General features: G+C 37.6%; 4 protein-coding genes across 4 annotated transcripts; 2 read left to right on the top strand and 2 right to left on the bottom strand.

Moving 5' to 3' along the window:
* Positions 1-13,741: 13,741 nt before the first annotated feature.
* Positions 13,742-16,826, bottom strand: LOC117788451 (bromodomain-containing protein DDB_G0280777). The gene is made up of 5 exons (XM_034627228.1): positions 16,279-16,826; positions 16,063-16,207; positions 15,239-15,996; positions 15,026-15,179; positions 13,742-14,958 (listed from the first exon to the last, which is right to left on the bottom strand). The coding sequence occupies exons 1-5, from the start codon at positions 16,679-16,681 to the stop codon at positions 14,169-14,171; spliced, it is 2,250 nt and encodes a 749-aa protein (XP_034483119.1). The 5' UTR covers positions 16,682-16,826; the 3' UTR covers positions 13,742-14,168.
* An 825-nt stretch (positions 16,827-17,651) lies between these two features.
* On the top strand, positions 17,652-19,356 carry LOC117786761 (guanine nucleotide-binding protein subunit beta-2). The gene is made up of 6 exons (XM_034625127.1): positions 17,652-17,820; positions 17,884-18,329; positions 18,388-18,589; positions 18,656-18,785; positions 18,954-19,040; positions 19,112-19,356. The coding sequence occupies exons 1-6, from the start codon at positions 17,752-17,754 to the stop codon at positions 19,216-19,218; spliced, it is 1,041 nt and encodes a 346-aa protein (XP_034481018.1). The 5' UTR covers positions 17,652-17,751; the 3' UTR covers positions 19,219-19,356.
* A 441-nt stretch (positions 19,357-19,797) lies between these two features.
* On the bottom strand, positions 19,798-20,619 carry LOC117787787. Its single transcript, XM_034626401.1, has 2 exons — positions 20,523-20,619; positions 19,798-20,463 (listed from the first exon to the last, which is right to left on the bottom strand). Exons 1-2 carry the CDS (start codon positions 20,568-20,570, stop codon positions 19,888-19,890), a joined length of 624 nt encoding a protein of 207 aa, XP_034482292.1. The 5' UTR covers positions 20,571-20,619; the 3' UTR covers positions 19,798-19,887.
* Positions 20,620-41,541: 20,922 nt separating this feature from the next.
* Positions 41,542-43,885, top strand: LOC117787052 (dnaJ homolog subfamily B member 6-A-like). Its single transcript, XM_034625497.1, has 2 exons — positions 41,542-42,052; positions 43,858-43,885. Exons 1-2 carry the CDS (start codon positions 41,589-41,591, stop codon positions 43,883-43,885), a joined length of 492 nt encoding a protein of 163 aa, XP_034481388.1. The 5' UTR covers positions 41,542-41,588.
* Positions 43,886-72,089: the final 28,204 nt, after the last annotated feature.

Genomic DNA, 72,089 nt, shown 5'->3' with positions numbered 1-72,089 from the left:
AACAATCCAATCCAGGCAACATTAGCGACATGTCAGTTGTACTCATTGTCCTTGTCTCCTTTCCTCAGTGTCGCCTGTGTCGTCATATTGTTGCAATGATGTTGCCCGTTATTGTTATAATGTCATTAGTAGTGAGGGGGAGGAAACATCATGTTGTTCCTCGTGTTGTATGTATGTACGTGTATATATCCTGACCAAGTTGCATTTGCGTCAGCTTTGTCTGATTGCAGCTCAGGAACTGCCCCCTTATCAAGCCCATCAGCCTCATCAGCTAAATTTCAAGTGTCAATTTTCAACACCAACCCTCCCAGATGAACCAAACAATTTTCGCCACTTTGAAAAAAAGCATAAAAATCCCTTAAATTTAACGCGCTTTGACCTTTTTTTCCCTGGTATTTACAAGTATCTTTTCACATTTTTTTTCTGTTATTTTTTTCTTGGTGTCCAACATTTTTTATCTCTGCTGCTTTACACATTTAATTTGATTTCTTTTTGAAGTTTGATGCTTGCTCCGACTCGGAAGAGAGCGTAGTGAAAGGGGGGCAGCTAAATTTAGGAGGGGTTTAAACTGGGGAATAGAACATCTATATATTCCCCTTTAAGACTTGACATCGAGCATTCTCTTTAAGGCTTAGTTATTGCTCCGTAATGATCCCTTTAAGCTACGCCTCTGCTTGCTACTCATTTTGTGTCCCACAGGTGTCGCCACTTTGCCGCTTAGCTGCTCATTTAGACTGCCAGCTAATTGTGCAAGTGGCCTCAAATGTTCAACATTATTTAATTAAATTTGACTGCTAAGACGTTTTTTATGCTGATTAAGTGGCCAGTTTCTGGATAAGAATCTTTTGAAGTCCCTTCTTATTTTCCTTTTTTTTTGCGGGAAATCAAATCTTTTTGTTAATTTGCGAAGAGAGAAGCTGTCGAATTATTTGCCGGAAATTAAAAATTGTTCAGCCAGACGAACTGTGGAATCGCCTCTTTCTCTCTCTCCTTTTCTATTTCACTCTAAAGCTGGCTATCTCGCTTCAACAGACGTCTGGCCACTTGCAAATTAAGTAAGTCAACAAAGCACTTTGCGGATTTGCATCATCGTCAGCTTCGTGGATTTATCTGCATAAAATGTGCGGGAGAAATGCTACTGATATACCCGGACAAAATATATATATTGGTATATAAAATGTTTCTATTTTTTTTTTTCGATTCTATTTGCATTGCGGCTAACGTAGACAGACAGGGAGAAAGAGATGGCGATGTGGTTGGTGAGATGAGATAGATGGATAGTTAGGAAGGGGCGAGGCACATTTCGTATGCGTAAAGCTAACGAACTCGAAATAATGCGTTTGAAATTTAAAAAACATGCAATTTATGTTAAAAATTTAAGCAAACAGTTTGTCGCGCAGCCAAAAGATTTTTAATTAATCATTTGCCATTTTTGTCCGGCTGTTTGACTTGTCTATGAAAACGACATTAAACGAGCCAACTCCGCCTCCTGCGACAATACATATATACATTCATACACACATACATACAAACCAGAGAACTCCGCTTACCATGTTAAACAAGCAACTTTATTTTCTTGACTGCGGCCAGCCGACCAATTAAGAGAAACAGGCGTTCGTTCAGTTCGTATAAATCGCATTAAGCTGGTTGAGCTGACAGACCCCGGTCTACCCCCACCCCCTCCTCGAACACCGCTTTCAGCTCTACATCGAACCCGGGGCCAGCTGTTCGATTTGTTTGATTCGCTTCTTAATTGCTTGTCGTCCATTGTCCCGTGTCCAATGTCCAATGTCCAGTAGCTCACTTGACCAATGCATTAAAAATGGCTTAAAAAATGGTTGGCAAAACCAAAAATGGTGTTTATTAAATGGATTGATGGCTGTACACAAAGTACAACAGCTACAGCAGCAACAACAAACAATAAAAATAAAGATGGAAAAAATACTCGTATTGGCTGCAAGCCGTTGACGCTTTTGGGTCGATGCGAAGTCTGATTTATGTTGTTTGCAATTTATTAAAAAATTTGCAAGTGAAAAAGGCAAATGGAAAATTGTAATGCGATTGATAAACAAAAATCGAAAAACACTGCACCACTTGTAAACGAGTATCATAAAAAAAGATTATTAAATGTACCAAAACGAATGAAACTTTTATATTGTTTATCCAAGAATACTAAAAATTTTCGAACTAAGCTGTTAAATAAAATAATATTAAATTAGAAAAAAGAATAAATATGGACATATAAATTAAATAGTGGTCATAAACACTCTTAAGAAAAATTATAGAAACCACATTCAAATTTTAAAAGTGGCTAAAAATAATAAAAAGAATAGTATATATTTCCAAAAGGAAAGAAAATGAAACATTGGCATCAAGTCTACAAAAAATAGCGATGGAATAGCAATTTTTTTTTCAAATATCCAATTTAATTTGATATACAAATTAAAAACAAATGTTAGTACAAGTAATTTACAAAATTTAAAGATAATACAAAAAATATATTAAAATAATTAAGTGACAGTCAATATTTTCGAAACTAAATTTTAGATATACAAATTTTAATAAAGCTTGTCTCAATTGAAAATCTTAGGGAATAGGGAATAATATACTATAATACCAGTTATTTGTCTGTTTATTTTCCTATCAAATGATATTGTTATTTGAACCATTGAAACTGATCTGTGGCATGCGACAATGCACTTTAATTATCCATATGGTTTATGTTCACATCACTTTCATAGATCCCAAAGAGCCTGAGTAAATGAGTATTGTGAGGGGGAACTTATCCCATTCTATTCTCTGCAAACTCAATGCCCCCTTCTCATGCTTCTTTCAGCAATACTTGGTTTGATGTGGTTTTTTTTTGGAAACCGTACTTGGAGCCAAGGTCCAATGCACTTTCACGTGCGATTGTCACACCAGTTGCCGGCAGAATGAGTACGAGAACGAGTGCGAGTTCGAGTATATTCAGGGATTGGATTGAGGCTGACTCTTTGTCTGGCTCTTTGTTGCCGCTGTTGTGTAAAGTAAGAATGTAAACTTCCTTACATTGGGCCAGTCTACAAGCCGCCAAAGCGGCCCCAAAAACAGTCGAGTCCAAGTCTGTTGCCAACTCCGACTGCGTCTCTGACCGGAGTCCTAGCCATAGCGACGACATCGACGAAGATGAGGGCGAAGACGAGGAAACGGACGAGGACGAGGACGAAGACGGCAACTCACGACTGACACGGGTTATTTGCATATAAAATTGGTAATATGCAAATATTTTGATTGTCTTTGACTTTGTGCGCGCTTATAAAGAATCTCTGAGCTCTGGTCGCTTCAACAATTGAGCGCACAGTTGGAATTCTTGGATTTCGTTTTAGCCTGGCCAACATCAGCAGCTAAAACTGGAGCAGCAGCAGAGCAGACACTGAGGCTGCCTTTTTCCAGCTACTGTGTGTCTTTGTCATTGTGGAAAAAGTTGTTTGCAGTCATGAGAAATGATTATCGAACGAACACCTGTGTTTGTGTGTTGTACTCGTAACTTATAAAATATACTCAGCGATTCATACTTTACAGATATTTCTTGAGAAATTTGCGAGAGTCGGACTGTCGACCATCTCGAGTACTTTCCATACAAATGCTATGCTAATTTTTAACCAAGTTATGGCCTCGAAAAAGTGTTGCCCATGGGGAATTAATTAGCCTAGGGCCGAAATGGGCAAGCTCACGTTTAGCGATATTCCCCACCATACTCGTACATATAAGAGCCCAAAATTTAAGGTAGACACTGCGACGACAGCGGACCAAGTTGCCAAGTTGTTGACAAAAAATTGAATACAATGCGACTATTGGGTTGTTCAGCGGATGGTCAAGGAACCTGTCGAATATCAATTCCAACAGTGGTACAACTGAGTGTGTGGACAGTAGGTCGAAAAGTTTGAGCAAGTATATAAAACCAAGACTGACAACATCAAAAATTGTGGATATTATTGTTTCGGCTATCGCAGCAGTTTCAAGAACTCTCAATTGTTTCCAATTTTCGAAATAATGAAATTTATTAATATGCGAGCTAACAATTTTATTGGTTTAAACCAAAAGATTAAGTAATGTACTCTTTATTCTAATAATTATGTGAATTTTTTTCCGTTTTAGGTCAACTTTTTCTTTATGGAAAATTGAATTTGTTTGTTCTTATTAATTCTTATTATTAGCGTAATAAAAAAGTATATAATGTATTTAAAACTAATTTATTAATTATAATTAATACTTATAGTATATTTTAAATAATTATTTAAAGTATAGCGAAAACTAATAGTTTTGTTAAAATTTAATTTAAATTTATTCCAGTTTAAATACGACCTAGTATGAAGAGATTATTAATTAATTATAATTATTAAAATTAAATCTAATGATGATATGATACTAAATGTTTTACACAATTTGGCTTTGATTTGCCTATAATGGATTGGGTCACACTTTTGTAGCTTATGAGGTTAACTATATAGTTTACTTTATTGATCCCTGTGATTTAGCCGATCTCATTGGATTGTCAATATTTGCCCACCGTTCGACGGTCAACGCTTGTTCCCCTTTTCAATCAAGTAACTGAAACGAGGACTTGGCTTGATCTTTCAGTTGTTGTCGTTGTTGCTGTTGTTGTTGTTTTGTGCGGCAGCTTCCCTGCACTTTGGCGGAATGTTAAATGCTAAAAATGAACAAATAATGACGAATGCCAACAAAAGCTATAGCCGAGGTTGTTGCTGTTGTCGTTGTTGTTGTTGTTGTTGTTTCTCCTGGTCAGTTGTTCGATTCGAGATTCACTTTGTCGTTTGTCGGAAAGCCGCGCGCGCGATTTTCGTTGGAAATTCGATGCGAGAAAAAACGCGCAAGATTTATGCGCGCGCCATTGCGCATCATAAGCTGTCAAAATGCTTTTTTGGCGATTTATTAGCGCAAATTGAGTTTTAAAAGAAGCTACCTCTTGCGGACTCTGAGCCAAAACTGGTCAATACTCAATGGGCAGCTGCCGATTTGTTGGTTCCTCTCCCACCTCCCCAAATGCGCTATGGTGAGATTTATCGTTGAACCTGGTCAACAACAAGTGTTAAGCTTCTGGTTTGTAGTTGCATGAGTAAGAGTACAACTACGAGTACTCACTGTTGTTGTTGTTGTTGTTGTTGCAGTTGTAGTTGAGCATGCAAAACACACAATCTGTCTGCGTCCATCTTCAGCTGCATCCAACAGCGTTTTTGAATCTCTGACGATTGTCAACGGCCGTTTTGCCATCTGCAATCCTCCAGCCTCCATCCTCTCCATCCTCTGGCCAAATGTAAAATCTTCGACTGTGCACCTTCACTTGGAACTGCTGGTGACTGGGAGAATGGGCCTGTAAACATGTCAACAAATAAATCGTCATGTAAAAATGGCATTTTAAATTGTTTTTGACATTTGTACAGAGGCTGTCAATGAAAATGATATAGCATTATATAGCCTTTGGTATTCACATGTTGACATCAAGTTAGTTATGTGTTGTCCAATTGTGGCTTATTACATGATGGTCATCAAATAATTTAGCTTTCGACTTCGAGTTAGCATGGCAAATACAATAAATATTAATATTTCCGAATCGGAATGTGTTGGAGATATAGTTTTGATTCAATACACAGCAACGACTTCAAACTTGCATAACTTTGTCAAAACTGGATAGATTTTCAAACGGAATGTCATTTTGATCTTGGTTTGGCCTCTTAATTAATATTTGCAATAAAGTTATGTTAATTTAAAAAAATATATTTTTTTTTAGATTTTTGATTTTGATTATATTACCAAAGGGTCCCCCCTTTGGAATTTCGAAAATTCAAAATTTTAAATCTCAAGTTTTCACTTTTAATCAACTCCTTATATCGTAATGAGTATAAAACAACACTTTAAACTTGATTCTGAGACCTTTCATTTTTTTGTAAAAAATCATGGAAAATTGAACAAAAATTTTGACTTGTAAAGTTGCTGAATCCAAGGTTCTACCAACTTCAAACATTCATAGCTTTGGCAAAACTAAACCGATTTTCAAGCGAAAAGCCATTTTGTTCATGGTTTGGCTCCTTAATTAATTCTGTATTAAAATTTAATTAATTTCGTTAAAAACGAATTTCTGTCTTGTTTTTGGATTAATGGAATTGATCGCTGTTAACGCTAGCTCGATTTTTCCTTAATTTCTATTAAAAAAAGCTAAATAATCTGCAGCATCAGCACGGAAAACAGTTTTCTGCAGTCCTTTCCCGCGTCGATAGTCAAAAAATTAAGCATACGCCACATGACCCGGTTTGGTTTGGTTGCCATAACTACTGCCTATACCCTTGACTGAGGTAAAGTGAACTGGCCCACTCATTTATCAAGCTTAAAGGACTTGAATGTAAATGTTTGCCTATGACGCAGTCTCATTATGTGCGAAGTTGCCTTCTTTTTTTGCACACACACGCGAAAGGGAAACCGCAGGACACACACCCTTGCCAAAAAAAAAAGGCAAGTGAAATGAAGGAGAAGAAAAATAAAGTCACATAAAATTAATAAGCAAGCAGGAAAACTGGAAGTTTCATGTGTGCGTTGCTAACATGCTAAGTTATTGCAATATGAATTATGATATTAATTTAAACGTTTGGCCCTGGGCTCCGCTTATTAATGTGACATGTAATGTGCCTGTTATTACCTTAAGATTATGATTACTTACCTTCGTCTCTGGTTTGTTGTCGCCACATATGTAGCAGGAATTGGTAAGGGGGGAAGAAGGACGCTACCTGCTGTGTGGCTTGTGCCTGGGCAATGTGTGGCATTTTCATTTAAATGGGTGCCCCACAAAGTAATTGAAATGTAGCCATGAAGTGGGCCATCTCCACAATTCTCCTTGCTCTCTCCTCTCTCCTCTCGCCTCTCTCTGCACTCTTCACTCTCAGCAGCCAGTTCGCAACTTGTTTGTCTTGGCAACACCTTAAAGAGTTAACCACTGTTGGGACTACTCTGTGGTCTGCACAGCAAGCGGTCTGCAACTTGTTTTTGTTCCTCTTGTTGATGTGGTTGTTGTTGTGGTTGTTGTTTCTTGTGTTGTCAACATAGTCATCATCATCATCATTATCATTATGATCATCATTGTCGCATCAGTTTTCAGCAGTTTGGTTTTTTGCCGCCTCGTGAGTTGATTTTCAAAAGTCGCGCCTAAGTGGCCTCATTTTGACATCTTGCTTAAACTTTGAAGATGGACTGGGACTGGAACTTGGACTGGGACAGGGACTGGGACTGGGACTGGGACTGAGACTCGGACATGGACTGGCCAGCAGCTGAGGCTCCTCCGAAAGTGAGTGATACATGTGGACATTGTCTGCAATAAATACTTAATGCCTACCAAAAATATACACATTAAAAGTCAAAGTCTCGGCCCGGTTGAGGTAGCAGTCACATTGACGTCTTCATCGGGTTGTCTGTCTGTCCGACTGTCTGACGGATTTCATTGCCATTTTTGGTATTTCAATTAAATTTTTTTATGACAACATCAAAACTCTATCATAATTCTAAATGTCGTGACATGAGCTTTGGCTCTTTGTCTTCTCGCTCAGCGCAATGCGAGTCGATTTTATTTTATTTATTATTTCGAAGAATTCTTCAACAGTTTTTGGTGAGAGGGCAGCTAGTTAAATTAAGATAATAGAACTAATTACAAAAGATTTTGACGAATATTCAACTAATATTAAGCTTCTTAGCCCATATTAATATTTCATTTCATTTTCATCTGATTGGGTTTTTTTTTTATCCATGCACCAACTGTAAGATCAACTAAAATTGGTTAAATACGTTTCCCAAATTTTTCTTTTTCTTTTAAAATTTAAAATGAAAAACTACCAAATAACTAAATGGTTCCTATTAAAAAAATGAAATGTTTTTCTTTTATAAGCGACCTATTTTATTTTAGATAAAAAAATGTACTAATAATTTTTAATTCATCAAATGTTTGAATATACAGATGCTTCATTATATAAAATTTTTTAAGTTTAGTTCACTTGAAAACTGCTTGACTCTGAACAATGAATTGAGCAGCCCTCGTTGTATGCTATCTTTTGTTTTTATTATTACCTTGATGCTTTTTGTCAGTAATTGTAATGGCTGAAAGCCTGGCCAACCACTTAAACTCGTAGGTTGTTTGCCTCTGACTCCTCGTACTCCTTGGCATTGTCGTGTCTTGCTCGTTTAATGATGTGTGAGCCTGGAATTTTGCGCGCGGTGCCTGTGAAGTGGTGCCAGAGTCCAGGTCCCGACTCCCGGACTCTCGAGTCCCGAGTCCCGAGTCCCGTTCCCGACTGGCATACCAATTTATAATTTCTTTTAATAAAGTTGACATTCAGCTCTGGCCCAAACAGAAGCCTTCTGGTTCTGCTCTTCTGACTGTTTTTTGTACGTCTGGCCGAGTGGATCATGATCGCAGCTTGATTCGCCACCGTTTTAATAAAGGTGTTGAACTTGTCGCGCCTGGCATTTTGGCACTTTTCCCTCAATGCGTCCTTCGGTTACCACCAGACCAGGTCCCAGCTGGGGGTCGTCTAACATATGTACGCGATGTGGCAGCCACCCTAGGAAACGCCCCAAATGCCTTCCGCTTGCGCCATTTGTTTCATCCGACTCAGCTCGACTCACATATTCACACACGTGTCTACAAATTCCGCAAATATCCGTTATCCGTTTCCTTTATACGAGATTTATACGTTGTGCCTATCAGCATGTGCAAATCTTTAAATTTTAAAAATAAAAAGATTCAAAAGAATTTCACATACACTCCCTTCCAACAGTTGCAGTTTCAGGCTCATCCATTCAAGCGCATCGCTTTGACCATATTAGCACCCAATTCCAAATCCCCAAACCGCCACAGTTCTGTGCGTTTATCTATAGTCCCAAAAAAAAAGTACAAATTGCTTTAAACTAAGGCACTAAGCACTTTTAGCGCCGCACAACTTTGTCAAGCGCACATAACAAAGTGTTATGTGCCTTGTAACTAACACTACGAACGAGATGGAGTACAAGTTCCAGCATGTTTGTGTGTGTGTGTGTGTGTGTGGTCGTAAAAATACCCTTTCAACGCACCGCAACCCCTAACCACATACAAAATATGCACAGTGGAACAGAGCGTCTAGAAATAAGGACGAATATCAAATTTACATAATAATAATAGTGTAAGAGTTAGATATACCATGTATTCGGAACTGAGGAATACGTGTTTACTTAGCAATTAAATAATGTTAATATAATTTAATCATTTTTAATACATTTTTCGTTTTTTTTTTCTATTACAACTACAAAGCAACCGAAAACCAACCAAAATCGTCTTTTAATTTTCTGGAACACACCTGTATATATCTTTATAATAATTTTTTATCGTATAAAACAAGAGGTGATTTTCCTTTTATTTGCCTCTCATAACGCTCATTTTTGGGTTAGATCTTTTTTTTTTAGTGTCAAGAAGAAAGTATAGACAAAATGGATCCAGAACCGAGTTGAGCTGTCGATAACTCATGAAAATCAATTTAAGCGTGCTTGATTATAAAAAAAATCTATGTTAATCAAGCTTTAGATTTTTGAATGTATTTTTACATCACAAATTTGGTTTATCCTAAAGTAAATTCTAGGATGTTTTAATGCTGAATACAAGAATTTTTATTTGAACTATATTTAGCTTAGAGTACAAATAATCTAGACGTTTCAATATGCTTAGAACCACAGTGCGGTACCACTGTCAGCATCACTGCCGTGTTTTCTCGCTTTGAGCGGAGGAATACAGTTGTGGGGTAGTGTAAAAAAGTACATTTTTCAAATGTTAGATTTTTCGTAGCATGCTTAGCGGGGCGAGTGAAAGTCGTTGTCGAGTGTGGAGTGGGGAGAAATGGAACTTGGGTCTTGGACTTGGGTGTGGATATCATTGTAGCTCTCTCTGCGCTGTGTTGATTTTTATAGTTTTGTCTAGGACAAACAGTTGCAGATACTAAACCCTCAGTTGTTGCGGTCGTTTTGTTTTCTGGACCATTTGCGTTTTGCTTATGTCTTGCATGTGTGTGTGTGAGTGTGTGAGTATGTGTTGTGTTAGCGTTTGCATCAAGTTGTAAATTTGGCGATTAGCACCCCTTTGTGAGTTGGTTTTGTCGGGCAATCTAACAGCCAAATGTTTGGTTAGATGCGCGCCTGCTGATAAGCTTGCTTGAAATTAGCATAGGCCGACGATTGGGTCTGGAACATAAACAGGCACAGAAACAGGAGCTGACTGTGGATCTGGACCTGGCCAGAAAGCAGGCAATGGACAGCAAGCGGACACTCAAAGCAAAGCAACAAACGGCGATGATCTTGTCGCTGCTGCTGCAACTTCTGCAACTTCTGCTGTTGCTGCTGTTGCTGCTTTATGAATAAAACATTTTGGCTGGGTGAACGTGGCCAACAGTAGCAGCCGCCTTGGCATCGCAATTGAATCGAACTGCGAACTACGGCTGCAACTGCCACTGCCACTGTTACAAGCAGTTGCTACAAATGTTTTACAAGCTTTTCAGCGCTTCGTTGTGGCTCTTATTGTTGTTGTTGTTTGCAGTTGTGGGCCATTGTTGTTGGTGTTGGAGCGGCAGTTCCCGGAAACAATTCAGTTTAAAAAAAAAAAAACAAAACAAAAACAGTTCAGCTCTCTGTTTGTTGTGCTCGCAGTCGGCAACATTATGAACATGGCCAATAAATCGTGCATCGTTCGAATGCTCGAAATGTTGCATGTTTGATTTCTGCGCCACTTGCATTTACTTTATGATATTATAACCCGGACAACGTTTGACATTTTGCGCTCTTTATTTATGATAACAGCCCTCCAGTTTCCACACAGTCAACAGACAACAGACAACGGACAACTCGCAGTTTGTCAGCATTTTGTCGCCAACTTTCGTTGTGAGTTTTTATTTTTCTTCCTTTGCTCGACCCAAAGCTGCAGGCGTACACTTAAAGTTATCAATTTTTGCAAGTGAAAAGTCGTCGCACGACAGGAAATGAGTTTTAAATATTCGTATACCCTGTCAAGTCATAAATATGGAGTATGTTGTACTATTAAGACTGTTGAAATACTAAGGTATTAAATGGGAAATAAATATAATGATAGTAAAATTTTATTAAAAGGAATATTATATAAATAATAGTTGAAAATGTTTATAGTTAAAAATAACTAATAAATTAAAAAAATTTATAATATTTAAGTAATAGTAATAAGAAATAAAAATAAATAAATAATAATAATAAAGTACAGATTACAGATTTTAAAATCTGTGATGTGGAAAAGGTTTTTTTTTCCGAATCTGTCAACTTTCACATTCTTTCTTCAAAGTTGCAACATTTTGGGCCTGCGGGCCTCGTGTGGTAGACTCTGTGGGCGTGGATGCATTGAGGCATGTCTTTAATCGTCGTAAATTTGATATACTTAATGTCGGCAACATGCAGCAATCCCAGAGCTGCAAATTGGTTTATCTGTGGAAGCGGCAAGAGCTTAAGTGTGACAGTGTAACACTTGCCCGCAAGCAATAAAAATATTTTTATAAGTATATTACATTTTTATGATATTTTTTCTAGTTGCGTGTTTGCCGGGCGAACCCGTTAAATGAGCCGCGAAAATAGTTTCCGTATCTTCGTCTGTGGAAATTGCATGTTTATGTTGTTGTACCAAAAAAATGTGGGCTTTTTTTTTTTAGCTCTTAACATTTTTAGATAAAATTTGAAAGTGTTTTCTTTGAGTATTTTTATTATGTTACAAGTAAATAAGAGGGTTGTTAGTTAGATCAACGGTTTGGGCATTATCAATACTAAACTGATTAAAGGTACTTCGAATAGCTTAAGGAAAATCTCAGAGATCCTCCACCGTCCTCTTATCTGATGCAATTTTTTTTAGGGTTTAATTAAAACCTGTGTCAAACCGAACATTTTCTTAAATTTTTTAGACTTGTAGCCTTGTTTATTAATATCCCACAAATTTCTAGAAATTAACCAACAATTCATGTTGTAAAAGGCTTACGAGGGCTGACTAAATTCTTGTCCTAACATAAGCTAAGCCACGGTTAAGCTATGCTAACAAGTCTAAAGATACTGAGAATATAAATTTAAGAGAATACTTAAGTGTAGCAGAGTAAGAATATTAAATTTTAATATATTTGAGTACAAAAAAAAATGTAAGTAAGATAAAAAAAATTAATTACATCGCTGGTACCTGTTACCTCACACACATTTTCAATTTAATTAAAACCTTGGCATTCAACCAAATAGAACGGTTTGCAAATTAATTGCAATCACTACAACAACATTGACAAATAATACAAACAAGGGAGCGACTGCATATTTGATAAACCATAGACCGATTCATTGGACGTATTGGGAGTATGTATGCGAATTCAATCAAGCGTATTTTGCCCAGTTCAGAGAATTCCATACATTGAATTTTAGTCCGTTTGATTAGCCGTCTCCGGTTGCGAACTTCCGCCAGAAAATGAGAATGTTTATTAAAAGTGTTAGCTTTTACATAAATTTCAGATACAGCAGCAGGAGCAGCTGTTGGCTGAGTGGCCACACCCAATGCGACGCCATATGGCGGTGGACCCGCCCCCTTTGCGTCTTATATACAGCGTGAGCATACTAGTGTCGTCTCGCTCTCGCTGCCTGCCCATTGGATGCGTCAGCTCAGCCGGTTTATGCCCGTCTCATAAACAGTTGGCCAATGCCAAGGAACATTCACCTCCAGTGCCAGCTGCGGCGTTATATATGTCATTTGTGTGTGTGTGTGTGTTTGTAGGAGCAGCAACTGTTGTTATATATGTATGTAACATAAGGTTTAGTATATATACGTATAACGGGGGACTACTGGGGGCTGCGGGTTGGGTGGTCTGCGCAAGTGTACCACTTGACAGGCAGCTCCAGTTCGCTGCGATGCTCAGCAGTTGTCTAAATGTTGGTGCCCAGATGCTGTAAAGTGGGTGGCAGAGAGTTGAAGGAGGGAGGGGAAGCATTCAAAGGCTGCCAAAAGAAGCTACATCAACTGCTGACTGCCAACTGCATTGATTTTTATACCCTGTTAACACAAGTCCAAAATAGGCTCGTTTCGTTAAACCACACTTCAATCGTTCGAATAATCGTTTATAAAAAATACAACAAATGTACCAAAAGAAATGTTTATGAAAAATTGGAATAGACGTTTAATTTCAGTCTGATATAATAGCTAAGTGCTTGAAAATCGATTTTTTTGTAGTTCTCATAAAAATAAATATTAAATTGTCTATTTGATTTTTAGAGTAGTTAAATTGTAAAATATAGAGGGTTTGGAACATTTTTAGCAAACTTTTGCTCAGATCGTTAATAGTTTTAACAAATTTATGATTCTTTAAAGTTTTTGAAAGATGTCAAGGGGAAGTATGGATAAAAAATGGAAAAAAGAATTAAGTTTCTTAATTTTGACGCAGAATAAAAATAGAGGCCATTCCACAAGGCAAAGTTGTGATAGTTTGAATTTTTTGAATAAAGCGCTAAGGGAAAAGTATGGAAGAAATTGAATATTTCAATTTTAATGCACAATCATATTAGAGTTCAGGTGTAAATTTTTCAGGAGCAACAACAATTATTCATGTTTAAATAGTTGGAAATGACTTCCTCAAAAATCGAGTTTTCGATGAATTTTCACAGCAACATAGATAAATAAAATACAGTAGGGCGTGTTTTTTTTTTTGAAAAATATACATATATATTTTTTTAGTTTGTCCATGCTGTTCCATTTCGTAGATATATAGATGATATTGTTACGGTTACGAAGGCTTATAACAATTTTGTGTTTTAGTTCCAGTTATGTTTACCGGAAGCACCCTAAAGCTAAAAATCATTTTCGTTTGATTGGGAATTTTGCCTATGTACAAAAAAAACCACTTTCGGCTCTTATGCATATGTTGTGTTATGTTGCTGGGTGTGTCTGTGTGTGTCCACTTGTGTATGTGTTCCGAATTGAAAAGTGACAAAGTAAATAAAAGATTTTACAAAGAAAATCAAGCTAAAAAGCCTAAAAAACATTGTTGAAATAACACCTAAGAGCTAATAATGCGCAACGCTTTGAAACCATTTTATGTTGTTGTCCATCGAGATCTCTTCAGTTATGGCTAGTGATTGCGCAGGGCCTCGTTAATGACCCGCAGTATGTCAATCTGTAGATCCGTAAAGGCTACTGGCTCCAAATGTGCGTTGCGAATCTTCATGGCTACGGCTTTAAAAAAGGCGCCGATCTCATCCTCCTCCGCAGCAGCGGAACAGACGGCTGCCATGGGAAAGGCGACCTGACTAGGAGTTGATGGCGTGGTGGCCGCATTTTGAAATCGTGTGCTTGTCGATGTGGGCGTATGCACCTCCAGCTTTTGGGAATAGTCACTTCCAGTTTGGAGCTGTTGTTGAAGTTGCTGAGCCTCCATGTTGCTACCAGTTTTATTTAACTGCTCCGGTTTGGAGAGCGTATTGCTGACGCTTTGTACGGCCATGTAGACCTGATCCTCATCATTTTCATAGCTGACAATATGCTGTTGTTGTGTTGGTTGCTCTTGTGTTGCCGTAACTTCCATGTCCTCGTCCTCGTCTTCCTCCTCCTCCTCATCATCGTGTGTCACATCGCCGTTTATATAGTTTTCAATATCCATTTCATCATAGCTTGCCACACAGAGCTCACTGGGCTGCTGTACCTCCTGTTGCTGCTGCTGCATCGATATGGACAGCTCTGCCTTGTGTGGACCTGTCAGCGGCGGAAGTGTTGGCATATTCAGTTGGGAGGAGCTACTGGGCGAAGCCTCCAAAGTGTTTGACTGTGGCTCTGCGTGTCGTAAGGGGGATTGAGCCATGTGCTCCTCCAGTTCGGTCACTGGATCGTGCTTGGGCAGTAGCAAATTTAGCGCATCACCATCACTGAAAAACCAAAAGAGATACATACAATAAATTTAACATAAATAGATTGTAAGCTTCTCCGACTTACAGTGATTTTTGCTGTATATACTTTTGCAGAAAACCCAGGGAATCGTAGTGTTTCCAGCGTGATATGGCGTCCATATGGGGCTGCGTTTTCAGACGTTTGTACTCGCGTGCATATTGATCTCGAAGTGCCTTCCACTTCTGCCGACATTGCTTAACTGTCAAAGGGAAATAATTGGTAATGATCAATTATCTTGATGTCATTATAGATGCTTACCCGGCTTTTTAAGCTTACGCGCTATTTCATCCCACACTTCGAGCTTCAGTTTGACATTGCGATAGTTTTGATTACTATAGTTGTAGATCATGTCTTCCTGCTGTATCAGTGTAATTAGTTCTTTTTCAAAGTAGCTCTCCATGTTGAGAAATGTGTGTATGGGATCATCGTCCTCCTCATCGGCATTGGATTGATGATGATTGTGCGTCGACGATTGATTGACAGCGTTGGCAGCATTTACACAATCTACAAGCTCGTTGTACAGCGTATCGCCTGCAGTTGTGTTGTTCGTCTCGCAAGTAACAGTTATGGATGTGGCAGAACTAACGCCATTCCCATTGGTATCGGTCAAATAGTTCCAGTTGGTGTCCTGCTGTGAATGTGACTGTGGATGTTGCTGCTGTTGTATAATCTGGCCAGCTAAAAAGGCGCTCATCAATCCACGATTTGAGTCCGTTTTCTTGTCAGCGGCACCTGCAGTTACGGTTGCTGTTGTCGCCGTTGTTGTTGTTGGCACAAAACTGCAATTCTCGAGCAGCGAAGCGCTGCTTTCCTCGATTTTAATGTTGGCAAATTTGCTTGGCTCAGCGGACAGATTTAAATTTTGGCTGCTGCTGTTGCTGTTGCTAAAGGAGTTGTTGTTGTTGCTGTTGTTGATGTTATTGTTGTTGCTGCTGACTGTGTTGGCTGTGATCACATTTGGCAGCGACACTGCAGTCATAATGGCATTGCCGTTCTGCGCACCTCGTGAACGATAGCTGTAAATCAATAGGGTTTATCAGAATATAGTCTCCCAGAACAATTTGTGTTGTGCTTATACTCACTTGCGTGCCAGCGCATACGGACGCAGAAAGTCCAGTTCCTTGAAGTATTTCCACTTGACGTTGCCTTTGGTATTTGCTTTGGCGCGTTTTAGTTCTCGGCAATATTGGTCCCTCATTGCCTTCCACTTGGCCTTGCACTGCGCGTCTATTGATTAGCAGGAATGAATAAATATTTAAGATTGCTTATCACTTAAAATGGAGTCATCACAATCTTACCAGTCCAGCCCACATGGACGCCGATTTCGCTCCATTTTTCATCTTTGCTTTTGGTGCTCCTGTAAAGCTGATGCTTGGGATTGTAGAGCGCCTGCTCCTGGGAGACTAACGATATTAAGATCAGCTCCTTGGGTATATTCACCACACTCTCGCAGAGGCTATCCATGCTGCTGAGATTCAGGAGCTGGGCCGAACTATTCACCAGTGCTTCTGTGTGTTGTGGTTTCTCCTTTAGAATATGGCCCACTTCGTCAGCTTTGGTCATCACCGTGTCCATAAGGCTGTGGTGACTTACAAATGGAAGCGAAACGCGCTTTATGTTGACAAGGCTATCAGATTGTTGTTGTTGCTGCTGGTGTTCCTGCAATTGCGCCACTCCGCTGGCACATGGCAGCGTTTCCATAATACACTTTGATATCACTACCTATGCTTCTGGCTCATTTTGGCGGATGTGCTCTGCTAATTGTTAAAAAATAAAACCAAATTCTTCTGGCCAAGTTCTTCTGATGACCAAAACAGCTGATTTAATGGCACGCGTAGCAGCTGTCGCTCACAAGGCTGCCACCCAGCAAAATTCTCCTATCTGGCAGGTCGTACCATTTTAGTTAAATTCCAAACATTTTTTTTTGAATTTTTCTTAATTAAGTATGGAATTATTTAATATTTTTGCAGGATTTTTTTTACGGCTTCTTTTTTTTTTTTAATTTTTTAGAATTAAAATTGTAACTTCTCTTCCCTTGGGGTGACAAACTTCAAACCTTTATTTATATGTTAACCTTTATCTAATTTCAAATGTTAAATGTTTATCAAAATCATAATTTATTGCAAAGTTTTTGCATTTTATAATTTGCGTTAACTAAAATATTTATTCAGCTACGTTATCATTTTTTGTTGCGATACATAACTTATCGATATATCGATAGTTCATACGATATTCAGTTCTGTTAAACATCTGTTAACATTGAGGAGCAATTCTGTTGCACGAGCAATCCTTCGCACTATTTAAAATTTTAAATTGTGAAAACTAAAGTTATTTAAAATATCCATTAAGCAATTATGTCGCGGGATGAACGACAACGGCGTCAAAATATCATAAATTTCCTCAGACGACGTCCTAGTTCCGGACTTTCAAAACTGCAGAAAAATAAATAATATATAACGCAAATGGAGTAACGCAAAATTGCGCTAGCTAGTTAAATACGCATGCGCATGCTTATGAATAAATTTGAAATTATAGCGCGCAAGTTTTGGACATTGCTACAAATTTTTGTTTTGCCTTTAGCTTAACAACTAATCCAATTAGTTAATTGCATTACCGTCTCAGACATTGCAACTAAATCATCATAACAGAGTAATTTAAACATTTATTTAGTTTGTGTTGTGACGGGTTCTTGGTTGGACGGTTGATAAATATTGTTGTGAAAAATAATAATAAAAAACAATTGAAGAAATTAAAAATTTTAATGCTCAATCATGCCCAAAATTGACCCAGAAACACAAAAGCTCTACGATGAAATCAATGGCATGATACAAAAGTTCAAGGTTAAATTTTGATAATTTTGGATACGATCTACAATTATTGTAATTGAAATTCTAAATTCTTAGGAGGATCAAAAGTCGAAGGCAGATTGCACGCTTGCTGAGAAATGCGGAGATATGAGCGATGTGTCCAAGATCCGTTTCTCGTCCAAGAAGGTCTTGAAGGGTCACATTAACAAGGTCAACTCGGTGCACTTTGCTGGCGATTCGCGTCATTGCGTCACTGGCTCTCTGGATGGTAAACTAATCATTTGGGATACTTGGACGGCCAACAAAGTGCAGATTATACCACTTCGCTCTGCATGGGTGATGACTGTGGCCTTTTCCCCATCGGGCAACTTTGTTGCCTGCGGTGGAATGGATAACCAATGTACCGTCTACGATGTAAACAATCGGGATGCCTCCGGAGTGGCCAAGATGGTGCGTGAGCTAATTGGATACGAGGGCTTTCTAAGCTCATGTCGTTTTCTCGACGATGGCCATTTAATTACCGGCTCCGGTGATATGAAAATGTAAGTTTCAATCTCTAATGATTCTCCACACTTTTGATCTTATATGATCGAATCTCAGCTGCCATTGGGACTTGGAGAAGGGCGTCAAAACAATGGACTTTAATGGTCATGCTGGCGATATTGCTGGATTATCAATGTCGCCCGATATGAACACCTACATAACCGGCTCTGTGGATAAAACTGCCAAGTTGTGGGATGTTCGTGAACAGGGACACAAGCAAATGTTTTTTGGTCACGATATGGACGTGTCCTCAGTTTGCGTAAGTTACACATAATTGAACTTAACCTAACTAATCTAATTGATTCCTCACTTGGTTCGTTTTCAGTATCATCCAAGTGGTTTTGGTTTCGCCTCCTGCTCGGAGGATCAGACGGCTCGTATGTACGATTTACGTGCAGACCAACAAATTGCACTTTATGAGCCGCCCCAAAAGAACACGGGCTTCACTTCGTGTGGTGTGTATTTCATTGTTTTCTCTTTTCGCATTTCGCTCTCCCCTATTTCCTATTCTTTATTTGCTGAATTTGTTTTTGTTCTACGTATGCTTTAGCTTTCATTTTCTTCAGCTTGCTGAGCTTTGCCTTGACTATTGACAATTCTTAATCTGATTTTGTGCCCATTAGCTTTATCGACTAGCGGACGCTACATAATGTGCGCCGGCATTGAGGGAAATGTGCACTCTTGGGACGCCGTGAAGCAACGGCATACGGGTAGGCTGAGTTTACGGATCTGGACTTAAACGTTCACTTGAGTTTTATTGATTTATTTCCCATAATCTTAGGCACACTATCTGGGCATGAGAATCGCATAACGTGCATCAGCCTTTGCCCCAATGGCATGTGTCTAGCCTCAACCAGTTGGGATCAACAAGTGCGTCTGTGGCTCTAATCGAACTACGCTCTTCACTCCACACTTGATTCAATATATAGCTTACTTAATAATATTACTAAAAAAAAAACAACGTTGTAGCCTATTACTTGGGAATAAAGTCCATGAAATTCAATAGATTGACGACTTGTCAAGCAACCAAAAGTTTTCTTGATATCGAAAATAACGTAATTTAAAATATTATGCGAATAGTGACCATAGAATATCGCTTATTAAAATCAAAAGATTTAATTTACAGAATATATAGAATGTCTTTAAACAAATAACTAAAGGACTCTTCGTATTACATATTCAAATGTATACTGCTACATATTAAGAATTTTCTATAAGCCAATTTACTTTAAATAGTGTGATACTAAAATTAGTTCTTTTTACGAATTCCTTTCATGGCAGTTACCTGCTACAAAAATTTAATACCAAAGAAATATCTATTAAAAGAATCATTTTCCATCTTAAATGCAGTCAAATCTATCTGGCAATTGTTCAATCAGCATAACACTTGATCAATTAGAAATGTATCTAAAAGATACTCTTTCCTTAAGATTCTTTAAGAAAACATCTGAAATAACACACCCAAACTTATCGGTATACCCATAAAAGTGTATTTAATACAAGAAGCAAATCGACAAAGTTCCGATTTCTTTAACTGGACAAAATATAGCAAGACTTCTATTTGTCTTTCTGATGCAATGGATATTTGGGAACACTAAACTCCATTCGCTGATTGCGTCGTATAGCACATTCCTGAAAATTCCGAAAAGTTGCAAACTCGGGAGTATGACACTCCTCCGAGTTGGCACTGTAGAACATTTTGCGACGAAGATCCCTGTAAAAAGGACGCTTCTTGTGAGTGCGCTTATAAATTTCACGTTTAATCCAATCCAATATCTTGTAGCTTCCATACGGTATAGTACTGCCCATACAAACGGTGGCAAGGGTGAAATTTGGTGGATAATAGTTTGTAATGGGGGTGGGGTCGACTTCAATTTTTGACTTTCTGATCATCTGCGGAAAGTCGAAATTCCTGTTATCCAATTCTTTTAATTTAAGGGTTATCTCTTTCGGAAACGTTGTATTTCCAGTACGAAGCGTAGTATTTTTTTCGTCAACTAGTTGCGATCGAATTTTTATATTTAGCAGCGTACTTTTTAAATTTTGATTCTTCTGATAGTAACGTTGGTCTTTAATAGAATGGGAAGCTTCCATAGACACGGGATGCGTCTGAATCTTTTCTATTATGAATAACTATTTCAAAATTCATAAATGGTTGATTTGAAGGAAAAAGAATCATATTGTTTACTTACAAATAAGCCACTAAAGATTAGTAAAAAGTAAAAGTATCCACTGCTCATCTTCAGTACTTTTCGCACAAAGTGTTTAGTACTTTTAGAGAATATTATCTTACTGTGTGTAAAATTGTGTATATTATGAATAGAGTGTATTGACAGTATAGGCAAGTTAATATATATTTGATACAGGGACAGACATACATAACTCAAAGTAGTTCGTTTTTTTCAGAACAGATATTTGCTGCTTTTTAATTAACTTCAACGAATTCCGGTACACCCTAAATTTACTTACAATTTTTGAAAAAAATGGGCATAACAACAAACGTACTGAAGAAGATGTTCTCTTTTTACCACAGATATTTTAATAATATTCTTTTGGAAAATTCATAAAGATTAATATTTAAAATAAGAACAATTGAAAGTCTTAATCTTAGCGACACTCTTTGTCGCCACAAGTTATTTTTTATTAATATATTAAAAACTATTTTATACTTCTCATCTCATATATTCTTTCATGAATATTCATATCATATAAAACTAAAGTAACCCTTATTAATCGTTGAACTTTGCTGAAATGTTTTGTGAACTTAATATCTTAATTGGCTGCAAATACAGATGTGCCACATACGTCTATATATATATTTGAGTAAATGGCTCGAACACGTATGTATTCAGAAAGATATATCCTGTATATACGAACGATATAATATTGCAACTGTTATGTCATTTTGCTTGCATAAATTATGATGTTATGTGGCAAAGGTAACGGATGTGCATGTGGCAGCAACGGTGGCAGGGGCAGGGGCAGCGGCAGAGGCACAGAGATGGTGGCATCCACAGGCAATGGCAGCAGAATAATACCAGCACACATATAATCGATATAGTGGCTGCCTGGTTTGAGGAATATTACGGCACACACACAGATACATACACAATTTGTAAATGTATGTGGCATCCACGCAGCGCACGTAAACGGAAACCGAACGACAATCGCACATTTCCCAATAATTATATTTCAATGCATCAGAATTTCAGCATGACAGTTGTCTGGTTTCCGCATACGCATGCAGCAACAATCACATCATCGTCGACATTATCCTGCCAGTTATATATGGGCGATTGGGAGATTGGGGGGAGAAGAGAGACACTGAAATGGGGAGAATGTGGAGAAATGGCACAACAAAAGCTCCATCCATGTCCCTGTTCAATGCCCACGCCTGGTCATTATCTGTTTAACAGTTCCACATTAACGACGCTCGGCCTGGTCATGGATACACTCTATACTCTGGTATTTTGGGGGCGGCATTGTTCGTCTGTCCGCCTCACTGACTGACTGACTGACGCCATATTGTGCACACACACACACAGTACGAACAGTCAACGGAAAGCCGTTGGGCCAATAAGTTTATTACTTGCCTCAATGCATTGACCATCAATTCAGCCAACATTGATACGAGTACTCGTATTCGAATGTGTGTGTGTGTATGTCTGTCAGAGTGAGTATTGGGTGTATTCATTTCCTGCTCAAGGACTTCCACACATACTATTCATTTTGAATACGAGTTTATCGTTCTGACAACCACATAAATATACACATACACACACATACACACAACCTTTTACATGTATACGTTGAGGCATTCTCGCCGCAGGACTTCCTTGTATAATTCATGAAATGCACATCATTCCCACAACCTCAATTATGACTACCATTCAGCAATGTGTCCGTTAACACACTAAAGGTTGAATGAGATAATATGTTACACATAACACACATAGCACACATACATATATGAACACATATAATTGGTAATAAATGCAATGTTGAGCCTCAAGGTGCAACAAATTTATATATATTATGTGGCATATACGCAGGGTATTTATGGCTTTTGATTTCAGGCAGAATAACAATTTTCAATCCGACAACGGAACTTAATACTAGTAAATTTCGTAGTCGATTTATTTTATGCTTTTCGATAAATCAAAATACAACAGTTTAATTAAAAAAGGAGAAAAGTAATACGTAGTATTACTACTGTAATATCAATATTATTAACATTATAATTATCACTTACATATTCATACCAAATATCATTATTCAAAATATAACTTCAAAACTTTATAAAAAATTAAATTTTTTATACATTTCAAATATCTTTCATTATCATTTATATTATCAGTCATACTTACAAACGTATTTATTAAATAATCATTCATTAAACTTATCATTACAAATTTTATTTTCATTATTAAAAGGCTTACTAGCGTTAATGTAATCTTTTAAAGTGTGCTTAAACTGTGACTAACAAGAGCACGATTATAAAGTTACACATACGTCACGTTGGTCCATCGATGTTTATGGCATTTATTGTAGCAACTCATCGAAAGACAATCAACAAATTGTTATTCGCTTAATGGCATTGCATTCTAATTGAGTTAAACACACGTTTACAACAACTAAAATGTCACGGCATGATGAGCCACAAAACAAGCTGAAGTCGAAGCCTGGAAGCCTTAAGCTGTAGTTGAAACAATGTTGAGCATGTTATATGTATGTGTGGCATGAGTGTAACTGACGCACTGTGGCTTATCCTTGCTGTTGTTGTAGCACTCGCAACTCACACACGCTCACTTAAAGCATCATTATTAGCACAACAAAGCACGCACACACACACACACACACACACACGCACAACGAGTCGACCATTATGACCACTTGCTGTGAGCTCATCGTCGGCAGGACGACGTACTCTCGTGTTGACATACTTCTGCCAACAGTTGATCTTGTGGCCTACCGCAGGCATGCGGATTTAATCCATAAAGGATACGCACAAACACAAACACACTCAATACAAGTGCGTGTGTGTGTATGTGTGGGCTTGTGAAATTTTAAGCACGTCCGTTTTGGTCTAACGAGCCACGTTCCATTCTCGTTGTGGCTGCTGCTGCTGCTGCTTCTTCTGCTTCAGTCTCGACTCGCCTGAAAGTAGGCAATGAAATCTGTTGAAAAATTTGCAGCCCACAAGCAACACACATACACACAAAGAGAGAGAGAAAGAGAGAAAGAGAGAGAGACAGAGCACAACCTTTACTTGTATTAGTTTACAAATCACACGTAATAACAATTGACACAGACACGCCCACACAACGTCCCCCACGCCCACTAGCTGCCCCGTTATGCGACATTTGTTTGGCTTTTGGGTTAATTAAAATACACACACACACACACACATACACTGGCTGGCATAAAATGAATTCTGATTCCAACACAACTTGCAATTAGATGAGGCATAAAATGTGGTCAACTGCTGCTGCTGTGTGTGTGTATTTGTTGTGCGGCGACTTTACCGTAAACATTGCAAATTCCCTTTTTGCATAAAATTCATTTTTAATTTCATTTCATTTGGCCAGTAAAAATGATTAACGCTGGCTACACATGTAAAATATGGCTTAAATATGTACATGTATGTGTGCTTGTGTGGGTGTGTAAAGCTCTTGAATAAATAAATTAAAATCAATGAAAAAACGAGATGACCACAAAAGCGCAGCGTGTGTGTGTGTGTGTGCGTGTGCTGCAGAGTGGCAATTTTAACATGCGCATTATTACAATTAAAATTAATTTAATAATAAATTTCAAAATAATTACAATACACTCGCTTAAATAAACGTTTTGCCCCGCATTAACAAAAACAAAAATCGAAAATACTTTGAAATTTTAATATAAAAAGTGTCATGTATGCATATGTAATTTATATGTATGTACTAGATGCGTATGCATATATATTTATGTAAATTGCAGTGTATGCCTTTCTCTCCAGTTGACAATCTGGTGCAACTCCAGCGGCCAGCAAGGTAAAAGCCAACAATTTAAATAACTCTTTTCACCTAATTGAGGGCCACAAAATTTCTTTATTAAGTTTGCCATTAATTGACATTTTTTAAATATTTATTTAATACTTTATAATATTTTGATATTAAGTTTTTACTTTTAATCAACTGCTTAAAATAATTTACATTCAAAAATTTTTGATATTGAGTTTTTACTTGTTATTCACTGCTGAAATTAATTTTAATCTTATAAACATGTGTCGAAATATTTATACCTTAATTTAATCACCATTTAAAAAAAAATATTTTTAAATTATTTAAATTTCAAAATCATGTGCTTCAGAAATTAAATTATCTCACCAATACAGCTTTTATTAAATAAAGCATAATAACATTAATGTTCCTTGATTTCTACCAGTAGAGTATTTAATTTAAGTAGAGTATATTACTGCCGTTGTGCTCTACTTTAAATTATCATGACAATGCAACATTTCTGCTGCACTTTCCACAAGCTTCGCATAAATAAATGACACACACACTGAACGTTATTCGTTTTCCCTTCTCCTGCGTCTCGCTCACTCTCTTTGTTTTTTGTTAATTTGTATGGAAAATCACTTTTTGCGAAAAACCCATTTAAAAATTACGCTGTTTTTATAAGGTAACAATGCATACAACAATTTACACACGCGCACGATGCAAATTTGCATAACATTTGCCCAGGCAAACACAGCAGCAAAGCGTAGGATGTGACACTCAACCAGACACACACACACATACACCCTCACACACACACACACCCACGCACACACATATGTGTCCCCTTTTGGAAATGGTTTGCCCAAGCGTATAAATTCACATAATAAGTCTGTGTCGGTGTCGTGGTAGATCTGTGAATACTGAATACTGTGGATGCTGTGGCTGATGATGATGCTCCTGCTCTCAGAGCTGATTCGCGACAGCAACAACTAGAATGAGCATGACACGATACTCGTATCATCCGCCTGCCTCAACACCCACAAAATTGTCAACTGATGATATGAGTATGATGGTTGTGATTGGGATTGAAAGCTGTTGTTGTTGCTGCTGCTGCTTGTTGATTGGAACTGGTTGCTGTTGTTGTATTGGTAATGGCCAGTGTAATGACATGTGCAGCCTGGCCAGACCGCTGTCTACCTCACACCTCACACTGGCTGCGGTTTCAAATATTGCAAAATTGTAAATGTTTTATTCCCCGTTCTCCAAACAAAACAAAACCAAACCAAACCAAGTTGTGACATCTGCCAGTTGACCAGTCTACAATGTTGTTGTTAATGTTATTGCTGCTGTTGTTCTTGTTGGTTTATTGTAAATTACACCCTATAAATTAAAATAACACACTCGCTAAATGTGTGTAATCAAAGTTGCCTTCCAACAACAGCACTCAATTTGCCTTTCTATTTGTTCGTTTGTTTGTTTCGATATGTTTTGTTTTGTTTATAGATTGGCTTATTTTGATAATGAATTAAATAAATGAACTTGCTAAATGAAAATGTTTCGCATTCGTTTTAGGTCACAGCAACAGTGGGATAACTAAAATTTTAGAGATATTCACAGTTTATTTGAAATAATATAAGAAAGACTTGAGAATTCTAACTTTATAAAAAAATATTATTAGTGAAGAAACCATGAATTTGTTTTTGTTTTTTTTTTTTTTCCAATTAGTTGTATCTTTAATTAAATAAATTTTGTTTCTATCAAGCTCCTTATTGCTTAATCTACATTAACAAAATACATAGTCAAACAAGATAATTAAGTACCCCATTTAAGAACTTAAGTTATCATTTTGAGTACAAATTTAATATATACAAAATTTTTTTAGGCATCTATAAAAAAATTTTAAATATGAAAAGTTATTTTCATCATTTAAAGTATTTTTCAGTCGCGCACTATCCAACTTGATTTGATCTAAATGTTTTCTTACAACAACAAGTGTTGCATTAATTATAGTTGACATTCTATCTAGTTTGGTTAGTTATAGTATTTACAGCACAAATGATCAATCGATCAACGGAGAAAACTCAATCAGCTGCGAGTTCATTAAAGTTGTCAAGCTGTTGAGTTGTTATGTCAGCAAGTTGTTAAGTCTAGACAAATAGTTGCTTATTAAAACGAGTATTCAAAAGAAAGACAATTATGTTAAGTTAACTTAGTTAAATAATAAAGACATTGTTATGAAATATCTATCAATTAAAAATTTAAAATTCTTGTATTTAATTTTTAAATAATAATAATTAATAGTTTAATATTAGAAAATGATCTTACATTAGATGCCTGTTAAGTAATATCTGTTTCCAAGTTTTCAGTTGGCTTTCAGCTGCCTCGAACTTAAAGCAGACAATGGCTGAGCACACAACAATCAGCAACACAACATCTACAGACACAACAGACGGAATCCCACAACAGACTCCTCATGAGAAAGTTCTCCTTCCATTTTGCATTTTGTTTCATGTTTTGTTGGCGGCGAAATTGCGTTGAATGTTACCTGCCATTTGGCAGCGCATACAGCAGCAAATGGAAAATCGAAAGAGCAGCAGGAGAGCAGAGGTGTGGGTGGGGGAGAGCAGTAGGAGAAGAGGCAACATGAAGCTGAGCCTCCGTACATTAAGTAAATGCCTGCCTATGTGCCTGTGCCTATGCTATGTGCAAGCCAACGTTATTGCTCCTATCGCCCAACAACATCCAACAACGACAGGAGACAACAGACAATGGTCTAAAGGTGCTCGGTGCTCGGTGTTTGGTTGCTCGTTGAATGGTTGCTCGGTGCACGGTGCACGGTGCACGGAGCACGGTGTTCCTTTGCCGTTTATTTGTTGGCTCGTTTGGTTTGGTTTGTTTGCTTGCCTGCTTGTTTGTCAGACAGTCAGCCAAGTTCTGCAGCCATGTATCCCATATCCTGGCAGCCGCAAAAGCAGCAACTTTTCCATTAAATCTTCTGTCCGTTTGTCGTGCTCGTCGACGTCTCGTCGACGGTCTCTCAACCTTTTCAATGTGTGTTTTAAGCGATTCCCTTTAACTCTGTCCGCCTGTTTGCCATTGTCATTGTCTAGACTCTTGTCTCTCTCTCTTTCACTCGTTCTCTTTATATATGTAACTTGTCTATTGGGCATTGCCCACACTGCGTATGCGCAATATTTAGTCATAGTAAACTTTACAATAATCATACGCACCGTTGTGCAAAAAAACGAAAACGATAAATCCGAAATGAAAATGCAAATGCAAACTCTTTTTCTGAGTTCAAAGCTCGCAATACACAAATAGGATCCAGCGACACTCAAATGCCCAAAATGCACAAGCAAAGTCCTTTGTATTTATATTTGTATTTGCATTCGTATTTGTGTTTGTATTTGTGTTTACCTATAAATAAACGAGTTGTCGTTGTCGTTGTCGTTGTCCTGTCTGCTGCTGTATCCTCTTTGTATTTGTTGACATGTAATTGCAACTAAATATTTTAAATTGCTTTAAAATAAAGCGTTAGCTTCTCCCACTCTCTCTCTCTCTCTCTCTCGCTGTCTCACTCTCTTGCTGTCTCACTCACTGACTGCTCACCCAAAAGGTTATGCAAATGACAAAGTTTCCTCGTTGCACAGTTGTGGTGCATGCAGCATGTTGCAGTGTGGTGCGGTGCGGTGCTGTGCTGCCATGGATGCTGCATGCAACGTTTGAGTAAATAACATAAAACTCGTATTTATACACAGCATACGTGTAAACACCCGTTGAGGAGTGCGGAGTCCTTCGGGAGGAGCAGGTCGCTTCATGCTTTTCCTGTTTGCATTTCACATTCAGCTGCGTGTTAGTATCGGGATACCTGAGTCCTCCCATCTCCCTCCCTCTCTTTCTCTCTCTCTCTCTCTCTCTCTCTCTCTCTCTGTGTGAGTTCCTGCACATGTTTGTCTTTGTGTGTGTGTGTGTTTTTCGACTGATATGCACATATGTGGAAATGCTTTTATCAACGTCAATTGTTCAACAAGAAATAATCATATCAACTCACCGAAATAACTATTTCTATATAACCAACTATTAGAAACTTTGTCTGCAGCATATGACTTCAATTAAAATTAGTTTAGCTGGAATATCCATTTGTTATATTAATTTTGTTGCATTGCCTTTATCCTTTAATACTAAAGTAAAGCATTATAGTGTGTTTGCCACCAGAATAAACAATAATAACTTTATCACGAAAGTGTTTTTAATTAATATTTGTCATTAAATCAACAGCCATACAATTGATTCGGTTAATTTTGAATAATTCTTACTAGTAATAATTGTATTATTATTTTGAGATTCTCAGAAAAATGTGTAGGAATATTTAATACAAATTTTTAAAAATTCAAGTAGTTTTTTTTTTGTTTTCTGTCTATATTTGTTCTATGCAGAAAGCTGCTAATAACCGCTTAAATATTCAATTAGACGTTACTTTTGTGTGACTTTGGGAAAGTCAAGAAATTCAAGTTGCAGTTGAAGTTGCAGTTAAGATAAGTGACTATTAGTTGAAGTTGTGTTGCTTAGTTGTTCATTTAATTAGTTATGTATTATATATTTATTTATGCAGTTATAAGGAGTAATTGATGTCGCTGGAATGGGGCATGAGTTGGCGCTGTAATTAACACCAAAACACCCAGTGAACATGTCAACAGTCACTTAAAGCGAAACCGAAATGCCCACAACGCGGCCAAGACAAGACCTTCAATCATCAATCAGTCAAGTAATCAATCATTCAATTGCATTTTTTCACTGAGAAAACCCGTTTTGGCCCGACGATGACGATGACGGCCGCATTGGCCACATTCTTTGGGCTCCATGAGACGACGACGACGACGACGAGATCGGTCGTCTCTGGTGGCTGTGAGAATATGCAACGGGGAGTCGTCGTTTAAGCCATAAATAGTTACAGCCAATGACAGTTATGTGCAAATATGAGGCAAATATTCATGCCTGATTACGAGTGCTCATTGATTCACTCACACTCATCCACAGTCTAATTATTATTAGCTTCGATTTCAAGCAGAGTTACAAAAAAAAAATATAAAAAAAAATGCAGCAAACTTGGCTTAATTAATTAGGCGCGTGCGCAAATTGTTTAGTGTCCTGTTTGTGCTTTTGTTGTTGTTGTTTTTGTTGTTGTTGTTGTTGTTTGCAATTAGCCTTAACATGCGCTTTGGCGCCTGCGCCATGAAAACCTGTTTCCCATCGCAGTGAAAGCAAGTGTGAGTGCAACAGCTGCAGTCTCAGCGTGTGTGCGAGTGAGATGGCGCCACTGCTTTGACATTTACGAACGCTCAATGGCATAAAATTAATTAACAAAATTAATAAAACATTTTTTTTTTTACATAAACTCGAGCAGTCAGCCAGAAATATTAATTAACTCGACTGTAGCTCCCGTCGTCAACTGGCAACTGTCCTCCATGCTTCATCCTTCATCCGTCGTCCTCCATCGTCCATCGTCCTCCTACTTGCAACCTCCATCGTCGTGCGTTATACAATAATTAAGTTTTCAGCACCTGCGTGCGCGCCAAGTTGGAGCTGAAGCTGAAGCTGAAACTGCAGCTGCTTTTGCCAACGACTCGACTTATTTGCCTCGGCCAGTTGCAGCAGCTCACACAGGGCCGCTGTGGGTATTGGGCGACAGTTTAAAATGGGGCTAAGTTTATTTTATTTTTAATCATTTTTTTAATTTTATTTATTTAGTAGTTAAACTTTCTACTATACAAAATAAATTAAAATTAGCTGATTGGCCTATTTAATCTCTTACATAAGATTGGTTGTGCAAATATTTAGATTTATATACAGAGTGGTCGTCCTTTTTTACAGCGATACTGTGCGTAAACAAAGCTGCACAGATTAGCACTTGTTATTATTTCTTCGTCTTATGTTTAATGTTAGTTCAATTTACTAAGAAGATAGTTATATTCTTTTAAATTTATTTCATTACATTATACAAAAATATGTACTTTTAGATACGTAAAATTTAGGTAAAATCTTAATTATTTTAAATTTTGAATTGAAAAAAGAGATAATAAAAATTAGAAATATATTAAGAATAACATTGACATTTTAAAAGATATTATTATTGACTTAAATTTATATTAATTATAGTTTTATTGCCGCCTCTTTTGATTGCTAGTTAGGGCCCTTTGTTAACCGCACTGCGCTCCTGTTGCGTTATCCAAAAACTGTCGTTTGATCAGTTGCTTGCCACTGTTGGCAACTGTGGCGCATGTTTGGGCCATTTTTACAAGCGTAGCCAGTTTCAAATTTCATTCCTGTTGCCAATGTCCCCTTTCTCTCTCCCCTCCCCCCCCCCCTGTCTTTACTCTGCCGCTCTCCATGTCTGCGGTATGTGCGTGTGTGCGTGTGTGTGTCTGTTGACGTGTTGTTGCACATGCGCATTAACCCGGCCACAAATTGTAATTACCACAACGCATTACAACATAATTCCCAATTGAGTCCCAGCACTCTTTTTTCGCATATTTTTGGTGTGAATTTAATGATCGCTCATTGTTGGTATGACTACGATTGGACCCAAAGAAAGTTGGCCCTTAAGTGAAGGGCGAATGTTTGTAAGGAACGCGCCGCGCCAATTTTTCTGGTAATAACATAATAGCCCGAAATATTGTATTGGCATTGGAATTCAATTAGCAGACGGCAGTTAACTCATGTGAAAGGTTCCAGCGATGCCGCCTGAGTCTGGCTATAACCTCAACAACAACTGCCTTCCATCTTCGATGTGGCTCCCATCATCCCATCTCGAAGTGCAGTGGCCATTTCCACTTTGAGGTCAATAGTTTTTGCAAATTGCTGTTTGTTGTTTGTCGTTTTGACCAACCGGCTCCGGTTCGGCCCTGTTTCTGTCCCTGTCCCTGCACTTGACCAGTTTAGATTCTGCCTCTCTCATTCTCTCGAGACTTAACTCTCTCTCTCCCTCTCCCTTTCTCTCTCTCTTCCATACACGTGCAGTCGACCAGTTTGGTTAGTTGGTCTCTAGACAAATTGCTTGAACTCAGCTCTGCTCAGACCATGTTCAAACTCTTGGCCTGCTCGAGAATACAGAAGATGCCATCAGGTGTCGAGTGTTTTGTCAGCTATATTTGCGTTTGGGCTCAGTAAATGGCAATCGAGCTGCAGAGAGACTCAATAGAGACTGAGCACGATTGTCAAAATAAGAGAAATCCGGATTGTTGTTCCCATTGTTTGCAAGGAATGCAACCAAAACTTGAAGAAATGCAAAACTAGATCTAGAAAATTGGAGAATGTAGATTGCGAGAGTTCTAAAGAGTTGGAATAGACTGATACAATTTATAATTCTACACTGCAAGTATCATAGATGATCATTATATGAATTTAATTTTCAAATTCTATTAAAGATCAACTTAACTTAACTTAATTTGTTCTAGAAGAGCCAGAAAATTTGAACACTGCATTTGGGAAAATTACAGATATGTTTTGTTAGTCAATTAACAAAAAAACTAATTTTAATATTAGAACATTTATTATAAAATAAAATAAGTTTGTATGAGTCTCATAAAAGAACCAGATTTTCACTTAAAAGTGGACATAATTTAAAAATAAATAGCTAAGAGTCTTTATAGTTCAAATTGAAAAAGGGTTGTCTTAAAAAAAAGAATAATAGATTAAAATTGTTGGTTCAATGAAATATTTATATTAGTTTTAATCGACGATTTTAGCTCGGTATTCTAAATAAATAAGAGCTCCAATTAAATATGAACTAATTTTTATTTAAATGTGAAAATCAGTACAATAAAATTCAATATAGAAAAATGCATACAATTTATTAACTTATAATAAAATAATTGCTTATATTTTTTTATATAATTAATATTGTTCAACTTTATATAAAGTTGGTGCTTCAAATAAAGTTTTTACTTAAAAAACTCAATAAAAAGATTATTCCGGCTCACAAGTTTACTTTGCCACTGTGGGAGTTTTGTTTTGCCCAAAACTTGACATAGGTCTAAACTTGTGTTGAAGACAAACTAAAACTCGTTTCAATTAAAATTCTTAGCCTGAGACAAAAGAATAAAAAGCAAACACAAGTGACAGTAAAAGACAAATTAAAGTGGATTATGAGAAGAGGATTCGTCGATATACATACAATATATATATATATCTATACAAACAATATATATAGCTATATATCTTAATACATGGCCAGAACGAGACATTGCAGTTGTTTGCCTTCTGTCTTCGGTCTTGTCTGCTGTCTTCTGGCTTCGTCTTGCGGCTCAAGTTGCGTGTGTGTATCTGGCGCATTTAAGTAAATTTTGCAGAAATTGGTGCAAAAGACAAAGAAAAGCACATAAAATAATAACAGACGCAATCTGACGTCGTCGGCCGTCGGGCCAATGACTAAATGACTGACTAAGTGCCAAAGGGTACAAAAGGGATGGGGACAGAGACAAAGACAGAGACAGAGACAGGGACAGACATCATATTTCTCTCTCTTTCTCTCTGTCTGTTTTGGGCCTCGAAATGCGAAATCGAAACGAAAAATCGAGAGGCAAAAATATAAAATACGAGTGCCGCCGCCGTCGCTCATTATAAATTTTTTTAATCGGCAGTGCAGGAAAAAACATCAAAGATCCGTCGTCTTGGACTTGGTCTTGGACTTGGACTTGGAGTCGATCCTGCAGCAAGTTTAAATATTTAAAACAAAGTCTTGAGCTCTCGAGGCCTGTATGGCTTTAGGCCTTCTATATCGTCCCCGGCTCCCCCACCCCGTTGTCAGCTTCTCCGTCTCCGTCACCGTCTCCATTTCCATTTCCATCTGCATCTCCATCTTCGTCTCCATCTCCGTTTCTGACTGGTACGACATTCCAGGCGCGCGCGCTCCACCTTCGCCTTGTGTGCGCAGGTCGCATCCTCCATGGTCGCACACACATAATTTTTTCTCTGCTTTTTTTTTGTAGTATTTTTATTTTTTATTTTTTTGGACCTGTCTACATCCCCGCTCTTGGGGTCTGTCCTTTTGGTTCCCGTCCCAGTCCCAGTCGCTGTCTTGGTTTCGGTTTCGGTTTCTGTCTCCGTCTGGATATCTGGCAACTGTTCGTATTTCACCTGGCACTGTCGGTCGGTCAGTCATTAAATGCCCGCAAAATGCAAACAACAACATCAACAACAACAACATCAATAAGAACAACAACAACTGCCAACCAGTCGAGGACAGCTTGCAACAGCGACTTGCGCATTTTGTTGTTTTTATTTCATTTTATTTATTTAATATTATTATTTAATAAAAATTTTGACAGCTATCTCTTCCTTTTGTTCACTTTTCAACAGTCGTCTGACAGCTGCTGACAGAATGAGATGCAATGCTGGCAAAAGAGCGAGAGGCAAATAGCTGATAATGCCGATCATGCAACTCATGCCACATTGTATTATCCACAGAGCCATCAAACAGATGCACAACATTCAACTATACAAAAGGTACTCAATCAACTTGAGTTTCGATAATCATATAAAATAATTTAATCATATTGCTTAATGCTAAACATTAATCAATGAATATTAATATTTTCTTGTTACTTAAGTTGCTGTGTATATATATTTTTAGATTATTTTTTAATAATATTAGATTAATGTTGCAATAATAATTGCAAATTGCCAGGCAGAGCTATTCAATCGAAATAAATATATTAAAATTTAATAATAATTAAATTATCAAAGAGTATGTTCTTAATTAATTTTTTTGTATTTTAATATTTTTATATTAGATTGATTTTGAATTTAAATTTATAACATAAGATAATTTTCATTTGAAAATAAGAAAAGATTATTTTAGATAAATTATAAAAAATAAAATAATACTAAAATAATTTTCATTAATACATTTATATCAAATAATTAATTTTTTTATTACAAATTAAATTAAGTAGTATTAGGCAGAGATAGTTTAAAACTAAATCTTAAATTGCAGTGTAAATTGTAAGTATAACCTCTAAACCTCATTTACTAAATTTTATCAACTTCATAAACTATTCTTATATCTTTTAAGATTTCGCTTAACTCGTATGCACATTATTTAATCAACAACAAATTGTGCAATCAAAACTTATTAAATGACAAGATAAATGACTGGATGCGTTGTTGTTGTTTTTAATATTCTTTGTTTGAGCTTTTGTATTTTTGTATTTTTTGTATCTGTATCCGTATCTTTTGTTGCAATTTACATGCCACAGCGCCAACAGTGGACAACTGCTGCAAATTGTGCGTGTATCCCAATGGAGCTGCTTGTGGCAGGAAGCAGCTGCTCGAAATTCTTGGAATGCGCATTGCTGCGTTCATATATTTCGGACAGTCGAAAGCAGCCACAACAACAATAATCATGTGAAATGCTGCCTGTTGCACGTATGTATGTATGTTTGTATGTATGTTTGTATGTTTGTGTTTACAAGTTGCCGCCAACGTAGTAAATATAATTTAATAAATTTAAATGAGACAAACGAAAGACAGGCGGCAACAACGGCAACAAGAGCAACAACAACAATGATGACAAGCAACAGAACAACAACAACTCAAACAATAACAACAACATCATTAGAAGCCGCTGCCAAAACTGTGCTCTGCCTTTAGCTCTGGGGTCAATAGTATCCATGGAATTCAATGCTTTTGCATTTGGCCAAGAGCTGTTGTGGCCAACCAGAAGATGTTGCCCTCTCTCTCCCGCCTCCCGCCTCCCTTCTCTCTCTCTCTCCCTCTCTTTCTTTCTCTTGCAGAGTGCTCTCATGGGCACACAAGGAAGCGCATTTTTAAATGCCAAAACAAATGGAAAAATTAAAGCCAACGAACGAAGCGACGGCAACAAACGGCAAACGGCAGCAGCAGCAGCAGCAGCAGCCAACGTAAAACGTAAACCTGGCTAAAAGACACACATACTCTGACAAACACACTCAGCCACTTGGCTGTAAAAATGCATCTAAGCTGCTTTGCTTTTTTGCCAACTTTTACCAACTGGTTTCTTGCATTTCCCACTCCACACTCCCCATTCCCCATTTTGCAGCTAACTCCAATGCAATTCCCAGATTTTTTCAGCTCACAGCTCCACGGCAGCCGCAACACTTTTATTATATGCCTTCATCTAATAAGCTAAGCGAGGCGGGGGCAACGCGACGACATTGCAGAAGGTTGCTGTTGTTGTTGCTGTTGCTATTGCTGTTGTTGTTGCTGCTGTTGCTGTTGCTGGTGTGTCTATTGAGCTATCCGTGTCCAATTGCAAAGCCCAGATACATACACATGTTGTTTGGGGACTGAACGACGTGGTTGGGTTCATTGGTTCTGCTCGTATCGAGTGCGATGATCACCAAACATGATCATTCAACTTTGCTTTTTAACGCCAAATAAAATAAATCAAATTCCACTGCGGTCGTCGACTACAGCAAAGTCCAGCTAGAAGATGGCTCAGATGCTCAGACACCTTCACACACACACACACACACACACACACAGCGATACACTCGTTTAAGCCTGGCCATAAAATGCATCTATTAGTTGTAAAATGCCAACAACAACAACGACAACGGGAAGAACAACAGCAACTGGTATCTGCATCTTGTGTCTCCTTGTTGTCGAGAGTCCCCCAAAAACGGTTAAAGCTCGCAATTATTTTTCGGCTGTTAGCCAAGTTGTCTTGACCTGCCCCAAAGCCAGAACCAAGCACCTTCTAAGTGACGATCGTTGTCGTTGTCCTAGACCATAATAAACTTGAGGAATGCCAATTGCAGCTGCCGTTCAAGTAACTAAGCAAGCAACACAAACACAAACAAAATCCGAATCCGAATCCGTAACCGAAACTCAATCCCATACCGCATAAGCAAACTGAAAGCAAAGCAGAAAACGATACAGAACCCGAAACCAAATGATGACCGTATCGACGAAGGAGCACAACATGTTAAGCCGCAGATTAAATTCAAATAAATCGACATGCTCGCCTGGAAATGAAAACATTCACAGAGCAACAACGACAACAACGACAACAACAAACGAGCTTAAGAAATATGCCTCTTAGCTAAATGTGTTAAGTAACGAGATACCCTGTAAGACAAAGAAAATATTAGCTTTTTTACGTTGAAGATCTGTAACAAAAGAACATCTGTTTATAAATAGCGGCTTTTTTAGATTTGACTATTCAAATTTTTTGGTTATTTGCTTTATTGTAATTTTAGCAAATTTAATCTAGTATTCAATAATAAACTTAAAATTACAATAATCATTAAAGAAAGGCATAATGAATTTCTTATAAACTGAGACGACATTTTAATTCAATATTATATATGTTTCTTTGTATTTATTTTCTCTTGGATTTTCATACAAATAATAATTATGTTAACCTTAAAAATGTAACAAATGAAAAGTAGTATAAACTTTTAAGATTATAGAATATTTGTTAATGGTTTTGAGCATGTTTATCCCATCTATCAAAATTATTTATAATAATAGTTTAGAATATTTTCTGCGATGCATATAAAATAATAAATTGCTTTGTAAAATTAGAATGAAAACTGTTAAACTCCTGTGAAGTATATCGAATATATTTGTATTTAAGATCAGATATCAATTCAACTTTAAGATATATTTGAAAGTGTATTTTTAATTATTTTTTATTTGTTTTTTATTATTTAATTATTATAATTATATCATATTAGAGCTAAAATATATTTATTTAGTATTGTAAGAATATTTATTTTTCATTGTTTCTACTCTAAAATATTCAACGAAAATTTGCAACAGAAACTAATAATGCTTTATAAGTAGCTGTGACTAACTAAAATAATCATTGGCATAGACCTTAATACCATAACAGAGCATTGGCGATTCAGGCTTAAAGCCTGCTTGGGATTTGCGTGGTTATGGTTCGAATCAGAGACAGAGTCTGAGAGGTGGAGATGTGGAAGAGAAGGGAAAGAAGAAGGGGAAGGGAAAGGAGAAGGGAGAAGGAATCGCAACGGTCGCAGGGCGCAGCCAATTTGCGAATATTTTCATTTCAATTGCGCGCAGAGTTGTGTTGCGACTTCCAGGATGAGCTTGGCTTGCCACATGTGTCTGCAACATCGTTGTCTGCTGCTGCTGTTGTTGTTGCTGCTGTTGCTGCTGCTGCGTCTGTGGCTCGGCCATTGACACAGGTCACACATGCACAGGCAAGGCCAGTCAGAAGCCGATGTTTTTAGCCAGCTTTGGCTCAGCTCGAGTTGCCTCAAAGTTGCAATGCTGCAACGCTGATCCGCAGATCCAACGCCAGCAGCAGCAGCAGCAGCGGCAACAGAAGATTCAGCGATCCACAGACAAAACGTCACTTGGTTGCATGATCTATGCTAAAAGTTTAGCCGCTCACCTGTGCCTGCTTTGGGCTCTTGAGTTCTCGAGTTCTCGGGTTCTTTGGGTTCTTTGGGTTCTTTGGGCTCTTGTGCTTGAAGTCGGCACTGATCCACTAGCTGGGGCCATGGATCAAGGCAAGGCTATCATTAGTGGCTGCCCGAAGGCAAAAAGACTGTGCGCTGTCGCTTGAGTTTGCTCTGTTACCATCCTCGATATTATTCTTCTTGACGTTGTTGTTGTTGCTGTTGCTGTTATTGTTGTTGTTTTTGTTTTTATATGCATCATCGCCTTTTGTTTGCGAAAAACTTTCTTAAATTCTTTAGCTGCTGTCGCGACGTCGACGTCAACGTCGCGGTTGCGGTCGCTGTCGCTGTCGCTGTCGGCGCAGACTAGTTTCGTATCTTGAAGTTGAAATAAAAATTATTTACGATCGTTTTGTCAGCCAGAACTGGACACAGAAAGAGAGCAGCAGAGTGAGATAGAGAGAGAGAGAGAGAGGCAGGCAGGTAGAAAGAGATGGGCTGAGTGGAGTGTCCAGTGGCCTGGCCACCTTCAACACAACTGTCGTTCATCTCTGCAGCTACCGCCCCGCCTTGCCGCCTTGCCACCTTGCCACAGCACTTGCTGTTGTTGTGGCTGTTGTTGTTGTTGCTGTTGCTGTTCTCAACTTTGTTGTATTTCACGCTCATCAAACAAGCAGCGACAACTGTTGCATCTACCTCTGCCTCAGCTTGTCTTCGTCTTCGTCTCCGTCTCCGTCTCTGTCTTCTGCCCCATCCCTGGCCTGGTCAAGTCCCTGGTCTGTTGGTCTGCTTCGCTTTGCTCACCATCAGCGTCAGCGTCAGCTTCAGAGTTTGCGTGCCGCTCGGTTAATCGGCTATGAACAGTTATCGGACTGGTTTTATTGGGTAGCATTTGTTATATAGCGGCTGTGCCTCTAAATGTGGTTGTGGTTATTCCTGCGGTTGTGCTTGTGACTCTCTGACTGTGGCACAAACTGAGTCTCTGCCTCCGACTTCGATTCTGTGGCTCGTTCGTTTATTTCGCCTCGTTTCGACGGTTTCTGGCCGTTTCTGGCTATTTATATTGGGAATTAGTGCGCTTTGAGGTGATAAGCGTGGTGCGTTTTATAAGCGTGTTCACTTGGAAATTTAGATAGTAGCTGTGAAACAGTTACAACTGTCAAAAAATATCTCATTCAATGAGTTTTTGTCCATTGGCAATTACTTAAATAGCTCAATCATTTATTTATATCAGCTAAGTATTAAAACGATTAAAGTGAGGATTTTCTTGAGGATAAAGCAATAAAGCAAAAAGTTTTAATACATTCAAAATATTTCTATATTTTTAGCAATATTGAAGAATGAGGATTAATATAAGTAATAATTTATTTGGGTATTTAACGTCCACTAAAGATAGTTGACTGACTGATAGTTACAAATATTCAAATAAAAATATAGTATTCACTCGTTTGATATTATGATCAATTTCATAATTAAAATTAAATCTCTTAGAAATTTCAGACATATCAGATAATTCAATCAATTGTCGAGTCTTTCAGCTCAGTTATTTACTGATATAAAATTCAATTGCCTATTCAGCTGGCTAATATGTGTTTCACTTTAACCCAGAAAATTCAGTTAGAAGGAACATTTGAAGTTTTTTGTTAGTCACTTGCACCTCGCAGGTGTTCACTAAATGAATTCCAATTTGTCGCTTGTTTTAAGCTGCCGCTTTTTGTGGTACCACCAAGAAATATTTACAGCCAGAAGTACAATTTGACGGCAGGTGGCAAGTTCCGCCTCTTGCCCCCTCTTTGAATGGCTGGGACAATGCCGAGCTGAAAAGCGATGTTGGCCTTGGCGTTGCATGGCATGTGGAATGTGGAGGGCAGACGACTCTGCCTCATGCCCCATGCCCCATGCCCTATGCCACAAACTTTCGCTCTACTTGAACGCAGCAAGGACTTGGAACGATGCGTATAGAGGGGAGATTTAGGGAGGGATCGAAGGGAAGGTCCTTTGTGTGCATGTGAAATGTTATTTGGTAGTTCAGTTGCCAGTGCGTTGTACTATCTACACACACACACAGAGAGACACACACGCACGCACACACAGACTTAGACAGTTTTGGCTGGCAGGCTTTGTATTTATGGGTCGAGGCTACTCGCAGCCCGTTAAAGAGGCGAAGGTTGACGCCGAGTGGGCGTTGAGCAGGCGAGGTCGTCTCCCCTCTCTGCTCTCAGTTCGTTGACAGCAACTATGACTTGGATTCAAGCTCATCCCAATCAAAAGGTAGGAGGGGGGCCTATTTATCCACGGACGAAGGTTAACTAAGCGTCGGAGGTTTTGGTCTAGTTGAAGGTTAATAAATGCTCCTTTAAAATATGTACACAGACTGTCTCTCACGTTCTCCATTTCTCTCTCTTCCTTTTAATAAAATTTCAGTTTTTAGTTGTCAATAAATAAATCTTATATCACAAAGGACAACAAATTAGAGATCTGCAGTAATTGATTTTTATTTAAACTATACTACAATTATATAATAAAATTTCACATCTTTTTCAAACCGCATTTTCCCATTTAGTTAATGAATAGATAATTTAATTTCCCTTATTTATTTTAATTAAATTTTTTATTAAACTATCATTCTGGAAACAAGGCAATTTTGTTAATATTAAAATTTTACCAGAATGGGCAGCATTTGTCTCAAAAAAAAAGAGTAATTTCAATAAAATAGATTAAATACCAATATTTTTATTAGACTGAAAATTGTAAAACACTGTAGACTTATTTAAATATTAAGTGGATCTAATCTGAACAGTTTTTTTTATCTAATAAAATAATCAAAAGTGTTGCCTAAAATTTACCATACAATGTATAATAATATATAAATAAATAAAATAAATAAATAAATAAAAAAAATAAATATTATATACTCAAAACGCCTGTCATGACGTCACAGTTTGTGCTGTGACGTAATTCGGTTGCCCACACGTCAATGTTTTGGGCTAAGCCGAGCATATTTTTCTTTTGTTGCCCCAACTCGAGGCGCCTTCGATTGGCATTTAGTACGCCCACTTACACACAGAGAGGTATAGAGATATATATATATATATATATATATATATATATATATATAGCTATAAATAGCGAAAGATATTCTTCTCCCACTCTTTGACGCTTAAACGTATTTCGTTCTCGTTGTGTCGTTTGTTTTCTCAGTTTGTTGCATACTTTGCCGGGCAAAAGGCGCCTGAGCAAAAGAAATCAATTGCTGTGGGCGATTCGACTCGAGTCGGCTAAGGTCAAAGGTTGAGCAGCACAATTGTAATGAAATTGACATTTTGCAGTGGTGACGACGACATCAACATCAAGTCCTTTAATTAATTTGCCATATTTTCATTGCAATATAGTTGACGTCTGGGCTTGAGTCCTGCAATCAATTAGAAAATATTACGTGAAAGAGCAGTTTTAAGAATATTTCAAGAGCAAACAACGGAAATATTCTATACAAATCTAAGAGAAAATAATAAAATTATTCTAACAATTTTAAATGAGTTTCTTAGGGCTTCTTTTTCTGAATTTGTATTCTTTTATTATGTTTCGGTATTAGATTAAATATTATTTAACAAAAATAAATTTATATTAGCCATTCTTTAATTAATTTTTATTAGTTCTATATTTTCATTAAATTTATATAGGCAGTTTGAAAACTATGTTATGCGAGAAATTATTGTCAAGAGCATAATAAAATGTGAACACCGAACTAACAATGATATTGCTGTCATCCTCAAACACACGTTTACTAGAAAACACACAACAGACGGCAATTCAAAACGAGAGCTCAAACAACATTAACTACAAATTTATTTTAAGCTGCAACAATATGTTGGACTACTACAAAGTATTGAATGTGGCGCGTAATGCCAGCGATAGTGAAATCAAAAAGGCCTATAAAAAATTGACGCAGAAATGGCATCCTGCCAAGAATCCAGACAATTTGGAGGAGGCAAACAAACGCATTCGGGAACTTTTCAAGGCCTATAAAGTGCTGTCAAATGAAAAGAAACGCCGCATTTACGACAAGTATCTCAAAAAGGAAAAAGAGGATCAGGCCCAAAACCAAAGTGAAAGCGAGCACTTTCATGACACTGCACATAACTTAATGGCTGGCACTCCGTTTGAGTTCAGACCCATGACCTATGACAGTAACTTCTTCAGAGATCGCCATGCCGAAATCTTAAGAGATGCCAATGTCCGTTCACAATCGAATGGCGCCACAAGCAGCCGCAGCCAAATTAATTTTAGTCGCAGCGCCACTGATCTAAATATTAACATTAATTGCAACAAATAATTGTAGATTATTTTTATTTTATTGTATTTAAAATTGTATTGTGCAGTAAAAAAAATCACTTATAATTAGATTCAATATAACTTTGTAACAATGTGCTTATATTGTTAAAATTATGTTGACATTATGTTGGTGCGGCCCTCGTTCAGTGTCTTTGAGGTTTACGGGTTGCTGTCAACACGCGCAACCTGTCGCCAGTTGCCTCCTGCCCCTTTTGACCCGTTCCTCAACGCTTTGGCAATGGCAATAAAAGCCACACGCATTCACCTTTGTGCCATCTGTCCCCCCCATATCCCTTTTCCCTTTATGCTCAACCCCATGACCCTACTCTTTTCGAACTACGCCCCTTTTACACACAGAGTGTGTCCACGCCCAGATTCACAGTGGCAGCCGCCTCTTTTTCCACTTTTGCCTCTTTTTCGCTTTTGTTGTTGCCTTGACTTGGGACTCGTTGTCGTTCGCTTAAAACGCGACACAAATTGCCAACGTTTTTGCATCCTTTGAAATATTCCTTGCTATATTTACATACATATCTATATATGTAAATGTGTGTGTGTGTGTGTGTGTGTGTGTGTGTGTGTGTTTGTGTATACGAAAAGTATATATTTACAGTTGTGTATGTAGAAACATAATTACATATTGTGCGCTGTCACTTTTGGTGCTGGCGTTGCCTGCCACACGGCGCACAATGCCACTGAATGCTATCCCTTAGTCAACCTCTCCCCCACCCCTACTGTTTGTCATTTGTTGTGCACACACACACACAGAGCTATATTTACAAACTTTGCATACATATAGAAATGGGAGTTACAATTCCATAGCCCATTTCTCGTTCTCATTTCCTTAAACATTTTGCTTGACGTTTTGTTTTTAGTTGTTATTTATGTAATTATTAAAATTTTTGCTCTTATGCTGTGTTGATGTTGCTGGTGCTGTGGCAGCCGTTGTCACAGTGTCGTCCTTGCTGCCATTGTTGTTGTTGTTGTTGCTGTTGCTGTTGTTGTAGCCGTCACTTTGTTGCTGTTTTCATTTAAATAATAATTTCATTGCGAACGCCTTCAATGAAGACTTCTGCGGCGTCCCCCATTAAAAACACTCAGATGAATGATATTGGGTAAGAGACAGCTAGAGTGAGAAGGCAGTGCAGAGAGTGAGTGAGAGTGAGAGCTATGAAGTGGTAGAAGCTGGTAATGAGGAAATGTTTACCTTCTGTTTGTTTCCATTGATTTTTAACGTTTTAAACGTGGCGTATGCGTAATGTGAGCAACTCCGCTACCTTTTCTGTGGCTAATTGGAATGCTGCAAGCATAATAGATCAAAGAGATTATTTCATCAAATAATAAATGCTGTAAAATGTGATAAAAGAATAATTAATAACGTACTCAAATGTGTGTGGAATTGAGAGAGTATTTTACTTAACGGATTATTTCTTTAACAGAATCGAAAGTAGCTCAGGTAACAGTTAATTGATGATATGTAACAGATGATATGTAACTTGACAAAATCGGAAAAATTACAGGAAACTAATTTATGCTTTAATATGCTCCTACTGCCAATTTTTTTAGTTTCAAGATTAATCTTATTATTTTTGGCAACTACAAATTGTTTGCGAATTTAAAAATAAAATTTAATTTGTTATTATAAAAGTGGAAAATTTAGCTAATTAATATAAAATAAAACGGAATAAAAACAACTAAGTAATTGTATCAGGAATATCTGCTAATATTATAGGATATTATTATGTACATAATTTATAACAATATCTTATCTACACATTAATATGTTGTTTTATTAACCTCTGCAGATATTTGATCCTCTTGGATGAGTACTAAGAGGCTTTGAATTGAATTTCAACCTGAATACCTCTTGCAAATGTAGCTTTAATATTTATATAGATTCTTACACACATACATACACTACACCGAAAAAAAATACACCAATACACACTCTATCACACAAATATATATATGTATGAGCATATGTAGTATGTGTACATCCTTGGCATGCAAAATCTGCTCAACTAATGAATTCAAGCGTATTAATTATTACGCATACGCCACATTGTGCGAAGGACGTCGAGCACAGTCAACCAACCAACAGATCTTTCCTCTCGCTCCCTTCAACATGAAGCATCCCTCCCACTCACCCACTCTCACCCTTAGTCAGCCACCCCCTCAGAGGCGTAAATTGTGCCAGGCGTTCGTTCGGTCGACGTCGCCGTCGTCATCGTTGTCGTCGTCGTCGTCGTCGTCGTCGTTTTTGCTGGTGATGCTTCCTGTGCTGCCGTTTAGAGGCTGCCAAAAAACATTTATACAATTTTGCACGGAAACAGATGCACACATACAAACATAGTCCATGTTTCTCACATATACACACACACATACACGCAGCGCATAAAAGTTTAAGCAGCGCAGCAAAAATGCCAAAAAGTTTCCACAGCATTCAACACACAAAATGGCACAAAAAGCGAGCAACAACTGCAAAAAAAATGCCAAGAAAAATCTAGGAAAATGAAAATTAAAGCAAAAAAGACAATGCAAATCTGACAGGGGAGTTTGAGTAAGAGTGGGAGTGGCACTGGGCGTAAAAGTGGGAGAATTGAGTAAGGACGGAGTGCTGTCTGCCACTTTTCATGCACCAGAAAAAAAAAAAAGGGTAGAATAGCTTTTTCTCTCATCGCGGCAAACATACTCTTTTTTTTTTTTGACTAAAATTTTGTTTTAATGGATGCTACAAAATACTCGAAACTTAAACCTAAACTCTTGTTCAGGATAATATTAAAACTATGTGAATAATTTGGGGTGCATTTTTTTGGAAATTCTTTTACATTTATATAAGAAATTAAATTATATTATAAAGGGTTTAAAGGAAATATCTCTTAATTATGACAAAAACGGATTTTGAATTCTTTATTCTAAAAATGATATGGGTAAATCTTGGAAACTAAGTTTTTATCTCTGTATAAAAGTTTATTGATTTCAGGTAATTAGAAAATACAATTATAATAGATACAAGGAAATGTTATAAAGATCGCATATTTAACTTATTGTATATTTTTTTAGGTATATATAAATGTCTGGTATACATTTTATATTTTCATTGTTATTCACAGGGTTTTAAAAGTTCGAGTTTTTATCAATATGATAAGTTGCCAGAAGTTTGAGTTTGGAGTGAGCTTGGGCATGGTTTTTTGGGAGGCACTGTGAAACTCTTGGTGACATATAAGCGATGCTTTGTACTGCTATAACTGGTGTTGTTGTTGTTGTTGCCTGTCACAATGGAGCTGGTTGTATTTGTTGTTGTTGTTGGGTCTGGCGTTTCGGTTTCTGTTGCTGCCGTTGCTCCTACGTTATCATTCAGCGTGCAAGCTGTTTGCTCATTGTCTATTTATGCAAACCCATACATATACACAGGCAACCGTAGGGAAAGAGCGAGAGAGAAAGAGATGGAGAGTGTGGAAAATGGGGAGAGCGAGATATGAGCACGTAAGCCAAACGCATTGAGGACCAACTGAAAATGGGAATTTCGGAGGAAGGGAAACACAATGCACGTGTGTTAAACAGACAGTAACAATTTGTATATCAACTGCGTTACACACACCCATATATATGCATGTTTGAAGGGATGTGTGTGTGTGTTTATATATGTAGATATGAGTGTATCCTTTGCAGTATTCGAAAAGTGTCGGCGTTTGTGCTCCATGCAAATATGTGTGTATGTAAATGTTGATCTGTCCCACTGTCAATGTGTGTGTGTGTGTTGGTGAGTGTAACGGTAAAGCTGAAATTGACAATGCATTTGGTATGCCTAAATGCCACGCCCACAAGCAAACAAATTTGCATGGCAAACGTTGAGAGGCAACGTTAAAACTGATTGAGAAATTGCGTTGATTCCTTCATTTGTTATGTGTATTAAATTAATATAAAATATACATACCATTCACAGTGCACAGTGTTTAGTTATAAATAATACTGTACGAGTATACGAGTATTTAAACATGAATCAAAATTTGTTACCTTGAATTCCCTGGAAGAAAACACACAAGTGTTTAGCATTTGGTAAATGGCAATCCACAGCTACTTCAGCTACTTGAGGGAGGCTTAAGAGGAAGAGGACAAGGACGGGGGAGAGAGCGGAGAGTCGGGGTCAGCTTTTATTGCCATCATGACCCGCAAATCGCACGAAAGCCTTGTGGCATTCCAAACAGTCTGGGAACAATGTAGTGCCACCTCGTATATGTCCTCTGCAAGTCCTGTCTCTACATATCTGTAACTGTGTGCTTATGTGCAGAAGGATATGCTGCCCTTGTTGATCACTTCTCCCCTCTCTCTCTTTCTATCTTCCTGTGGCTTACGTGCACTCGACTTCTGTTCGCCTGGCATTTTGTAAGCAAATTTTTAACTTTTCTCTCTCTATATATACACACACATATGTATACATATGGATATGTGTACATATGCTCTCATGTATGTACATATATGCACTTGTTGGTGTTGTTGTTTTCCCGACACTTTGCTGTTGACTCTTTGCCTGTTTTATGTCTGTTATACCCAACGAAATATCTACTCTTTACACTTGCAACATTTATGTGTGGCATGCTACGTATCGTGTAGCTTATTAAGTTGTTGAAACTGAAGACTTATTTCGAGTATTTACTTTATATTTGATTTAAATGCGTAGTACTTTGAGAGCTTATTATAGGTATTTTATCTTATTGGTAATATTGATTTAGATTTTGGAATCCTTTAATCTGTCTCTTATGCAACAAATGTTTTTTAAAAAGACAATTTTTATTAAAGCTAAAAGATGCTTAAATGCCCTATAAGAAAAAGAAGAATCTATAAAGTCTGTAAAAATATTCTAATGCTAAAAGAAAACTTCATAAAGACTAAAAAGTTTCAGATAGTAAAAAGATTGAATGAATTAAGATTTGTTAACGTTTTCTTATAAAAGTTGTTCTTATAATTATTTTTATCCTATATTTTATATATTTCTCTTAATATTATAGTATAATCTTATTATATTTCTTATTGCAATTTCAGTTTTAATTTGTTATATTTTGTTTGTTGATATTTATAAGATATCGCAACGTCCCCTTCCCAAATTCATATATATATCCTTTTCATTTTTCATATTTGATTGAAAAAGTGATAAATGACATATATTTGGACACTTGAAAGCTGTTAAAAAAAGTTATGAGTGCCCATTCAGCTTGAACTTTTTAGTACATATAGAACAATAGATAAATGGTGTTAATAATTGTTGAAGCATTTTTCTTGAAATTTAAAAATTTTTTGACAAATTTCGGCTTTACATTTGAAATCTAATTTTAGAATTTGTGTTATTTGAGTGAGATATTCATAACTGTGCATTATTAAGCAACAATGCCCAGTTAGTCACACATACATACCCTCACACAGCACAGTCTATATATATATATGTTCTTTGTATCTATATATATATATATAAACTTGGCCCAGGGGGACGACAGGTGCTTAGCTGAGTTGTCCCCGCATTCAATGCCGCCTCAGCCGCCCAATGCGCCACTTAGCATTTAAGTGGGCGGCATTGTGGGCGCATTGGCCCACTGACTATCTCTCTCCTTACTCTCCACAATCTCCTCTCACACTTTCTGCTCTTTGCTGAGACATTTTGGTAAATCTTCTTTAACAAGCGCAAGCAAAAGTAACAACAACAAGCAGCAAGCGCATAAAATGCTATGAAAAAGCAAACGAAGCCGCCAAAAAACCCACACACACACACACACATACAGACAAACTCAAACATAAGTCGCACACACAGACACATATACACACACAAGCACAGTCAAACAAGTAAAGCCGCAGGAGCGGCAAGGACGTTGTGTTATAAATTTTATGAGCTTGCCAGCAGCAGCAGCAGTTCAACATACATATATGTATGTGTGTGAGTGTATGTGTATGTGTTGGCTCATAAAAATAAGTTGCACTCGTGCCACGCTTTCCACGCTTTTCTCGCATTTCGTTTGCCTTCTCCATCTCCTTGTGCCACACGCTATAAAAAACTTTGCTTGGGTGTTGGCATTTCTCTCTGTCTCTGTGTGTGTATGTGGGTGTGTTTGCCATTGTGTGTGTGTGTCTGTGTGTGTGTGTGTGTCTCTTGGCAGTCAGTCAGTCAGGCATTGTTGTTGTATTTCCTTCTGCTCGTCGACTGGCAAGCGGAAACATAACCAGAAGGATAACGCTATAATGCCCCAGTGGTACAATACATACAAAAACATTTCTCGACTGTGTCTCCCTCTACCCCCCCCCCCTCTTTCTCCCTCTCTCTCTCTCTCTTTCTACCTCAATCTTTCTGTCTTCTGCATCATACTTTCTCTCTTTTACACTCTCTATATATCTATATACATATATACATATATTTATGTGTATATTCTTGTCTCCTTTGCTTTCGTTAGCCACTCCAATGTTGCCTTTTTAACTGTTGTTGTTGCCACTGCCTCTGCTACTGCTTTCTCCCTTTGCTACTGCTTCTCCTCCCCCTCCTCCTTCTGCAGCTTTTGGCTTTAGCTTCTCTTCCCAGTTTGCTATACATTTTTTCATTTTCTTTTTTCACATTTTTCCCAACAAGTAAAATTTTTTATTTTTCCTGAAATGTGTGTGAGTGTGTGTGTGTGTGTGTGTGTGTGTGTGTGTGTGTGGAGGCACGTATGTTTATGTGTTGACTATGGGAGAGTGTATGTGGTTAGCAATAGGTGGAAAGGTTCTTAGATCAGCATTGAGATGATATAAAAAATTGCTTAATTATAAATGTTGTAAACTAATTCTTTTGACAGTTTTAAATTTATAGAAATATATAAAAAGTTAACAGGCATTTCAAATACTTAAAATAATTATTCAATAATTTTCAAATAGCAAAAGCTTGCTAAAATTATTTTTTTATAATTTTAAAATTATACATATTTAATAAATAACAAAATCAGAACAATCAGAATCATAATTTAAACACTTTTATTAATTTAATGATATTCAAAGTTATTAAATGCTTATATAATTTTTTTTTACTGATAGTGTTTCAAGCTCAAAATTTGTAATAGCTAAAAAAAATGAAAAATTTTCAAGGTATTCCTAATATACCACACACTTGAAGTCAATAAAATCAATTTTAAATATGTTTAGAACTTTAAGCAGCGTATTCAGAAGTCGACGCAACTGATTTCCTTCCGGTTTTTTGCTCCCTCTTCTCTTGGGAACTTTTTGCATTTTTGTTGATGTTCATTGCGTTGCTGTCTGTCGGCTCTGTCCGCCTGTTTGCTTGCGAGCGTGTTTGTTACTCTTATTTTTTGCTCTCCTCTATTATTTACAATTTTCCTTTGTTTTTTTTTTTTGTTGTTTTTCATGTTCTTGTTGTTGTTTTTGCGTATGTTCCGCATGGATTTCATATAATTTTGTTGCTTCATTCATTGTTGGTTGCATGTTGGTTAAATGTGCGGCTCTCGAGAGAGCTGCGAGCCAAAAGCTGTGAGTATTTTCATGGGATCGAGTGCGATAAAAAGTCTCTTTCTTTCCCACGCACTCCTCCTATCCCTCTTATTCCCTCTTCCTCTGTTTTGTTTTTGATATGCTTGCCTTTGGCTGCCCGTAAAAGTATGCTACAAAAAAGCTGGAAAACTCATGAAACACGCACACGGCCAAATAGAAAAGTAAACTTGCCTTGCATTTTATGCAGCTGCCACGCCCACGACACTATTTACGGTATATCCTTTTGTCGCCCTTCCCCATTTTCCGCCCCTGTGCTGCCTGCAACTGCTGCAGGATTTGATGGCGAAAATGATTTCAGTTTCAGTTTATTTTCCTTACACTTTTTTTACGATGACGCTGCCATTTTGCTCGCTTTGTTTTCGAGCCAAGAAGGAGGCGAGCAGGAGGTAGGGTAGGAGTAAGGGTAGGTGCTGGAGTAGGCGGGGGAGCGGGGTACACAGTGACAGCGACAACGCGAACGCAATGTGCGCGAAAATGAAATAAACTTTAGTCCCTACTTCGGTTGGATGGGAAGCGGGCGATAGGAAGGCGGTAGGGAGTGTGTCTGTGGGCGTGGCCATGTGGGTGTTAGCAATCTGCGCCCCTTGCGATGTCGACGCGGTGACGGAGGCCAAGTTGAACAGGCGAGAAGCGCGTATAGCAAGTGGCAATTTCACGCGGCAAACGAAGTTCGCAAAACCACAAGAGAAAGGGACGGAAGAGGGGGAAAAGTTGAAGAAGAAGGGGAGTGGGAGTGGGAAGAGTTGTGGCGTCGTCTGTGCGCCCAAAAAACACATTTCGTATTCAGTGCTCGTAAAGTAGACTCAGAAACAGAAGCAACAAGGGAAGTGCTAAGGGGGAACAGTGGGTAGAGGGTTGAGAAGGGTGGGGGGAGAGTTGGCAGCTAGCAGTTTCTCCTAGCTGATGTTTTATGCTGTGGGTTTTAAAAATCTTGCGTTGATGTCGTTGCGTGTGGCGCAGTTTTCCATTGTTGTTGTTGCCGTTGTCGTTGTTGTTGTTGTTGCTCTAGTTGCCGTTGTTTCTCTTGCTAAAGTTATCGTCATAGTTGTTGTTGTTGTTGTTGTTGGACAGCTTCCACCTGGAGAGCACATAAAATGAAAAGCAAAGGCAGAGAAAATGCTATAACGCCTGAAATAGCGAAATGTTCAAATTGCAGCAGTAAAATTTGCTCAACGCCATAAATGAAAAATGAAACTTGTCTTTGCTCCGTCGACTTTTGAAGTGCAGCTCCAACGTTGAATGCCATAAAACGCTTGGAAAATTTAAGTACAGTCTAAAACTGGGCTAAAAACCCAAAGATGCCATTGAGGTCGAGGTGGCCAAAGAGGGTTAATAATTGCACAGGATTATCATGGAATTTGATGTTATTTCGTAGGTTAAAATTTAAATATTCTAAAAAAAAGACAAATTTGTGTATTTTATTTATAGCATGACAAAAGCTAATATTCTACTTTATAGAAGAAAATATCCTAAATATTAATAATTTTAAAGATTTGCAATACAGTATTTTATATTCAATGAATTGATATTCTTAAATTATTGTTATTATTTATATTAAGAAAAATTTGTACAAATAATTTTTTTTATGAAAATTAATTTTTGTAATCAGAAAGAAATTTTTTTTTGTTTTTCAAACTTCGATGATGATTCCAATGCATTATGTAGGAAAAAAATTTCCCATATTTAATAATCGTAAGAGTGCAGGATTATTTAATAATCGTGAGAGTGCAGGCTTTCTCCATTATAATAATAATAAATATTGAAGTTAGTACGTAGACTTTCGTATTATTCAAGATTAGTTATAAGTGAGCTGGCAAGTTGGCTGAGTAAAACACACAAATACACGCACACACACATACACACACACAGCACACAAGCATGCGGATAAGAAGTACAAATTTCTTTTCATTTCAGTTGCCAGTCCGTGAGACAAGCAAACAAATGTTCCTTACTCCTCGCACGCTGCAATCGTTCCATGCATTTTTAATAGATGCTCTGGCATAAAAGTGAAGCAAGAGCGAAGAAAATAAGAAGGAAAAAAAATATAATGAAAAGAAAAGAAGAGAAAAACATATTTGCCAGCGCGGCGTATACGTAATTTTCGCATATTGCGTATACGATGCAGTCGCAAGTTGGCAGTGGCAACGTGGCAAGAAATGCAACGAATTTCACACTCACACACACACGCACACACACATACAGGCACTCTCGAGGCTTATGTAAGCAGCGTGTTGAAGTGGGCGGAGGAGAGAGAGAGTTGGGTACAGGGAGGAAGGGAGACAGAAGTTGAAGCAAGCAAAAAGGCAGCGCTCTAGTGTCAACATTGTGCAAGGCGGAAAATGCGAGAAAAGCGAATGCAAGAGAAGCAGTTCACTACAGCAAGGATAGAGAGAGAGGGAACGAAGCAGAGAGAAAGAGAAAGAGTAGGGGGAGGACAGGCGCTGCCACTGTGGGCGTGTCAGTTTGCAGCATGGAGCGGAAGTTGAGTTACAAAATTAAATTGATAATTTTTTTTTGCAGTTGCTGTGAGCACAAAAAAAAGGTTGACTCTGCTATGCTATATCTGTGTGTGTGTGTGTGTGTGTTAGTGTGTATGCCAACAATGGCGACGTCGTCATCGTCATCGTAATGTGCACCGGAAACGCTTGAAGTACATTCACATGCCAGGACAACAAAAAATAATCTTCTTGGGATGTACAACAACCAAGGAAGCTGTCTGTAGCTTCAACCAAATATATATACTTTAAATATATATATATGTGTATATATGTGTGTGTGTGTGTGTGTGGCAAGGACAACAGACGCCAATGCACTCTGGCAGGTTTACAGTGAGCAGCAGCTAAGTGCGCTGCCCGTGGCAAAAAACTGAGCTAGAAAATTGAGACAAGAATGGGGAAATGTTGCTGGTCTGCGATTTCCGGGGCAAGTTAATGCTTTGTGGCTTTAACAGCAATGCATCAATGCCTTGTCGAAGTGCCACAACACACGCCACATTAGAAATGTCAATAATGCCAGCTCGTCCATGATCAATTTTGCGGCATCGACTTGATGAAGTGGCAAACACTCCGGAAAGCAAAATAGTTTGTGTAAAAAGAACTTTGCAATAATGCTGCAAAAGCAAAAGAAAATACTTCAAGGCAACTCCTCTTCTTTGCTTCATCCCCTTTCCACTTGCCCCCGCTGCCAATTGATGCTCAACCCACGGCGCCAACGCGACTGCTGTTAATATGACAAAAAGCAGCAAGAAACAGAAAAGTTTCCATCGCAAGGAGCTTGTCCCAAAATGCAGACAAACTTTCTGGCGGGGATTGCAACGCTTTGCTCCATGTAAAGGACCTCAACAACAACAAAAGCAGCAACAACAACAACAGCAACGACAACGACAACGACATCAACAAAGCCAGACAAATTTAAAGGCAAAACCAGAAAGCAGCTTCAACTACAAAAGTTTTTCTTGCAAAGAAACTAAATGAAATGCAGCAAAGGCAATGAGGAAAACTTGAAAATGCCATCACATCCCTTCTCCATAAGAATATACATATAGCTATATATCTCACATACCTCTGCTATATGCTGCCAAAGTTTATATAATGCTTGACTAGAGATGCTTTCCATATACTTAGTGCAAAACTAATTTTAAGCGAAATGTCATTTTGATCATGGTTTTTCCTCTAAACTGATTTTGCGTTAAAATGTAACAATTTTCGAAAAATCCTCTAGACTTTGGTTTTAATTTTACTACCAAAGGGTCGCCCCTTAGAAATTTTGTCTTAATTTTTAACTTTAAATCAACTCCTTGTATCGTAATTAGTATAAAACAACACATCAACACAATTTGATCCTGAGACGTTTCATTTTTCTGTACAAAATTATGGTACATTGGACAAAAATTTGGACTTGTAAAGTTGCTAAGTCCAAGGTTCGACCATCTTAAAAGTTTCATAACTTTGTCAAAACTGAACCGATTTTCAAACGGAATGTCATTTTCATTTTGGTTTTGCCCCTAAATTCATTCTGCATCCAAATTTAATTCATTTTGTCAAAAAAAATATTTTCCTTAAAATCATGGGTTTGATGCTAAGGGTCCCCCCTTTGATATTTGGAAAATTCAAAATTTAAAATCTCAAGTTTTTACTTTTAATCAACTTCTTATATCGTAATTAGGATAAAACAACACTTTAAACTTGATTCTGAGACGTTTCATTTTTCTGTAAAAAATCATGGGAAAATGAACAAAAATTTTGACTTGTAAAGTGGCTAGGTCAAGGGTGTGACCAACTTCAAACTTTCATAACTTTGTCAAAACTGGACCGATTTTCAAGCGGAATGTCATTTTTATTTTGGTTTGGCCTCTAAATTCATTCTGCATTCAAATTTAATTCATTTTGTCAAAAAAAATATTTTCCTTAAAATCATGGGTTTGATGCTAAGGGTCCCCCCTTTGATATTTGGAAAATTCAAAATTTTAAATCTCAAGTTTTTACTTTTAATCAACTTCTTATATCGTAATTAGGATAAAACAACACTTTAAACTTGATTCTGAGACGTTTCATTTTTCTGTAAAATATCATGGGAAAATGAACAAAAATTTTGACTTGTAAAGTTGCTCAGTCCAAGGTTCGACCAACTTAAAAGTTTCATTACTTTGTCAAAACTGGACCGATTTTAAAACGGAATGTCATTTTAATCATGGTTTTGCCTCTAAATGCATTCTGCATCTTAATTTTGTTCCAATATCTTTCTTCGGCAGATTGCCATTTGGATGCCTTGTGTGTTTTTTGAAAATTCAAAGTTGTAAATGTCAAGTCGTAACTATGTCATAACGACTAACTATAAGTATATTACTTATTGAATATTTATTTTAGTATTTACATTTCTTTACATTGAAACCTCTTTAAATTTATTTAATACTATGTATCTAGAATTTTTTTGTAATCTTTGTAACAAGTTTTAAATTGAAATAATTGCTATCTTTATGTGATAGCTATTGCCAACTATGTTTATGCTCGCTATGTATAAATACTTAACAATAAATGCACCCTAAAGTTTTCGGATCTTTCTCTCACTTGATTCGACGCTGTCAAATTCGGAATTTCCCTGCGCCAAGAAGTATGCAACACAATTTGCGTTTCCTTATTGCTGAAGCAGTAGTTGATGGTGAGGGTTTGGGGAATGGGGATATGGATGCTTGGCTGGGAACAGGGGAGGTTTCTGGCAAAAGTTTTTGAGGGGTTTCATGGCTGGTTTGTTTGGCTCAAGTCTGCGGCCCCGGGGCCAAACCAACTGCCGGCCACTGCCAGTGGCCATAAGTCGACTGTTAAATGCTACTTACAACTGCTTCATATTCCATAGAGCAACCCATACTCTCTGTCTCACTCAATGTCTCACTCTCTGTCGCTTTCTCTACTCCCAACCTATGCCTATTACTTTTGGCATAAAACTTTGTCCTCTTCAGCGTTGACTTCTTTCTTTGGCTTTTAGCTCGCCAACTTTTTGCCCAGACATTCTCGTATCCTTAACGTTTCTCTTTTCTTTTCTTTTCAGTTCAGTTGAGTTGAGTTCAGTTTCTTTTTTCTACAGTTTGAGAGTTTATAATAGCGGGTAAAGTTATGTGAGGGTGTGCGATAAGGGCGTGGCACCTTTGGCGTTTTAATTACGCTAAAACGCAAAAGTTACGTAAATGCGAATGCAAATTAATCGATATCGTTTAAGTTAATGTTACGCCCACGCAGCAATGCAAAGCATAACGATTCGACGGTTTCATTTGATGTCTTTATTTTTATAGGAAAAGGAGCATTAAATCTGTCGACAGCAGGGCCCAAAAATGTACATTAAAAGTCGAAACTGAAACTGAAACTGAACTGCGTTCATCTTCTACTATACTGTCTGTTTATATATGCTAATTAATTGGCCTCAGACCTCAAGTATCTAAAGTGAAGGGAATATGGAATGGAGTCTAAGCGGAACCTCAAACTCAACTCGACTATCGATGGTCCATAAATGTTAATTTTCAAATACCCAAAATGATCAACGTTGCGTTGAAGACAAACAAGCGAAGAAGCTGCCAAAATAAAAAACAAGAAAGACACCAACAACAACGACAATAACAATAAGGTGGCCAACAAACTTTGCCTAATGAGATTTTTCAACTTATGACAAGTTATGCTAATTCCACGACTGCTGCCAAACGTTCCACATTAGGCTGCATTGCGGGGGAGCAGAAGTTGCTATTGTTTTGCTATCCCCTCTCTGTATCTTCTTTCCCCCCCTACACAACACTCTTCACTTTAATGCTTTGTGAAGACAGCGTTCATCTGACCCAGACTATAAAGTAATTATCCAATGAATACCTCTTCAAATTTAAGTGTGTTTGCTCTTTGAGTCGTTACTTTGTCTCTGATATCTTACTATGAATTTGGGTCTAATATCTTATTATAACTACGCGTATTTTTAATATTATTAAATATCAATAGATTTAGATTTTAAAATCTCAGATAAATTTATATAAAATTAATTAATTGGAACAATATTGTTTGTTATAACTATGTAAAAACTTTGCAGAAGTACATATATATGTTTCAATGTATATAATATATAAGATAAAGAATATGTCAGTTTTATTATTCAATTAAATAAGATTAACTACAATTTCCTCTTTAAAGTCATTATCAGAAATTATTTTAATCTCCTGTCAAATCGCAAACAGAAAAATACTATTTAATGCCAATTTTTAATATCAAATTTAATTCATAAGAATTAAATATTTTCATCAGCTCTTATTAAGTTGTCAAAACTATTTGCTGCACTTGAAAATTATTTAAATAATTGCCAAACAGATTTCGCCCACACACTCATACAGTGTATGCCAATATACGAGTACTCATATGAATATTGTTATTCTAATAAGCATTTATAGCGTCAACAATTTGTTTTTGGCCAAATGCGATTACATAATAGCTGTCCGCAGTCAGACAGTCGCTGGCAAGAGTATAAAAGTTATACGACAGACAGATATAAAAGATGTATTGCTAATTTTTGGCAAATAAACCAGATGACAAATGTGTGAGACGAAGAAAAAAAAGTGGAAACTGACAAAAGCCAAATCGAAATACCAAAAACTGAAACCAAAACGTGTTGTCAATAAAATTTGCGCTGCAGGGCAGCTGAGAGGGGGGAGGATGAAAGGGGAGAGGCGACTCTGGGTCGTGGCATGCGTGGGACGCTCTCAAAATCATAAAAAACATTTAGTTATTTCAAGAAATAACCAGCAAAACAAACAATAAAACTCGAAATTGAAACTAAAAAAAAAAAAACCGGCTTAAAACTTTTGACTTTGTATTCTGTTAGTTTTTGTTTATTTTCTTAAATCTGATTTTTTGTGAACAGTTCGCATGACGGCTTAACGCATTTGCACCCGCAATAACTGAGCTGATGGAAGTGCCCCGCCCACAAGCATTCCATGGTAAAGGGGCGTTACGTATACGCAATGTTGTCGCAGTGCTAAAACGCATTTAGTTAATCGAGCAAAGGCTTTTAATAAATATGTTTGCTGCTTAGCACATTTGTTGCCGTAATAGCCAATAAACCAAACACACACAAGCACACACACTCGCATGCATGTGTATATGTGTGTGTGTGCTCTTGAATAACTCAAATGTTTTATGGTGACGGAAAAAGGGAACTCCTTTGCCTCTTGCTTTGCCTTTGCCTTTAACGTATAAACAAGCAAACAAACCATTCACATTCACACTCATACATTCACACACTTACACACACATTCACACTTGCTTAAGTGTATATTTGTTGGCCCGCTTTTGCTTCTTGGCACCACAAAATGCACTTCTAATTAAGTTAATTGCGGCAAATGCTAAACTTAAGTCACTAACCTAAATTAATAAAAGGCGGCGGCCATATGACTGCTATTTGTGTGTGTTGGTGAGTGTGACATATTGAGTGTAAGTGTGTGTAAATTTGTGTGTGCGATTGTCAACCAGGCCATAAGTTGCTATTGTAACTATTGAGTTGCCCCTACAACAATTGAATATTTAAAAAAGCTTCAATTGTAGTCAATAAATAAGCTTAAAGCTTTTAATGTGCTTTTGAAAACACTTGCACAATTTTTAAATCATTTTTTTAGTTGTAATTTATTTTTGTATTGTGAAATAATTTAAAAAGTTTATAATACTCTTAATTAATATTATATGTACTGCATTAATTTTTACAAATTATTAAATAAAAGCACTTTAGAGATATTAATTTTATTTGTAGCTTAATTGAAAGCTGATTAACTTAAAGATAAAAACTGTACATTGCCATATTCTATTTCATTTTACATATACATTTTAAGTTAAGTTAGTAACTTAAACACTCTCTCCGATCGCTTGTAGGGCATCAAATGTGACTGCGTGTTGCGCGTTTTGTTGTAATGTTATTTAATAACTGTTTTGTTGTTGTTTATGAAACATTTGCCGACGGCTGTCGCTTCATTTAACACACCAACAACAACAACACACACAAACACACGCACATACGTTTATTGAGTAGAGCCGGAAGTAAGCAGCGCGTGTGTATTGTCGGACCGGTAGTCAGGACAAGGACAATGAAAGAGAGAGAGTGAGAGAGAGAGAGTGAGAGGAAGAGAGCGGGACAATTGGACGATTGGACGCCGCCTGCGGTGTCAACGATGCCATTGGGTTTGGTTCAGTTCAGTTCGGTTTGGTTCGGTTTGGTTTATTGTTCCACTTTTCATGTCAAAGTTATTGTAATTGTGTTAAGGCATTTCCCGTGTATATCCTACACACACACACACACACACACATAGATACGCGCACAAAAGTTGCAGCTATAAATAAAAATCGGAGCAGCGCCGCCAGCTGAGCTGAAAGAGCAGACACTTGTTTGACTTTGGCTCAGGCGCCATGTTTGTTCTCTCCCACTCTCCCACTCAGCCCGCAGCCCACAGCCCACCATCCACAGTCCACACTCTCCTTTCTCTCCCGCACTCTCCTCTCCTCGCTCTCTTGCTTTGCTGCTGCTGTTTTGTGCTTATGCTGATGTGTCTATGTATTTTTTAACGCACATCATTATCATTCCGTTTGTGTTTTGAACCGGCGCTCAGCAATTGAGAGCAGGCAACTGAGCACAGCTTTCGCCTGCCCACCCCTCACACTCTTTCTCTCTCACTCCCTCTCTCGCTCTCTCGCTCTCTCAGCAAATAAAGGAATAAAAGCTTATGCTTGTTGTTGCTGCTGCCTGGCTTCGTTTTTGATGTTGTCGTTTTGTTTTGCGCTCTCGTTGATTTTCTTTTTTTTTTTTATATTGTTAGAATTTTGTGTGTGGGTTACTTTGAGTGGTATATAAGCCTGTATGTGTGTGTGTGTGTATATACACTCCGAGCACAAATAACAAAAGGATACAACAAACTCGGAGCAGAAAGTTTTGACACTTTTATACTTGGCTTGCAGCGACCCGAAAACCAGCCCAATAACCTGCCTCACACTCACACTCACACTCACAATCCAACCCCATCCCCCTACCTATAAAGCTGCCCCCACCTACCATTTTTACCCTCTTCAAGCTGTTTTGGGGTGTTTAATGGAGCCTTTCGCTTTGTTATTTTACTAAAAGTCGAACACATGAGGTGTATGCGTGTGTGTGTTTATGTGTGTGTGTGTGTGAAATGGAAATGGGTCTATTTGGGCTAATATTGTAGTAACTTATGATATTCATATCGTATTATTGCTGCAAGGCAAACTCATTCCGTTTGGGAAATGCTCTCGAGAGTTTTCTTTGATTGTTCTTCCACATCGTTAAAGATAGAAGGGCTAACCTCATAATTTGCAACATTTATCTATTTACTATATGCTTTACTTTACTAATTTTAGTGTTAGAATTAGAGAAAGGAATTTTTTGTTTAATTAATCGACACAATAGAATTTGTACATTTCCCTGTTTATTAACAAATTGAGCATTTTTATCTACATTATCAATTTGAATTATATAAAAAAAATTCGAAAGAAAAAGTCAATTAAAACATTGACATAATAATGTGTCAAAAATAAGGGGTTGAGGAGAATGGGGTGTATTTTATGAGGGGGGTGCATGCTGCACTTATCAAGCGTAATAAATTAAAATTCAGCGTTAATTTAAATGGTTTTATTACGAAAACAAAAGCTAGAGTTGTGATTGCAGTTCAGGTTGTGTAAAGTGCAACCACCCGAAACACCCCCTTCCCTCGACGAGGGAAATCCACCGGAGTTGAGCTTCCCCAAACCACACATAACCCACAACACAGCGACAATGAAGAAGGGGAAAAGAAGAAACAGAAGAAGAACAAACAGCAATTCCGAAATGAATTTCATTTTACAAATATATTAACAACTTTGCACAAGAGCAACAACACCAACAACAACAACAAGCAAAAAGCACAGCCAACATATGGAAATGGAAATACGACGACGACGACGACGTCAACGTCAACGGCGACGCTGCAGCCTCACACCGTTGATATGTAAATACATACAATCACACATGCATTCACATACCTAAGTACGTGTGTGTGTTTGCGTCGTCGCCCCATCACACTTGTAGGGCAGGCAGCGGCAGAGCATTTATGCCAGCGGCTGCGCTGCCGGCAGAGTGTACAACAACAAAAAATAAGTAGAAAAAAAAGCAAAATGAAAAGCACAAAAAGCGTAACGCGACGACAGCGACGCTAGCAGCAGCGGCAGCAGCAGCGCCACCACCAACAACAGCAACAACAATCAATTGGCAATCTGTCCCACTGAAAAAACAATTGCACAGACCTCAACACATACACATTCAAACACATACTCAAACAAATACACGTGCGCCGTTACTTGTGAGCGCAAAAGAGCGAGAGAGAGTTTGTGTTTCTCACTCAATTTCGGTGTTGCCGTGCTGCAAATCAGCAATGTTGTCGTGCTGCACGCTCACTTGTTCTCACTCACTCACTAACACACTCACATACGGAAAACTGGCTGCTCTCTTTCTCTCTGGTCATGCTACGCTCTCTCGCTCGCTCATTCGCTGCCGCCCCGCGTTGCCAACCCCCGATAAAGCCGACGCATAACAAAAAGCCAATTTTGTTACTTAAATGTTTACGCTTGTGTTTATCTTTTGTATTCGGTTTCTTATTAGGTTCTCATCTCGTTCTCATCGTTTAACAATTTGAGATATGATGGGAGCTTCGGCTCCACAACTGTCGCTTCTGGCAGCGACGTCGCTGCCGATGCCGCTGCTTGTGTTTGTGTTTGCGTTGGTATTTGTACGTATTGCCTGTGGTTTTGATTTTGATTTTTGACGCTGTTGATCGATGCTGTCGGCGCCGCTGCTGCGTTGGCGTTGGCAGCGGTTTGACTGCGGTTTTGTATTTAGATTAAATAGTTTTGACAGCTTCCAAATTGTTAATCTATGTTGTGAGAGCTTTTGACGCGATTTTACACTGATTAGTAAATTCTGAAAGTCTGTAAATTAATTAAATTATTTTTAGAAATTTGCAAGTATTTTCCAATTTACTTATTATAAGATATTTGTGTATTTTAATAATTGAATTATTTTAAGATATTTGTTTATTTTTATATTAAGATATTTAAGTTTTATAATTGACTTATTTAAAGATATTTGCTTATTTAATTAAGATTTTAATTTGATTATGCAGATTTTCTATTAATCACTCATTAATCAACTAAATAATTATTTAAATTTAAAAAGCAGCTGTTGACATTTTGCGAGTTCATAAAATTACGACAAACAATTTATTTAGCAATTAAAATGATAAATAACAAGAAATTTAATTAATTTATGAACCACAATTATTGAAAAATTAATACGCAAAAGCTTCTTCAAAGTCAAAAGCGCCGAACCAAAGAGAATCAAAGAAAACGAGCACAAAAAATAAAAAATAGAAAGAAACAAAAATATTAAAGTCAATTTGCAAAATGAGAACGACGCTTCGTTCGTTCGTTTGACGTTCGTTCGTTGGTTCGGTTTGATATGTTAATGTGTACAAATGTGCATACGAATACACACACACACACACACTCACACTTGCGCGCATTGTAAGCTCTGTGTGAAAAACATGAATCCAGCGCTTTGCGGTCGAACGGTGTTGTTGGAGAGGCGTCGGTGGCGGGGGCGGTCGGCGTCGACGTCGACATCAGCGTCGAAGTTGAGCATATCTGGCATGAGTGCAAACACACCAAACTCACTCTCTCATTGTGGGTCGTCGTCGTTGTCGACGGCGCCGTTGTCGCTACAGGGATTAAGCATGACAACGACAACAGCAACAACAACAACAGCAGTAACAACAAAAACATCGTCAACACAACGATGACGATTGCGATGCCGATGCCGAATGACCAGGCGAGTGTGTGAGGTGAAGTGGGGGCACAAGGTAGCATGCAAAAAGTAATTGGGAGCAGAAAGAGCAAAAACAGCAACAGCAACAATAAAAACAACAACAACAACAACAGCAGCAGGGCAGCGACGCGTCGTCGTCGACGTTGGCGCGCAAGGTGGCGGCAGCGTTGAGCACGCAACAAGTTCGATGCAACCTGCTGCGACGCCAAGCTCGCTCATCTCTCTCTCTCTCTCTGACTCTGTCTCTCTCGCTCTCGCTCTGTCTGCCTGTCTCAATTTGTTGCGCTCTCTTTACTCGGATCGCTTGGTTCGCTGGTCGCGTGTTGCTTCATAATTTCTGTCTGTTTGTCTGTTTGTTTGTTTGTTTGAGGGAGCGAGCAATTGGGGGTCATACACACACACACACACACACACATTCATATACGAGTACATATGTATACAAAGAGAGGCACCAACATACTGTCAGTCATTATTTAGCGTAAGAGAGTGGGTGGCGTAGCAGCAGCAGAGGGCGGGGGCAGAGAGAGAGTACCATGAAAGCTTCGTGTTGCGCTCGTCGGTTGTTGTCGTGTTTCGCTGTCCGTATGCAATTGTGTGAGTGCGTGTGTGTGAAACATATTGAGCAAACAAGTTCGCAGCTTCTGAGCTGACTGTAACTGAGGTTGCGGTGGGAGCTGAGTGGGTGGTGAGCGGGGAGGCCGATGGCAGTCATCGGAAGTCAATGTAACAACAAACATGCAAACACTCGCACACACACACACACACGCACACGCACACTTACAAAGCCCAACACACTCAAACAAAGCTGTGTGCTTATGTGTGTATGAATGCTCTCGTGTGGAGTTATTTAAGCTCTCTTATTATTTCATTTGTCGCTTTTAGCTTTTGTCTTTCGTGTTGCCTTTTTGTTGTAGTTGTTGCTCTTGTTGTTGTTGCAGTTGTTGTTGCTGTTGTTGACTGACTGGGTGGCTGTTTGACTGTCGCTTCGTTGGCTACAAAAAATGTGGTAATGTGCGAAAGTCCTTTCGTCATGCTCGCCGCGCTGCCCGCTGCGCCTGTCAAAGCTGCAGGGCAGCGACGCCGACTGCGCTGACTGCGTCGGCTGCGTGTGCGCTTGTTTGTTATTGCTTTTACTTGTGAATTTGATTTTGCTTACAAGTTTTTTTTCACGTACTTTTTTTTATCTGTTTGGGACTTACAAATGGACAAATGGGAGCTGCGTTTGTTTTGTTTGTTTGCGTTTTGCGTTTTTGTCGGTTGCCGGCAGCGACGCCAGCGTTGTCCGTTGCTGCAGCGGTCAGTCCAGCTATTTGACTTTGTATTTGCGTGTGTGTGTGTGTTGGAGGGTAGAAATTAAGAGTGGGAGGGCTGCTTGAATATTTGACAATGTTTAGATTGTTTGGCGATTTATTATGACAAGTCCTGTTAGATTGAAGAGCTTTCAGTAGGTAAATTAAGCTTTTTGGCACTCGACATCCTGCGAAAAAAAAGTTACAGGCTGACAATTTGGGAACTGACTAAAATATAAATTAAATTTAAGTTAAGACAGTCTGAATTATAAAATTAAAAATGAGTATAGCTCCCTGTATTTGTTTTAAATTAGATTATATTGAATTTGAATTTACTTGATCTGAAGTTAAAAATTATTATTAAAATATTAACTTTATTTTAGACACCTTGTATACTTTTGAGTGGAATTCAGTTCTAAAAAATACATAATAATTATTTAATGATGATTTATAGAAATTTTCATCAATCATAATGATTAATTGTAAGTAATTTTATAAAAATATGACTATAAAATAAATATTAGGATTTTTCCAAAGGAATCATGGATCATTATTTAGAATCTCTGCTAGTTTTATTCAAATAATAAAATATTCACACTATTTCAGGCACCCTGTGTTAATATAACTTAGCTTTGGTTTTATATAACACATTAAAAGACGCCCTGTATGCTTGCTCAAATCAGGTGTTATGTTGCTTGTAATTCTTTCCCGGCAAATGTAAACACACACACACACATACACACATACATTGATTATTTCGCCAGCACGCAACTGACTGACAACCTCGAACCCAACCCAACCCAACTCAGGGACACCCCAAACTCCCAGCCCCCAGCCCCACCCACAGCTAACACACAAAAATCTGTCAGATACCGCAAAAATACAAAAAAAAAGAAGAAAAACTGTTAGCAAAGCTTTCCACGTATTGTTAACGCATTTTATCACCAACGCGTGGCTGATTGGATTCCAAAGGGGGCAACATGTGTGTGTGTGTGTGTGAGTGTGTGTGTAGGGTTGGGGGAGGGAGGGTTGAGTTGCTGGGTGGTTTGGGCTGATTGCTTTCAATGGGGTGGTGTGGATTCTATGACAGTCATTTCAGCGGTTTTTGTGGGTCATTTTCTGTTGTTGCTATCAATTTCGTTAGCAGCACGAGATATGAAAACATTCACACATACATATGTATGTATACATACATATTTATATACATATATGTATGTGTCTGTCTGTGTGTGTGTGTGTATGTGAATTGTGCTTTAAGCTTAGCGCATTAAATTTGCCAGCTGCCTGAAACTGTTTATTGATCAATTGGTTGGGTTCTTGCTAAAAAGTACAGGCTCTTAAGCACAGCTTGGCGCTCCACTTGCCATCATTGCACTCAATCGCTCTCTCGCTCTCACTCTCGACTCTTGCCTCTCTTGTGCTCATTCTGCTCTGCTTGTGGCTGGGGTAACAGGTTTTCAAACAGGTCTCTCGGGTCTTCATTGCTAGAAGCTTCCCCGCTCTCTTCAGCTGTCTCTCTCTCTCCCTCTTGCCTTCCACTTGGCTGCTGTTGGGCGAGATCAGCCGCCGATATTGTTCACACATTTGCTTTAGCTGCCGATGTCGCTGTTGCTGTCGCTGTCGCTGCTGCCGCTGGCAGCGCAGTCGACTTCTTGTTTGTTGGTGTTTACGTAGATTTTATCGCAGGCGTAGCGCGTTTCATTGTCTTAATTTGTGAGCTTTCGTGCTCTTCGCCTTGCCTCTGCTTACCCCTCTCTCACTCTCTCTCTCTCACTCTCTCTTTGTTTTGATCTTAACGAGTGCAAAGCTATTTCTAATGGCCGAACTCCAACAGGTTTGCGGCTTGTCTCAAATGACAAATTGCCGCAAGACGCGTCTGATCTCTGATGATCTTCTGTCTTTCTCTCTGCCACCATAATTGGCAGCCACGCGCCTCTGTCGCTGTCGCTGTCGCTGCCTCTGCCAGCGTTGAGTGCAAATCTCTTTTATTTTACTCTTTCATTTCGTTGAGTGCACAGTGTTGCTTAATCAGTTTTGACATTAATTTGAGTGGACGATTCCCTTTTTGCTGGCCATTCATCAGTCTCGCGTCTCCTCGTCTTCTGCTTCTTATGCATGTCAGGCTGCAAGATTATCCACTTAAGTGCTGTCCACCCCAAGTGACAATTGTCATTGTCATTGTCATTGTCATTGTCATTGTTTTGGTCTCTGTCGCCGTCGCCGTCGCCGTCGCTGTCTCTGTCGCTGCTGCCTTGTAAATCATTGAATTTGCTGTGTGTTTTGACAGCCCGCCGAATGCTTAATAATATTTAACAATAATTGTCTGAAATTGACTCATAAATTATACGAGACGTCGCCATGTGTCAGATTTTTGTTCACTTTATGGATATAAATATGTACAAACACGCACACACACACAACATTGCATCTGCAATGCAAAGAGAGCGCAAGCTTTGCCACTCTTTTGCTGACTGTCTCTCTCTCTCTCTCTCTCGCTTTAATCATCCTTTTTCGTGCACTTGCTCTCTGACAAGGCGCTGACATCTTGTGCCCAGATTCAATTTCAATATTGCCACTCGTTGATTGATTGAAAGGCGAAAAGGCGAACGAGTTGAAATGTTGCGAAGATTGTTCATAAACAGGGACAGCAACAGCATCAGGGTGTGAAAGAGAGCGGGAGAGCAGATCAATCTATCAATCAGCGTTCAAGTACTTAATAATCCATAATTATTCATTTCGATTTACACAAATTTGTCATCAATCTGCTTTCAAGCTTATACTCTCAACAATCTGAAGCTGATAAACTTGTAAACCTTTTATACAGAGAACATAACGCTTATGTAGTTTGTTATTTGCTATACCCTCAAAATATAAATGATCAATTAAATAAATTAGAGATGATGATAAAAGGGCTAAAATATTCTATCGACAATTGGTAAAATTTTTATTTAGTAAAGCTTTCCATTCAGATATTTTTAAATAATTGTAATTTATATGAATATATTTTCCCCCAAACAAATCTTAAAGTAGATATTAGTTCTTTTCGTATTCATATAAGAAATAAGCAGAATTTTTTTTTTGTATATAAAGTTAGTTTTTTAATTAATCGTTTAATCGAAATAAATAGTTAGCAACTCTTATAATATTTTATGTAGGGTACAATCAGAATATAAAGGACTTTGAAATATGGAAAGTTCTTTCTAGAATCTAGATCTGACTGAAAACTAGCACAATTAGTGCGATAATAAATATACCCATCTTTTAGGTAAAAGGGTAGTAAAATAACATGTCATGTGATGAAAAAAAGTTTGTAAAAAAATGAGAAAACAATGGAGCATGCCATTTAAACATTCATTACAATTGCACAATTGTCAAATCAGAATAACAATAACAAATTGGGCTTAAGTTCATTTAGGAGTTGTAACAAATTTGCGGTGTGACAAATGTAAATTCAATAGAGAGAGAGAGAGAGAATGAGAAAGAAAATGGAACAAATGCAAAGTTGATTAGCGATTAGTCTAAATAGCTACAGGTCAATGGGGTGTCAGGAAAGGGGGTGGCGGGTCTAACAAGTAAACCCCACGAGTTCAACTTGACTGCCATGCAATTGTGGGCGGTGGTGTGGGCGTGGCATGGCAACGCTCGCCACACACGTGCCACATTATGCAAATGATCTTATAGAAATGTCAGAAGTTCAACACATTAGCGTAACAGCTGCCACGCCCCCTTCCAAATGCCAAAAGCCGCCTCCATTGTGGCATAAACGGAATTAATAAAATATTCACTTTTTAATTAAGTGGCATAAAATTGATATTCAAATAATTTACACAGCAACAAAACGTTTAGAAAAATGCACAAAACATTTATGAAGATAACAGACAAATAAAAATAACTGAAAAAGTATGGGAATATGTGTGTATGTGTGTGTGTGTGTGTGTGTTTGAATTTGTATAATATGTTAATGCGGTCAGTACTAAATCATAATTTGTCAACAATTTCATTATGCTAAATAATTTACTTTTGTTTTGTTGTTGCTGTTGTTTTTATTTTTGTTATTGTTGCGGTTGAGAGTTTCTGTTATTGTTATATGTATTATATTATTATTTTGTATATACCCTGTAAATGTAAATTAATTGTAAGCGCGTGTGGAAGATTAGTTATGTATAAGTAATAAGACTAAGTAAAAAGTTAAATTATATTAAATTTACAATTATTCAGACAAGTCAACCTTTTTAATTTATAATACAAAAATTACATTATTCTTAATAAATAGCACAGTAATTCATCAAATAATTTATATATCTGTATTTCAACAGGCTTTAATTTTTATTTAGTGGATATCTTCTAGTCGAATCTTTTCAACAATTCTCATAGTTTTTCATGCATTGTTTTGCCTTTTCCATTTGGCTGATTGTGATGGTTTTTGGGCCGCTTCTTGTTGCGTTTAGTTGTTGTTTTGTGGCTTCTTTCATTGTTCGGTTTTGCAGTTTGTCAGTTTTATAAATTGTATCTGTCAGATACGCGCTCATTAGCATTGAAATCGCATTCATTTGCCAGCTCCAAATGCAGCACAAATGTGTTGTGTTTTATTGCGTTGTTTTTTTTGCTATAGTTTCACATGATCAGCTTGTTTTTAAAATTTTTTTTAATGAATCAAAAGTTTCCACAGTAAACAGAAAAATTCGAAAACCTTAAAAAACAAATTGGCTGAAATTATTCAAAATGTTATTTTGACACATTTTTTGCTTGTCACACAAACAGAGTTAATAATAAAGAAAACCAGCAACAACAACAACTGAACAAACAAGAAGCGAAAGAAGAAGATGCAAAATTGTGAGAAAAGAAAAGAGATGAAAAATATCAATGTAGAAGATTCATTCCCCTAATAGAAAATACCACAAGAAATTGGGACACGTCAAAATATTTCAAATCTAAAGAACTTGAGACAATAAAGAACTAAAAATGAAAGCGCCTCGTTCTAAAAATTGTACACTTGAGTATCTGTCTATCTATGTATCTATATCTTATACTGTATCTGTATCTGTAGCTAAAATGATGGCATTATTAATAAAGTGGCAGTTTAACAATTTCACAGGTTCTAAACAAATCTTCACACACAATGGTGACATTTTTGTTATGTTTTTAATATTTTTCACCGCAGCCGTCTCACTCTAACACATGTTGCTTTCCTTCCAATAAATATTTGAATGTTTGTTTGATTTCAGTGACAAATATGTTCTATTTAGAGTTATGGCGCGTGTGATTCGGCATTTATATAGATCCGCTTATATGAGTATGACTGATGATCATCTATTTAAAAATTAAATCTCCGTGTCAGATTGTTCTTAATTATTCGTATACGATTTGTCTTAAAGTCAAGAGAATTGATCATTAGTAATTCATTATTGTTTTTATCTTGGGTTCAATTAAAACAATACAAATATTTAATTTAAATTTCTTAAAAATACTCTGCCACATTTATTGCTGCAATTTTAAAGTGCTTAAACAGTTCTCTTTATGCGCTTCAAAGCGTTTCCTTTAATCAATTAAAAATCACTTTCGCCTGCTGCTTTAAAACAATAATCAATGATTTTTATTATAAGCCTTGTGCCACTTCATTTAAACATAAATAGAAGAAGATGATGTGAACTAAGTAAATCCTCGTCAATATTTCAATGCAACAAATCGATCAACAAATCAAAATTGCAATTGTACAAAAAATCGCTCGGAAAATGCCCTCCAGGCGAGCGAGTGCATTGAAAACCTGCTCGGATATTTATTTATGCCCCCAATCCACACGTGTGTATATATGTAGATATCCATGTGTGTGAGTGTGTGTGTGTGCCTCATTCAGTTCTGACATTCAAAGTCTAATTCATAATAGATTCATGCGCTCTGTTCACCGCATTCATTCGTATTCGTATTTGCTGCTGTTACACACGGCGTATAAGTAATAAGTTTTATTTGGCACTTGCCTGCCAACTATGATTATTGTTGTTGTTGTTGCTGGCGTCATTTAATGGCTAACCAATACGACATGTCTATATATCAGCTGCCGCTATATCCATAGCCATGTATCTGTATCTGTATCTGTATCTAGATACATTTCGGTGTGTATCTGGCGATCTTTGTGCTAAAATTAATTTGTAGAAAAATGCGTGCGCTGCTTGTCGAGGCTGTTGCTGCTGCCACCGCTGCAGGTTCCAACCGTCAGCAGTTGCGGTAGCAAATTACGAGAAAATTAAATGTTGATTTAATTTTGAAAAGCAATTTTTCATTTTTAGCGTCGTCGTGGCGACGCAATTGACGTATGTATCTGTATCTGTAGATGTATCTGTGGCTGTATCTGTGGCTGTATCTGTTGCCATTGCTGGGCATTTGCATGTGTCTCCCTATCAGTGTGTGTGTGTGTGTGTGTGCTTATGTGTATGCCTCCCTGTCTGTTTGTATTTGAGTTACAATTTTGTTTCGCTTCGTTTTCGCTACGGCAATAAATTGCACTTTGCACGTCGTTGACGGGTTCGTTGCCAGCTGCAAAACGACAACAAATTATATACATACAAATTACATATATATTTATATAGATGTTAACATATGTATAAGCTTATATAATATATTTAAATTCAGCTAAAATTAGCCTTCTTTTAAGCACAACCGGTATTTAGTTATAAAACATTTATTGACAGTTCAAATTGATAACATTATATGTACTAATAGTTTTATTCTCATTCTATTTATATGACATTTTTATATAAAATCTTAAAGTTTGATAATAAATCAAAATATCTATCTAAAGAAGAGCGTATGCAGTCTATAGTTAATTAATTTTATCCAAATAACTGAGTTTAGTTGGAAATAATTTGGTTAGTCTTTACATTTTCTGTCTATGTTAGTTATTGCATGACAAGCTGTTGTTAACAGCTGTTGTTAACAGCTGTTGTGTTAGGTGACTTTAAAGAAGATTCTTTTTTTATTAAAAAGTGTTTATATTTTCTCAAAAAGTTTTATTAGTTATATATTTTTATTATTCTTGTGTAGATGTATTTTTATAATATATATATAATTGCATATGTTATAATAATTTCCCTAAGGTAAATAAAAATGCAAGTAAATAAACACAGACCAAAGTGAAGAGGGATTTAATTTTTAAACTGTGATAAGTTTAAGTTAATAAGTTTATGACAGTTGCTATATATAAGCAAATTAAATGCTTAACAGAATCATTAAAATTAATTGTATTATTAATACCTAACTATTTATCAAAGTATCTAGAATGTTAGGCGCACACGTGTGTATCTTTTTTGCGGTTAAAACACGCGATATGTTTTAGGCTCTCGGGTTGTTCTCAGTCGGCTTTCAGGTTGATCTATTGCCGGCTTATGCCGTCAGTTGCTGGACCACCGTCGAAATGGCTTAAACAACAGCAGAAACGGTTTTCTGGACAGCCAAACAACGAATTCGACACGCCCACCTGTGGCTGCTTCAGCTATAGTGGTTGTAGTTGTTGTGGTTGTTGTAGTTGTTAAAGCTGTTGTTGTTGCTGGCGGCGGTGGCGGCATCCGCATGGCCAAAGTCAAAGGCCAAAAAAGGCAACAGCAGCAACGTTGGCCGTTGCCCCCTTTTTACTGGCTTTAATCGGTTTGGTTTTAAGAACTTGTCGGCGGGCCGGGCTAATACCAATTAGTGTTTTCGCTGATCCGAACAGCAACAACGAGAGACGCCTCAAAAATGGATGACACCCACAAGTTGAAGTTGCCGCTGATACGCGGCGCCGTGTGGCAACATGTTAGGTCTAATTGGAAACATGTTGCAAGCGGGCATGCAATTTGGGGCAGCAACTATTATATAATCTCTCCGTGTACATTTATGGCAATTAAACAACTTGTCAATATAAATATTAAAATAACAAAGTCAGCATTAAGTTTTTGAATGATGTCAAATTATATAGAAATGTTGTTGCTTTTTATTTTTAAATATTAACAAAAATTTGTATTTTAGTTGTTATTATTGCTGGCAGTACAAATGCGCGAATTCTTTATATACCTTCTTTATTTTTTCAATTTTTTATAATTTTTTTTTTTTGCTTTGCCAGCACAGAAGGTGTTTGAGTTTGTTGATGTTGTTGGTGTTGTTGTTTGGTTCTGCTTCTGGGTCATCGCTCTTAAAATATTTAAATTGTTTTTGCTCACTTTTTTGCTGTTGTTGTTGCTGTGCGACGTTTTGTTGTTTGTTTGTGTTGTTGTTTCACCTGAAAGTTGTCTTTGGGCTTGGGTTTGAGTTTTTATGCCCCATCACATAGAAGACAAGCGGCACCAGCACAAAAATATATTTTCGCATGTAAAAAATGAAAAGTACAATCCACTTTTTTTTTTTTTTTTTACTCGTTTTTTTTTATTTGGCCGCTGGTCGTTGATCCGTTGTTTCCAGCGCTGAGATGGCCGAATCGGCGTATTTAACTGATTTGACAGCCTCATACGATATGATACGATGTTGATGATGGTGACAGGGTTCCTCTCTTTCGGATTATATGGACTTCTATTTTTAAGCATTTAATGTGCAAAACAAGTTGAAGCTGTGCTCTATGATGTAATTTGCGCTGTTGCCCCAAGGCAATTTAAAGGCACCTTAAACTGATCGGATAACTTTGTTTATGGCTACAGTTGCCAAGTGAAACTAATATATGAAGTTTAACTTTGATTCTTACTGGAAATAAAGGCAAATTTATATTCTTTAATTTCATCAACAGATCTGTGTCTTTAGATCTTTAGTAAATATTAAACTAAATAAGTATATTTTAAATATAATAAAACTTAATTTAAGGCAGAGGTTTTGATTTTTTTATTTCA

This window comes from Drosophila innubila (assembly GCF_004354385.1).
Source record: "Drosophila innubila isolate TH190305 chromosome 3L unlocalized genomic scaffold, UK_Dinn_1.0 0_D_3L, whole genome shotgun sequence".
Lineage (NCBI taxonomy): Eukaryota > Metazoa > Arthropoda > Insecta > Diptera > Drosophilidae > Drosophila > Drosophila innubila.
This window is presented reverse-complemented; position numbering and strand designations above follow the sequence as displayed.

Excerpts from the sequence above, each read along its gene's own strand:
- LOC117788451 (XM_034627228.1), bottom strand. The coding sequence starts at position 16,681 with ATGGAAACGCTGCCATGTGCCAGCGGAGTGGCGCAATTGCAGGAACAC. Across the intron at positions 15,997-16,062 it reads CCGTATGCGCTGGCACGCAA|CTATCGTTCACGAGGTGCGC; the intron begins GTGAGTATAAGC and ends ATTGATTTACAG. Across the intron at positions 14,959-15,025 it reads TATATACAGCAAAAATCACT|TGATGGTGATGCGCTAAATT; the intron begins GTAAGTCGGAGA and ends TTGGTTTTTCAG.
- LOC117786761 (XM_034625127.1), top strand. The coding sequence starts at position 17,752 with ATGCCCAAAATTGACCCAGAAACACAAAAGCTCTACGATGAAATCAAT. Across the intron at positions 18,590-18,655 it reads TGGACGTGTCCTCAGTTTGC|TATCATCCAAGTGGTTTTGG; the intron begins GTAAGTTACACA and ends GTTCGTTTTCAG. Across the intron at positions 19,041-19,111 it reads CGTGAAGCAACGGCATACGG|GCACACTATCTGGGCATGAG; the intron begins GTAGGCTGAGTT and ends CCATAATCTTAG.
- LOC117787787 (XM_034626401.1), bottom strand. The coding sequence starts at position 20,570 with ATGAGCAGTGGATACTTTTACTTTTTACTAATCTTTAGTGGCTTATTT. Across the intron at positions 20,464-20,522 it reads TAATCTTTAGTGGCTTATTT|TTATTCATAATAGAAAAGAT; the intron begins GTAAGTAAACAA and ends ATTTTGAAATAG.
- LOC117787052 (XM_034625497.1), top strand. The coding sequence starts at position 41,589 with ATGTTGGACTACTACAAAGTATTGAATGTGGCGCGTAATGCCAGCGAT. Across the intron at positions 42,053-43,857 it reads ATTAACATTAATTGCAACAA|ATATTTGATCCTCTTGGATG; the intron begins ATAATTGTAGAT and ends TAACCTCTGCAG.